The sequence below is a fragment of the Onychomys torridus genome, chromosome 8 (assembly GCF_903995425.1).
Source record: "Onychomys torridus chromosome 8, mOncTor1.1, whole genome shotgun sequence".
NCBI lineage: Eukaryota > Metazoa > Chordata > Mammalia > Rodentia > Cricetidae > Onychomys > Onychomys torridus.
Genome location: NC_050450.1, coordinates 44,353,216 through 44,425,304, shown reverse-complemented (window position 1 = coordinate 44,425,304; position 72,089 = coordinate 44,353,216). Strand labels below are relative to the sequence as shown.

Genomic DNA, 72,089 nt, shown 5'->3' with positions numbered 1-72,089 from the left:
GAGACTGTGTTAGGAAAAGAAATAATGGATATAATACTTAAGTCAGGCACAAAAGTAACAGCAGGTCCTACAAGATCCTTCAATGTGATATTCATCTCCAACATGAGCAAACATCCAGATTTGTGAAAGCTAAGCATGAACATAAAATCTGACAAAAAGTTGCTTATGTGGTGTTGTCTTCATTTCTGTTGTTTTGATTTAAAAACAAAACATTCTGGTAAAAACGCAACTTGAGGGAGAAAGGGTTATTTTCAGCTTATAAGTACAGGTTACATTCCATCAGTGTAGGGAAGTCAAGGCAGAAACTTCAAACAGCTGGTCACATCACATTTGCAGTCAAGAACCTAGAGAAAGTAAGTATGAATGTGTGAATACTTACTTGTTTGCTTGTGATCAGCACTGTTTCTCTACTTATATAGTTTAGGACCCCTGCCTAAGGAGTGGTGCACCCAGAGTGGACTAGGTCTTTCCACTTGAATTAAGACATGACCACAGGCTAAGCCAATGTAGGCAATCATTCATTAAGACTCTCTCCCCAGGTGATTCTGGGTTGTGTCAAACTTACAATGGAAATGAACCATCATATGTGGGCTGAGAATGTAGCTCAGTTAGTGGCATACTTACCTTACATGTACAAAGCTCTAGGTTTGATCCCCATAACTACAGTAAACTGGGTATGGCAATAAACGTCTGTAATCCCAGCTCTTAGGAAGTAGAGGCAGGTTAGTCAGGAATTCCAGGTCATCCTCGAATATGTAGAGCATTCAAAACTAGTATAGGCTGCATGAGACCGTGCCTCTAAACAAAATAAAAGGTTTTTTTTATGATTCTACAATTCTATACCCTGTGACTCTGACTATGCCATCAAGCACCTGGCCAACCTTGGCCACTCACACCTCTACATCCTCACATACACATTAGAATCCTCTCCTGGCTGCTCCTCAGCTTTGCTCATCTTCATCTTTTACTAACTGGAGTTTGCTAGTTTTCCTTCCTTTCTCATTTCCTGTGTCATTTCAATGGCTACAGCAACAGGCATCCTAGTACTCACTATAACTGAGTAAACAACTGAAGTCTACACACAAGATTGATAGTTTTGACATCAGAACCACTAACTTTAAAAGACCAAGACTCAGTTTTGAGACTGTAAATCACTCCTCTGCTGTATAAGCTGGAAGGCTTTGTGACTGTCATCTCCATGAGTGTGAAATGCCTGTGTTTCATTCCCTACACCCAGAAGAGAGCCTTGCACATCCCAGGTACCCTGTGAGCAGTGATGGACTAAATGACTCCTGGGAATGCTTCAGAAGGATGAGCACATGACAAAATAAAGAAAGCCAGAAACTTTATCAGATGAGCACAAGGCCTGAGGCAGTGTTGGAGTCTTAGTCATTGGTCTGTTACTGTGAAGAGACATCATGACCACAGCAACTCTTATGAAGGAAAGCATTTTTAATTGGGGCTGGCTTACAGTTTCCAAGGTTTAGTCCATTATCAGCATGGTGGGAAGCATGTTGGTACATAGGTAGACATGATGGCTGAGAATTCTACTTCTGGATCCACAGACAGCAGGAAGAGAGAGCCACTGAGCCTGGCTTGGGTTTTTGAAACCTCAAAGCCCATCCCCAGTGACACACTTCCTCTAACAAGGCCACACCTCCTAATCCTTTCAAATAGTGCCACTCCCTAAACACTTAAATATATGAACTCATTCTTACTCAAACCACGACAGATGGTGTCCTGGCTTTCATGCCTGACTTTCATGCCAACATCACCTCTAGTTGCCAAAAAGCGATGTCCCATGGGGGAATAAACAATATCTACTTCCTCTTTGTAAACTCCTAAAGAAAGACCAAAGTTTGGCACTCTCTTGACCATTGCTAGTATTCTATAGTGGAAGTAGGTATCTTTGTGGATTTCTGAGGACCTCTCTAGTATTCTGCTTCTTCCTATTCCCATGGGGGTCTTCATTTATCATGGTCTCTATTTCCTTGTTCTCCCACTCTGTTCCTGATCCAGCTGTGACCTCCCACTCCTCTAAGCTCTCTTTCCCCCAACCCTTGCCCTCCATTACCTCCCTCACTCTCAGTTTGCTCATGTAGATCTCATCCATTTCTCTGTTGTTAGGTGATCCCTGTGTCTTTCTTGGGGTCCTCCTCACTAGGTACCCTCAATGGAGTTGGGAGTTGCAGTCTGGTTATCCTTTGCTTTACATCTAGTATCCACTTATGAGTGAGTACATACCATGTTTGTCTTTCTGAGTCTGGGTTACCTCACTCAGGATGATATTTTCTAGTTCCACCCATTTTCCTGCAAACCTCATGATGTCATTGTTTTTACCTGCTGAGTAGTACTCCGTTGTGTACATGTACCACATTTTATTTATTCATTCTTCAGTTGAATGGCATCTAGGTTGTTTCCAGGTTCTGGCAATTATGAATAATGCTGCTATGAACATAGTTGAGCATGTGTCCTTGTGGTATGATTGAGCATTCCTTGGGTATGTGCCCAAGAGTGGTATAGCTGGGTCTTGAGAGAGGTTTATTCCCAATTTTCTAAGAAAGTACCATATTGATTTCCAAAGTGGCTGTACAAGTTTACATTCCTACCAACAGTGTTCCCCTTGCTCCACATCCTCTCCAACATAAGCTGTCTTCAGTGTTTTTTATCTGATGGGTGTAAGGTGGTATCTCAGAGTCATTTTGATGGAGCAAGAGATCAGGAACAGAGTGAGAGAACAAGAGATACCATGATAAATGAAGACCTCATGGGAATAGGAAGAAGCAGAGTGCTAGAGAGGTCCCCAGAAATCCACAAAGATACTTCCACTATAGACTACTGGCAATGGCAGAGAGAGTGCCTGAGCTGACCTACTCTGGTGATCAGATGGCTGAACACCTTAACTGTCATGATAGAACTCTCATCCAGTGACTGATGGGAGCAGATGCAAAGATCCATGGCCAAGCCCCAGGTGGAGCTTCAGGGGTCCAATCAATGAAAGAGAGAGAGAGAGAGAGAGAGAGAGAGAGAGAGAGAGAGAGAGAGAGAAGGGATTGTATGAGCAAGAGATATTGAGATCATGATTGGAAAAAGCACAGGGACAAATGGTCAAACTAGTGGAAACACATGAACTGTGAACCAATGGCTGAGGAGCCCCTGTGGAATTGGACCAGGCCCTCTGGATAGGTGAGACAGTTGATTAGCTTGAAAAGTTTAGGAGGCACCCAGGCAGTGGAACTGGGACCTCTCCTTGGTGCATGAGCTGGCTTTTTGGAACCTAGTGCCTATGCTGAGACACTTTTGTTCTGCCTTGGTGTAGGGAGGAGGGGATTGGACCTGCCTCAGCTGAATCTACCAGGCTGGGCTGACTCCCCAGGGGAGACCTTGCCCTAGAGGAGGTAGGAATGGGGAGTGGATTGGAGGCAAAGGGGGGTGGGTGGGAGGAGGGAGGACAAGGGAATCTGTAGCTGATATGTAAAATTAAATTAATTATAAAATAAAAATAGTTTTAAAAAATCACAAAAGAATAAAGACTTTGTGACCTGATACAAAAATGATGTGGAACCAAACAGCAGTTGAGAAAGAGACCTAAGCCTTGGTGCTGGAGGATCAGAAACTGCCTGGCAGGGCAGAAGGGTGAATGTGGGTACCAGGAAACCTTCCTATTGTGAGGGCTGTTTAAGCACACTGTGGTCAAATGTTCATATTTGTCAAAACCTACTGAGCACCATGAGGATGGCTGTTTACAGAAGCAGAAGATAGCAAGTGTTGGTGGAAATGTAAAACTCAGGTAAGAATGTAAAATGGTGCCATTGCTACGGAAATCAGCACATCTTCATTAAAAAAAACTAAACACAGAATTACCATCTGATTTGGTATTCACTTACCAAATTACTATTTACCAAACTTTAGCTGCATGACAATTTAAATATACTGTACTTAAAAATGGTTAAAATGTTCAATTTAAAATCCATTTAATTATGCTAAAAAAAAAAAACACAAAGTTTGATTCCTCAACAGTTCACAGCTTACTTACAGAGCATGGGTGAGGAGTTATGGGTAGGAGCACAGCTGACCCTAAAGCACCCATACTGGAAGGTTTGCACCCAGCATGGATGATGGCTCCCCCATGGCTGCTTAGAGAGAAACCCCTTTCAGCTTTCCCAACCTATATATTCTAGCACCTACCCAAGACACCAAGCCATGTGCAATTTGGGCAATACTGCGTGCAAATGTCTGGAAGGAGTGACTGGAACAGCAGGTGAAGATTCAAAGACCCTCCTTATTCCCAACTTCTCCAAGGAAATGTCGATAGTACAGAGGCCTGCTCTAATGGTTCTTGCAATCAGATCTGGTGAAGATGGCTGCTGGTTTTGCTCTGAGTGGTGGATTGTACTGTACAACACCTCTGAACCACATACCCAGCACTTGCACATACTCATCACTGAGTTCAGTACAGCACACTGTGATGAAATGTTGTGGCACACTAGAAATAGTGTCTTTGAATTTTTAGGAAGCCACCCCTCCAGGTAAGAACAGTTGACACTTGGAAATGAGTTTAATGGAGAAGGGGTGGAATTCACAAAAACACAGAGCCTGGAGGCCTGTAGGAAATCTCCATGAATTGAGAAGTAGTTTGTAAGACACTGAACCCTTCCAATGAAACAGTGAAACAGAGCCTGCATCACTGCTGTCAATATCAGAAGAGTGATTCATTAAGATATCTAAGACCCCAGGGGCTTGTTTGGCCAAGTCCTGGAGTTGTAAGCATGAGGGTCTGAGTCTGAGTTTATTCCCCTAGGACCTACGTTAAGCAAGATGTGGTAGAACACACTTACAATCCCAGTGCAGAGGAGGTGAAGGTGAATGGGCTCACTGGTCAAACAACCTACCTAGTTTACTTGCTAAGTTCAAAACCAGTGAGGGACCTTGTCTGGGAAAACAAGATGGGGAGCTCTTGAGGGAAAATACACATCAAAGGTTGTCCTGTTATCTCTGTAGAGATGTCACACACACACACACACACACACACACACACACACACACACACACACCAAAAAACCTTTAACAAAGGCAAGTCTTTGAGAAATGCACAGAAGTCTGTAACAGTCAGTGTTCAAGGGGTTACACTAAGGGCTTGTTACTTACTAAGAACTGAATATATGCAAGGACTCCTTAGTCCCTTTGCATCGATTGCTATCATCCTATGAGCAGCTTCACAAAGAAGCAACGGTCCCTTTACTCATCTTAACTATAAGGAAAATAATTCAGAAAGCTCCCTCAAGGCACCTACTCAATGAGACATGGAGCTGGGATTCAGACTCAGGCAGTCTGGCTCCAGGGCCGTGTGGTTAACACCAAATGCACTAGTTCTTCCTATGACAGAAAATAATTAGTTCCTAAGAGCAGTGAAGCTCTTTATTACTTTTTCTTGGAAAGGCTTCTCTGTGAAAGAATGTTCTGGATGAGACCTATAGAGTGGGAACTAGGCAGCTACAGGATGGGGTTGGAGCCTCTTAGGAAAGAGAGAATGCCGTGTCACTCACAGAGTGGGTTTCCTTTAGGGAATGAGTGGGAGACAACCACAGTTGGAGGATTCTGAGGAGAAGGAGAGGATCAGAGAGGAGACTAAGCTCACCACTAGAATTGGATCACAGCACCAGTGTGCTAAAGGGCCTTAGGTTAAAATATAAGTGGGTTTGGAAAGCTTAGGTGAGATAAGATGTTGGGGAGTCATTAGCTTGTCTCAAAGATGGAGAGGGAAGGGAGTGGAGGGAACCATCTCTCGGGATCTTTATAAGTCTTTTGTGAGACTCAAGTCAAGGTTGAGAAGCTGACCATTACTACAGCCAGCCATTGCAGTTGGGATTGGTTTTTCACTGCGACACAACCAAGCAAAAGCTGATTGGCAGTGTATGCAAGGACCAGTCACAGAGAGGATGGATGGGAAAGAGTGGTGCTATCTAAAACTGGGTGTCATGTTATGGGCACAGATACTGAGGAGACAAAGGTCTGATGTGTTGAAGATCTGAAAAGCCTTAAATTGCCTGACCCAAGAAGACACAGGAGACTGAAGATCTGGGCTGTGGCCAGATCATGCAGGGCCTTGTGGGTATTTTAAGAGTTTTATTTTTAATCCTAAATGCATTTAGAAAAGCCAAGAGTCAACAAGATGATCTCCATGGAAGTGATAGTTTTACTTGGCAAGCTGTGAAGCAATCACAGATCTATTTCACATTAAAAATAAACTTTTGTAAGCCTGGAACACTGGGAGTCATAGTCATCATAACTTTTCATGCCTCAGTTTCTAGAACACTTATGTAAAGATATATTCTCCTACATAACCATTACATCATTGTGACAGCTAGCATAATAAACAAAAAGCTAATGCAATGAGGCTTCCTGAATTTTATCACAAAGTTACATGAGAGTAAATTTTAAAGAAATAGCATGACAGAGGAAAGACAGCCCCAAGTACCAAAAGGATTTTTGCAGACCCTATTTTGATGAGAACCATTGCCTAGTCCAAAGCAATTAGAACAATGGACTCCCACATAAACTGTGTCATTTCAAATTCTGCCGCCTTTGGGGAGAGACGTGCATGTAGCTACAGCTATTGATGGGGCTGAAAGGGGTCTTCCAGGACTGTAGTTCAGCTGAACACCAGTCTGTGAGCCTCTGGGAAAGCTCAAGATGTCATCTTTCAAGGGCCACAGGGTCAGCCCAAGACAAATCATTCCAGCATGGATACTTCTATAGCTAATCTTCTTTAAACAATTGTGTGTGTGTGTGTGTGTGTGTGTGTGTGTGTGTGTGTGTGTGTGTGTGTGTGTGTTTGCACATGCTCACACACAGGCGTGCACACATGTATACAAATGGAAAAAGTCAATTCTCCCTCTTTACCATGTGCAACCTGAGGACTGAACTTGGGCTGTCAGCCTTGACAATAAGTTCCATTACCTAGTGAGCCACCTGCAGCCTGCCCCACCTAATCCATCTTTATTATATCAGCCTAAGTGTATCACCTCAACCTCATATTTAATCCCCATGAACATAGTTCCAATTAGTCTCTTAATGCCCAGGCTCTGTCTTACTTTTGGTAAGACATGGCTAACCCCAGCCATATTTAGGATCCTGGACTGAGTCACAAGACACACTTTAAACCCAGTCTTTTATTCCCTAGCATGGTGGGAAGAGTGCTTGTGACATTCTAACACAAGTACTGGGTAAGAGTAATTCACTTTCAGACATATGTACCACTGTTTTCTCCTTTGCTTTCTTAAATGCCACAGTGATGTATGCTTATATAAACCAAAAAAAGTCCCATGGGACAAGAGACAAAAGACGACCACCAGCTGTTACTATATCACCTAAATGAGAGTTCAGTTGAATAATCAATCCAAAAGTACACTCTCTGTACACTGGCCTGGATCCTGTCAGGCTTCCCACAGCCAGGAGAATATGCCCATAGTGACCCATAAACCATGCCAGACTACCTAGTGTCTCTCCTCACACATGGTGTTCATTGATCTCCTTTGGCCTGCCAACTTATGTCTCAACTCCTCACAGTCCAGTGCTTAACACAGACATTGAGAAATCATTAACTCGATAGCCCTTCCCTGTGAACATTTTGCAAGAGTACTGAATTCAGAGGGCTGCTACTCAGTTCTACCTGCCTTAGTTATCCACCCTTTTCTCAATACCAGATTTAGAAGTGGAGAAGAAAACAAGAAGAATATGGGAGCTCCATCCAAATATTAGCATGTTTCTGGTAAACTTGAGGTAGTGGGAACAAGGGTCTTAAGACAAACCCCACGTTGATATTTCTAACATCTTCATACATCTCAATTTACTTTAAAAAAATGTATGAGGCAGGGCCAGCTTTAAATTCACTACATAGCTCAGGGTGAACCTTGAACTTCTGATCCTATTGCCTCTACCTCTGGAGTGCTGGTATTACAGGTCTATGTCAAGTTACATTTCACTAAGATGCTTCTCTTTGCTGTCTCAATGATGAGTTGGATGGTTTTCTTTTCAAGTCTTGGCATCTAACAGGAAAGTAAGTAAGATCAGAGGATCCTTCCTGAACATCACTAGATTGTGGTTTTACAAGCCAGGAGCAGGTGATGGACACCTGGGCTCTTCCATTTCCTCGATATTGTAAATAGAGCAGCAATGTACACAGATGAGCAGTTATCCCCATATAAACTCCTTTACAGATAGTCCCGAGTGGTATAACTGGGGTATTTATTTCTAGCTTTTCGAGGAACTCTCACACTGATTTCCATAGTAGCTGTACCAGTTTGCACCTTCATCAGCAGTGAATAAGTGTCCATCCCCTCCCACACCCTGCACATGTATGCCAGCATTTTATGCCTTAAAAATATATTTACTATTCTGGCTAGGGTAAGATGGAATATCTCAAAGCAGTTTTAATTTGCATTTCCCTGATGGCTATGGATGTTGAACATTTTTCAAATGGTTCTCAACCACTTGGAATGAATAAGAATAACCACTTTCTAGTTGGATTTAAGGTCTACTCTACAAGTTGAAATCCAAGCCTGGCACCATTATCAGGATCAAGAACCTGTGGCTAGACAGGTCATAGGTCCTAGGGGAGAATCCACTACTACTACTATTCTGCTGAGGAAGCATAGTATTAAACTGACTCCTAATGACTTATCCTTATACCCACAGACCTGCTTCAACCTCTCAAGCTTCATCAGAGGACCTCTGTTTTGCAGTTGATGGTAATTAACACGGGGACCCACAACTAGTCAAAGGGCAGAGAATAAGAAACTTGGGAATGCTCAGTTCTAAATGGGACATCTATATGACACTACCTCCTCCCAAGAGCTCAGGGATCATTGCAGAAGAGGAGACAGACAAACTCTAAGAGCCAGAAGTGGTTGGTTGACTAGTGTTTTCTGGACGCTGTGGGCCAGTTACACGTATGAACTCATAATGGTTGTGACAGCATGTGCAAGACATGCACAAGCTCAAACTGAACCAAAGCAAACCAAACCCCAGCAAACCAAACTCCAGCACAGAGAGATGAGGTGTGCACTGAGTCCCACCCCTAGTTAAGGAGCTACTGACAACTGACACAGCAAGGAAGGAGAGTCAGTTTTCTTTAAGGGTGTGCTCCCCAGGGGTGGGGGGAGTCAATCATACTCCTAAGAGTACAGTGCATGACCCCACACCTAAGAGTATATGGGCTGCATGAATTGCATTTAATGGCTTGAAAAAAAAAGAGAGAGAGCACAAGGCAGGGAAAGGGGCATGGAGCTTAGAGGAGTTGGGGGAGGGGTGAATATGGTCAAAATATATTGTATAAACTTCTCAAAACTTTACCATTTAAGGTGAGAAAAGACATATACACACATGCAAGCACTCACACACATGAAGTAAAAATAAGTCTCTAAAAAGTCAAGCAAACAACAAAAAATACAAGTAGCAGCAGTGAAGAGAAATGGAAATAACAACCTTCTCCTATCGCCTGACACTGAACTGTGGCTCCTGCTCCAAACCACTCCCTAGTCACCTATTCCTCTTTCCAGTCAGTGTCTTTACACTTTACCCAGACATCAGCACAAGAAAGCTGGCAATCCACCTCTGACCCTCTCCTCTTCTTCAACCGACACGTTCAGAGAATGACTGGGCCCTGGAGATTTTTATCTCTTGGTTTTTCCTGATGCCCCCATTCCCTTTCTAATTCTCCTGCTGTGCCATCATCGCTCAGCATGCGCAGCTCCCTGAGACAGCTCTCTGCTCTCATGGAGCACAGTGTGAACAGACTGCATCCCCTCAGTGCTGTGACCGGACCTCAGAGAACTGACCCAACCCAGAGTGCACTTTCTCATTATTTCATGGACTCGGCATCGGTGCCTAGTACCAGGGCTATGCTGTGCCTTCTTTTCTGTTGCTCTCATAAAATACCCTGTCCAAAGGCAACCAGTGGAGGGGAATTATTTTGGCTTGCAGTTCCAGGGTACAGTCCATCATTTTAGGAAAGTCAAGACAGGGACTCAAGCAAGAAGCCACATGACATCCACAATGTCTAACAGTCTTGAGCCTACTAAAGTGCCTTTTCCTCCATGCAGAGCTTTGTCCAGGCTCATCTTCTGCTGAGCTGACCTTTCTTTCAGATATGTCCCCAAATCTGTAAGACACTCAAGAATGAGAAATGTATAATAAAAGTTCTTTATAGGGTGTGTGCAGGATCTCTGAAACTCTACCACTGTCACTCCAAGTATGTGGCAACTGGCCTTAGGATTCAGCAGCTGAGGGGTACTACAAATAATTATCATCTGATATGGCTCCAAATGATCTCTCCACTATCAACGGTTTTATGAAAATGGCAATACTGGGTACATCGGCACAGACAGCCTGCATTGTTTGTTCCCTCATCCCAGAACTCTGCTGTGGAGTCATTAAATCCACCCACCATGGACTTAAATAGGTCTGCCTGTGCTGTGTGATGATGCTGGGGTCAAAGGCTAGTTGCATCTGCTGCTCCTGTTTCTCAAGCTGGCTCCTAGGATCTGACAAGCTTGGGATTGATATCACAGTCACTACCAGCTACACATGGCTCCTGCAAGGACTGTGGGCTGAGCGAACAGTCTGTACCCTCAGCCTATTTTCCTGCAGGAAGGAAGTCTACACAGGATACTCTGGGGAGATAATTACCCACCCAGGACGAGCAAGATCATTGTAACCTGCATTGTTCTGTCACTCACACTCCTTGGATGAAGTGCTGCTCAGACTTAAAATGTTTAAAGTCTTCCAGAATTTACCTTTCTTTCAATGTTTTTCCTTTAATACATTCAATACATTTGTTTCTGAGTGAACAAGATGGGCCTTCATCTGCTTTCCATTTATTTTCATCATCTCTGAATGCTTTGTCACCTTCCAAACCCAATCACTCTGAGCCATCAGCTCCTCTACTGCTTTGCAAAGATCATGTCCCATTACAAGATTCAGCAAAGCCAGCAAACGCCCACACCAATCCTGAGATTCCTGTAGAGCTATAATTTTTCCTTTTAAAAAATTCTTGTATATTTGGTGTGTGTGTGTGTGTGTGTGTGTGTGTGTGTGTGTGTGTGTGTCCAACAGCTTCAGATGTCCCTAGAGATGGAATGGTCCCATTGGGAACTGCTTGACATGGGTTCTGGGAACAGAACTCTGTTCCTCTGACCGGCTGCAAGAGCAGTAAGTGCTCTCAACCATTGAACAATCTCTCCAGCCCCTTATCTACTTTGTTAAGTCTGCAGTAAACAGCCTATCAGCCTTGATCATCAAAGGGCCTGTTTCATTCCCAGACCCCCTCAGTGACACCTGTCCTTGCTCTGTTGTTTTTCTGTCGCTGGTATTCATGGAGACTTCAGCTGATGGCATCCACATGTAGCTAAAGACTCAAATGGGCCAGTCTGTCAAGTCTTGATGTCTTGATTTCCCTCATATTGTCTCATCAGACTTGTCTCCAGGAGTTGTTTGACTCAGTTTCTCCACTTCCATAGCATTCAGACTAATTCCATCATCTCCTTCCCCACAGCTTCATGAACCAGGCTGGGGGAGGACCTTTCATTATTTAAAAAAAAAAAAAAAATTCTTACAAATTCCAATAGTTTGGAAGCAATATCCTGTGAACAGCATAGTTGCCTGTATGGACCACTATGAAGGCCCCAACTGCATGCCAAATTGTGAATTTCTCCCTCCTCTGTACTGAAAGTTTTGCCCAAGGAGTAGATTCCCTGACTTCTGCCTCACTCTCTTCTCACTGTCTCGTTCTTCCGGTAGGTTCCAAGCTTGCTGGTGCCAGGAAGGGTTACTGAGCACAGATCTCATTTGCACTGTTTCTTTTCCATCCTGCCAGCTGTAAGAATCAGAACGCTAACACGGCAGTCTCACTCTCCCTTTGTTCCACCATTCCTGCCAGATCAGCAGGCACGCAGATGATGGCGCCCATGAGTTTTTGTTTTGTTTTTTTCCTATTGTAATGACTCCCTTAAGTGGGCAAGTTCTCTGAACAGGCAGCTGAGCCTCAGCACATTCCCCACAGTCAAGGCCACACAACTGTTGTCACAGCCAGCTTACTTTACTGCCCCTCCCCACTACTGTCGAGGACTACAGTATCTATATTCTCTCATCTATCAGCTGTTCGGGGGCATCATCATACTCACTTGGCAGACTCCATCCATCAGAGGGAGATACCACCTCATTAGAAGGGATGACCACTCTGGGATTCCCACCAAAGATGTTCCTCTCTCATTTGACTCAGCTTTGTTTGTATATCTTATTATCATTTACATCAGAGGACATACAACAGCCACTGACCACAGGGAAACACACCAACCCAGACCACAGAAAAAAAGAGGTATCTTTTTCTTTCTTACATAGGAGTAACCAACCAACATCTTATTTGACTTAAAGCCCACTCCCTAAGGTGGAACCCATAGGTGGCACTGCTTGAGTAACCAAGAACCAGAGAATAGATAGCCCAGACACCTAGTGTAAAAACCAAATACTACCAGCCATATCAGGATTACCACAGATCTTATTGGGGTGACAGAATCATTAATGAATGGTTACCTATATTAAGACAACAGAATAAACTACCAAAAGGCTCACACCTTGCCTGTGGAAGATTCCAGAAGGCCTGTGTCAATGGAGCTCATTTCATAACTTTCATTCAGTCCTACTAAGGAGTCTCCTCTCCCCAGCAATTGCTTAGGGCTCACAAGACTTTGGGGAGCAGTCCCCAGAATCCTGTGGTCTTTGTAGGCTTCCTTAGTTGTATGAGTCTATTCTACCCAAGGAAGCAGTGTTTAAATCCAAAGGAAACAGACAATATCTCATCTGGGTCATCTGTCCATCAAGGGAAACAGGATGGTGAAATTCTCCCTTTCTTTAGGCCTGACATTATTTGCTATGTGCATTTGTTTGGCTCCACATTGGGTGCATATATGTTGATAACAGCCATATCTTCAGCAGGTGATCCTTTTATCAACACCAATCACACATCCACCCACACTTCAGCCTCTCTGCTGACTTCCACAGCAACGTTCTGAATCCCTAGTCATCTATTTTCTTTCAGGTCAACAGATTTATTGATATTTAGGTGCATGGGTAGGTATATACATGTGTATGTACAGGTACCTGTGAAGAGGGCATTAGATCCCTTGAATCTGGAGTTACAAGTGTTTGTGATCCACCCAGTATGAGTGCTGGGAACCAAACTTTGGTCCTCTGTAATAGCAGCAAATGCTCTTAACTTCTGAGCCATCTCTCTGCTCCACTGACTTTTTTAAGCTTCTAAATATAAGAGAGAAAATGCAGGATCATGGGTCTTTCTCAGCTTTAGGTTTCAGTGTGACAGGCATCATCCTGAATGCCAAGTTTTAAAATCAGGATATGAGGGTTTTTTTTTTCTCTCCCAAGTTGGAAGCACACCTATGTCTGCAGTCTGCTGGAGAATGGTACAATGAACAGAACAGGCAGCACCCTGAGGCTGACCCAGAACCTATGACTGCAGGACCTAGCCTGGTGTCAGGCAGACACACCCAGTCTACCTATTACATACACCAGGGTCATTAGGCTCTAGGGCTAGACAAACACCCGGTTCTCTGCCTCCCCTAAGTTCAGGTTATCTCCATATATTTCCTGGACTCCAACAATGACAGTTGAGGGAACACAAAGCCAGAGCTCACCCTCTTCGGTCCTTTCCTCCTCCCATGTCCTTGCTGAATCTCTCTCTTTCATAGTGTTTATTGAGGTATTTTACTGTGTGGACATCTGTTCAAAATATGACTCTCTGGGTTTTTCCCCCAAGAGCCTGTTGAATCTGTTTTAACCTTCTCTAAAATTTCTTTTGAATTTGTATGTGTAAAGTTTCTTACAGATTACATATAAGGAAGTTAACTGAAAATATACCCCTTCCATCTCTTCTCTTCCAGTGTTGGTTACATCTTATATCTGCTATTTATGTCTTCTCTTTTTTCATAAAGTGACCAAAAACCTCAGCAGCTAATGTGGAGAAGACATCTGTGGAGTTCCAGTCTTGAGTGTGGAAGAGGCTGACAGATGAGCCTATTCAGTACCTTGTTTGCTAAAGGTTGGTTTGATTTTTTTGTAGATATTCTAGATCATATTAAGGAAATTCAATTATAATTTGAAAATAAGTCTTATCTCGTGGATGTCTGCCCTTATCATTTTGCAGATGATTTTCTATGTTTTTCCTTTCCACTAATGGAGGAAAATACTTTGACTTTTAAATGTAACTTGCAGGACTGAGAAGATGGATTCCTGGGTAAAGACACCTGTCACCTAGGCTAACAACCTGAGTGTGATAGCTGAGACCCACCTCTTAGGAAAGAACCAACTCCTGCAAGTTGTCCTTTGACCTACACACATGCACACACACACACACACACACACACACACACACACACACACACACAAACTATGCACATGCACAAGTGTACAAACACAGGTCCCAAATGCCAGTTCTGTTAAGGTGTCCTTTAAATTGTACAGTCCCTCCAATCTGCACTACCTACAGAATATGCTAGGGCAACTGTGGCACAAAACTTGCGGGAGTAACCAATTAACATCTGCTTTGAATTAAAGCCCGCTCCATAAGATGGGACCCATAGGTGACACTGCTTGAGTAAACAAGAACCAGAGAATAGATAGCCCAGAGACCTAGTGGAAAAAACCAAACACTACTAGTAGATTGGAAAAAGCACAGGGACAAATAGCCAAACAAACGGAAGCACATGAATTATGAACCAAAGACTGTGGAGCCCCCAGATGGATAAGTGAGACAATTGAATAGCTTGAACTGTTTGGGAGGCACCCAGGCTATGGGACTGGGACCTGTCCTTAGTGCATGAGCTGGGTGTTTGGAACCTTGGGCTTACACAGGGACACTTTGCTCAGCCTGGAAGGAGGGGACTGGACCTGCCTGTACTGAATCCACCAGGTTTAAATGAATCCCCAGGGGAGTCTTGGCCCTGGAGGAGATGGGAATGGAGGGGAGGGGATGGGGGAGAGGTGGGAGTGGGGGCAGGAGGGGGGAGGACAGGGGAACCCGTGGCTGATGTGTAAAATTAAAACACAAATATAATTTTAAAAAGTTTTTTTTTAAAGTAACAATAAAAAGACTCTTAATGGTATTCTGCTATACTTTTACAGATCAGTGCCTTATTCAATTATCATCAAAGAGGCTTTTTCCTACAGCAGAAGGGAATAGATTCAGAGACCCACAGCATGGGGTGAGAGACAACATTCAGAGAGAGAAAGGGACAGAGAGACAGAGACCTTAGAAAATGCAGCTCTAAACAAGATGTCCCCATCAGATTCTTGCCCTCAGAGCACAGAGAACCCCATGGAAGAGGAGACAGAAGATTGGGGGAGATAGAGGGACAGAGGAGAATGGGAGAACAGGTCCTCTGAACAACTGGGCTGAGTGAAGCTCATATGAACTCACAGGGCCTGCACAGCTCTGTACCAGATCCTCTGCATGTATTCTGCAACTTCTGGTTTAATACTTTATGGGACTCCTGAATATGTCAATGAGGGTCTCAGATTCTTACTCTTTTCTTGGGGATCTCTTATTTTCTGTTGGCTTGGTTTGTCCAACATTAATGTGATAGTTTTGTTTTATCATGTTATATTTTATTTTGTTATGTTTTGTTTTTATCTCATGGTTGCCTGTTCTGTTATAATGAGAGACTGAAAGGAAGTGGATCCAGATGGGAAAGGAAATGGGGAGGAGTTGAGAGAGGAAAAACTGTTATATTGTATGAGAAAAGAAGCTATGCTTACTCATTAGATGCAGAAAAGGCAATTGACAAAATCCAACACCCCTTCATGATAAAGGTCTTGGAGCAATCAGGAATACAGGGAACATACCTAAACATAATAAAGGCAATCTACAGCAAGCCAACAGCCAACATCAAATTAAATGGAGAGAAACTCAAAGCAATACCACTAAAATCAGGAATAAGACAAGGCTGTCCCCTCTCCCCATACTTATGCAATATAGTATTTGAAGTTCTAGCCAGATCAATAAGACAACAAAATGGGATTAAGGGGATACAAATTGGAAAGGAAGAAGTCAAGCTTTCCCTATTTGCAGATGACATGATAATATACATGAAAGACCCCAAAAATTCAACCAAGGAACTGATACAGCTTATAAACACCTTCAGTAACATAGCAGGATATAAGATCAACTCAAAAAAATAAGTAGTCCTCCTATATACAATAGACAAACAGGCTGAGAAGGAAATCAGAGATACATCACCCTTTACAATAGCCACAAATGATATAAAATACCTTGGGGTTACTCTAACTAAGCAAGTGAAGGACCTATATGACAAGAACTTTAAGTCGCTGAAAAAAGAAATTGAAGAAGATGTCAGAAAATGGAAAGATCTCCCATGCTCATGGATAGGCAGGATTAACATAGTAAATATGGAGATCTTACCAAAAGCAATCTACAGATTCAGTGCAATCCCCATCAAATTACCAACAAAATTCTTCACAGACTTGGAAAAAATAATACTCAACTTCATATGGAAAAACAAAAATCCCAGGATAGCCAAAAGACTCCTGTACAATAAAACAACTTCTGGAGGCATCACAATCCCCGACCTCAGTTCTACTATAGAGCTACCGTAATAAAAACAGCTTGGTACTGGCATAAAAACCGACATGTGGACCAATGGAATCGAATTGACAACCCTGACGTTAACCCACATACCTATGAACATATAATTTTTGACAAAGAAGCCAAAATTGTACAATGGAAAAAAGAAAGCATCTTCAACAAATGGTGCTGGCATAACTGGATGTCAACATGTAGAAGGCTGCAAATGGATCCATATCTGTCACCATGCACAAAACTTAAGTCCAAGTGGATCAAAGACCTCAACATAAATCCAGTTACTCTGAACCTGATAGAAGAGAAAGTAGAAAGTACTCTTGAACGCATTGGCACTGGAGATCACTTTCTAAATATAACAACAGTAGCACAGACACTGAGAGAAACAATCAATCAATGGGACCTCTTGAAACTGAGAAGCTTTTGTAGAGCAAAGGACACGGTCAACAAGACAAAGCGACAGCCTACAAAATGGGAAAAGGTCTTTACCAACCCCACATCTGACAGAGGGCTGATATCCAAAATATATAAAGAACTCAAGAAGTTAGAAATCAAATTGCCCAACAGTCCAATGAAAAAATGGGCTATAGAACTAAACAGAGAATTCTCAACAGAGGAAGTTCAAATGGCTGAAAGACATTTAAGGAATTGCTCAACATCCCTAATTATCTGGGAAATGCAAATCAAAATGACTCTGAGATACCACCTTATACCTGTCAGAATGGCTAAGATCAAAAACATAGAAGACAACTTATGCTGAAGAGGATGTGGAGCAAGGGGAACTCTCCTCCACTGCTGGTGGAAATGCAAGCTTGTACAGCCACTTTGGAAATCAATATGGTGCTTCCTTAGAAAATTGGGAATCCATCTCCCCCAAGACCCAGCTGTAGCACTCTTGGGCATATACCCAAGGAATGCTCAATCATACCACAAGGGCATTTGCTCAGCTATGTTCATATCAGCATTGTTTGTAATAGCCAGAACCTGGAAACAACCTAGATGCCCTTCAACTGAAGAATGGATAAAGAAAGTGTGGTACATATACACAATGGAGTACTACTCAGCAGAGAAAAACAATGACATCATGAGGTTTGCAGGCAAATGGATGGATCTAGAAAAAATCATCCTGAGTGAGGTAACCCAGACTCAAAAAGACAAACATGGTATGTACTCACTCATAGTAGGATAGTAGATGTAAAACAAAGATGACTAGACTGCTACTCACAACTCCAGGGAGGCTACCTAGAAAACAGGACCATAAGAAAGACACAGGGATTGCCCAATTACAGAGAAATGGATGAGATCTACATGAACAACCTGGATGTGAGTGGGAGTAGTGAAGGGCAAGATTTGAGGGAAAGAGAGCTTAGGGGAGCAGGAGATCCCAGCTGGATCAAGAACAGAAAGGGAGAACAAGGAATAACAGACCATGATAAATGAAGACCACATGAGAACAGGAAGAAGCAAAATGTTAGAGAGACCCCCAGAAATCCACAATGATACCTCCACTGTAGACTACTGGCAATGGTAGAGAGAAAGCCCAAACTGACCTAGTCTGGTGATTGGATGGCCAAACACCCTAACTGTCATGCTAGAACTCTAATCCAATAACTGATGAAAGTGGATGCAGAGATCCTCAGCCAGGCCCCAGATGGAGCTCCAGGAGTCCAATTGGCAAGAAAGAGGAGGGAATGTATGAGTGAGAATTGTTGAGACCAAGATTGGAAAAAGCACAGGGACAAATAGCCAAACTAATGGAAACACATGAATTATGAACCAAAAGCTGTGGAGCCCCCAACTGGATCAGGCCTTCTGGACTAGTGAGACAATTGAATAGCTTGAACTGTTTGGGAGGCACCCAGGTAGTGGGACCCAGACCTGTCCTTAGTGCATGAGCTGGCTGTTTGGAACCTGGGGCTTATGTGGGGATACTTTGCTCAGCCAGGAAGGAGGGGACTGGACTTGCCTGTAGTGAATCTACCAGGTTGAGCTGAATCCCCAGGGGAGTCTTTGCCCTGGAGGAGATGGGAATGGGGGGAGGAGCTGGGGGGAAGGAAAGGGTGGGTGCGGGAGGGAGGAGGACAGGGGAACCCATGGCTGATATGTAAAATTGAAACCCAAATATCCATATAAAAAATGAAATTTGAAAAAAAAGAATCTATGCCTTTTTTTTTTTTTTTTTGGTTTTTTGGTTATCTCTGTGTAGCTTTGCTCCTTTCCTGGAACTCACTTTGGAGACCAGGCTGGCCTCGAACTCACAGAGATCCGCCTGGCTCTGCCTCCCGAGTACTGGGATTAAAGGCGTGTGCCACCACCGCCTGGCAAGAATCTATGCTTTATAAAAGGGGAAAATGTTGTACAGCCTTTTGGCCTGGTTAATTTCACTGCGTGAATTTTTTTTATTTGCAACATTTTTATATTAAAGTTTAACATGTTTAAATAAATAAATAAAGTATAATAATAATTTTAAGATAACTTCCATTCATGGAAAAATGATCATGATTATATTATCAGTTTTACACATTCCACAATTCACTAGTATTTTTCAGAACATTATGCTTGTGTTCATCAGAATGACTACCCAATATAATTTAATTTCTTTGCAATGCCCTTATCAAGTTCTTATATGCTTACTGAATAAAATATGTTGTAAAGTTTTCACTCTGAAAACTTACGTTTAAAATACATAATAAGTATCAATATATTTGAAACAAATTCACATAAAATTCATTCTTTGTTTATTTTTAATTTTATTGAGAAATTAATGATAATAATATAATCACATATTTCAATCTTAAAAATTAATTTAGCAAAAGATGACATTAATTGAGACATATCCCCAGCCCTAGAGCAGAAGATATCTGTAACCCAAGGATCTGCTAAAGAAATTTGTCTCAAAATATATTTTAAAAAGTCCCACAAATGGATTACAAACAGCCTATAGCCTAAAAAGAAAAGAAACAAAAGGGTTTATTGGGTACTTCACTGAAGATGACATTCCCAAGACCCATGGACTGAGACCAAAGCAGTTGGCATGAGGTATCAAAAACAGAAATGAAGCTGAGCTTGGAAGCATGTGCCTGTATCCCTGTACTGACTGAACTGAGGAAAGAAGGAGAGCATTCCACAGCAAGACCCTGCTTCAAAACAAATAAAACCAAAACCAAATTTAACATTATAATATCCCCAAGAACAGAGGGATAGTTTTCCATCTACAGATTCAAGATGATCCTTATCTCAGTGATTCATGGAACTAGAGGAAAAAGTTCTGAAAGTCATACATAACTATATAATATGCTAAATCGTGAACACAAAAACCATAGCAGGATGCATTTGACTGCCGGATTTTAGAATATAAAACTGTAGCAGTCAAGACTGTAGCATGGAATTACCAGGAAAGATCCATGGGCCAGTAGGGAAGAGTAAAGAGGCTAGAAAACCCAGACATGTGCAACCTGCTGTCACCTGACAGACTTGGTAAGCTCAAGCACTGGAGAAAGACCAGGGATAGGAAAAATGAACGTCCATGTGTAGAAGAATGAAAATTATGTTCCCGTCTCTTGCCACTTACAAGATCAGTTAAGACTGGATTAAACATCAAATCTATGAGCAAACAGGAACTGGAGCAGTAACAGGGCTTCCGGAAAAGACCATATCTGAGTTAGCTTCAGCTGTCAACTTCACACAGCCCAGAGTCACCTGCGGAACCTCAAATGAAGAATGTCCTAGATCAGATTGGCCTGTGGGTGTGTCTGCCAGACATTGTCTTGATGGCTGACTGACATAGAAGACCAAGCCCACTGTGGGTGGCACCATCCCTTGACAGGTGGACCAGAGATATATAAAAAAGCTATCTGAGCAAGTGAGAGAGTGGTAAGCAGCCTTTCTCCATGGTTTCTGCTCCTAGTGCCTGGCTTGAGTTTCTGCCCTAACTTCTCTTAGTGACAAACTATATATAACCTGGTGCATAGGCTGAAACAAAGCTTTCCCACCCCAACATTGCTCTTAGTCATAATGTTTATCAAACCAAACAAAAAGTAAACTAGAAGAAACCCAAAGAAATCACAAAAAGAAACAAAAGCAAATTAGACAAATGGTATTGTGTCAAACTAAAAAAGCCTCCACACAGCATAGGAAATAATTAACATAGTGAAGAGACAGTTTACAGAACAAGAGAAAACTTCTGTGAACTATAAACCTGAAAAGAGGCTGCTATTCAAACTATATAAAGAGCTCAGCAAACTCAATAACAAAATCCTACAATGACCCAATATCTGATAAGATGTTTTTCCAAAGACACGTATGAGAGGCCAACAGATACATGAAGAAAGAAAAGAATGTTCCATCACCGCTTGTCACTAAGGAAATGCTAAGCAAAACCACAAGGCAATACTACCTCAACTCAGTAAGGATGGTAAACAGCTAAACATCAATAGACACTAGTGATGCCTAGCTTCTGGATGGAAAGGAAGCCTTGCTCACTTTTGGTAGGTGTGTACATTATTAGATTATCAATTCTGGAAGACAAACCTTTAAAACTAGAACTTTCCAGTGTTGGTTCATGTGCATTGTCCAGTTGGCTGGATTTGGATCTCCTATGAGTCACACCTCTAGACAGATCTGTTAAAGGTTTTCCAGAAAGGTAGAAATGAAGGAGGAAGAGTCTACCCTATATGTGAATGTCACCATCCCATAGGCAGGTCCTGAGCTGAATAATGAGAAAAAGGGTAAAGAGGAAGCAAGCTGAACACTGGTGCCAATCTCCATGCTTCCTGACTGCAGACACAAGGTGGGCATTTGACCTCTCTTCCTGACCTATTCCCTGCTGTTCTAGATTGGTTCCTGTTGCTATAATGAAACACTGGCAAAAACTAAGTGGAGGTGGAAAGGTTTTATTTCATATCACCCTTTACAGTCCATCATTGAGGGAAGCCAAGGCAGGAACTCAAGGTAGAAACCTGCAGGCAGCAGAGGCTGTAGAGAAACACTGGTTCCTTCTCCATGGCTTGCTTTCTTATACAATCCAGACCTACCTGGCCAGGGGTAGCACCACCCACTGTGGGTTGGGTCCCCCTATATCAATTAACTAATATACACTAATATAATATTTAGAAAATTGTACTGTTCTGTTGTGAATGTGAAAAACTTGGAAATTAAATTAATGAAACAATTCTCTTACCAACTGAGTTCCTCAAATAAAACAAACACAACAAAGGTATAAGATTTGCAACTGAAAACTATAAAACACAACCAAGAAAAATTAAATAAACTGAGACAAACCATATCCACGAGTTAGAAGACTAGATGCTATTAATATGGTAATTCTGCCCAAACTCTTCCTGTAATACAATTTCCATCAAAATACCAAAAAGCCTTTTTAACAATAAAACTTCAGAGGTTAACCCACATATAGAAAAAGGCAGAGGAAACAGCAGAGTCAAACCAGTGTGAAAAAAAGAATACATTTAAATTGAATAGTTAACACTCTCTGATTTCAAAACTTAAATATACTGTCACTAAGGTGGTGATATATTGACATAGGACAAACAAACATCAAAAGGACAGGAATGAAGTTTTAAGAAATGTTATGTTTATGGTCTAAGCAATTAAAAATAGCTAATCTGGTCTAGTGGTACATTTGAATACCCACACACAATCAATACTGGCCTTTAATTCATATCATGAATCCAAATCAAAATTTATCACAGGCCTCCACACAAGAACTGCACATGCAGAACTCTAGCATGAAACTCTGTCTGAAAAAGCCAGGTCGATTTGCTTCTCCATTGTTGTGATAAAAAAAAAAAGAACATAACCAAAAGCAATGGACAGAAAAAGGAAGATTTCATCACAGAGATGCGGCCATCATTGCAGGAAGGCAGGGCAGTAGGAATGGGAAGCTATGTACTCATTTCTACAAAACAAGCATGAATCAGACAGGAACAGGAAATGGGGAAGGGCTATAAACACTCAAAGCCTGCCCCCAGTGACACACGTCCTCCACCTCCCAAAGGTTCCATGACCTATCTAACAACACCACAAACTTGAAGACCAAGCATTCAAATACCAGCACTTACAGGACCATTTCTCATTCAAACTATCACACCAGGTACTGTGATGTATATCTGTGCTTCAGGATGTGCTTCAGGATAGCCATGGCTACATTAAAAGTTTGTGGTCAGCCTGTATTCTTGTCTCAAAACAAAATAAAACAGAAACTAGAAGTATTTTAGGATCTTAGATTAGGCAGAGATTTCTCAATTATGAGCACTATAAAGGTATAGCCATGAAAGAAAAAGATAAATTGGCTTTTTAAAAATTAAAATATCACACCCTTCAAAACACATACAATGGTATATATGAAAAGGAAAGCCACTGAGCAGATTAACCATTGTTTTCAAGGTATTATCTAACAAATAAGATGTATCCATAATATATAAAAAATCTCTTACAATTAAATAACAAAGATTTTGTAAACTGACAAAAGTTTAGAGTAATTTATTAAACAAACCATATTGATGGATAATGAGTATAAAAGCACATTAGCTACTAGCAAAGGATAAGTTACAACTAAACATTACAGCTATGCAAACCCGTATGTGTATAATCAGAAACTGATGCCTGGTACCAAAGATTGGCAAGGATGGGATATGACCAAAATCCTCATCCATCCCCTGCTGGGGATATAAAATGGCACTGTGGTTATTGCAAACCAAACTGGGAAACAGGAGTGTCTAACCTGTTAAATCAGTGGTTCTCAATCTGTGGGTCATGAACACTTTGGGGGTCAAACAATCCTTTCACAGGGGTCACATATCAGATATCCTACATATCAGATATTTATACTATAATTCACAATAGTAGCTATACTACAGTTATGAAGTAGCAATGAAATAATTTTGTGGTTGAGGGGTCACCACAACATGAGGAACAGCATTAGGAAGGTTGAAAACCACTGTGTTGATTGCATGCTTCCCACAGACTTGTATGGAGTGTCCATTGTAAGCACTGTGGCAATAACTCCCAAGGGAAAAGAGCCCACGTGTATATATGTTGATAGGTCAACAAAATTAACACCATGGGACATGATACACCCACATATCATGTCCTATGTTCAGCCTGAGACACAGGTTCAGCTGAACATATAAGAGAATCTAGTCCAAAGAGAATATATACTACAGAGTTTTCACAACATAAGAGTTAGAGAGGTGGAGAATCTTGCAGATACAACCCATACTGGCTATGATTGGGGTGGGGACAAAAGGGGGGTTTACTGTTCACAAGTCAAGGAAGCTTCTACCTGATAGAAGTGATCTGAAGCTTGATCATGGTGTTAGTGGCATACTGTGTATTTACCATTGCACAATAGCTAAGATTTATCTTGTTAATTGCATCTCAAAAATCTGCAAGCCGCATCTGGACCAGAGTGCCTGGGGTTATAGTCAGAGAAGCAACTGCCCCTGGATCCCACTGCTGGACACAGGCCATCCTGGGAGGAACTGCCCAACTTGGCCCCAGTTTCCAGCCAATTGGTGGGCCCTGCAGGAAGGCTCCCCTTTTCCAAGACTGCAGGCAGATACTGCAGTCTCCACACCCTGCCCCCACACCCATCTGCTGGAGACCCCAGCCACTTCCTGAGAATCAGAGACCAGCCCCCAGCTTCCATCCTGCCCTGGAACTCCCATCTGGACCAGAGACCAGAGGAACTCCCATCTGGACAAGAGACCAGAAAAACTCCCATCTGGACAAGAGGAGCTCCCATGTAGACAAAATAAGGAGACCCCAGGGACTTCCTGAAACTCAGAGTCCAGCCCTCCAGCTCCTATCTGGCCAGCATTCTCATCTGGACCAGCACTCCCATCTGGCCCAGAGCTTCCATCTGGACCAGAGAGAGGATCCCTAAATCTGTCAGCTCTCTCTGGACCAAGTACACTGATAAGACCAAGAATGAACCCAAGAGGAGATGGGCAGACGTCAAGGCAGAAGTACATACAACAAAATAAAGAGCAATACAGCATCACCGGAACCTAGCCCTTCTACAACAGGTAGACCTGAACATCACGGAATGGAAGAAGAAAAAGAAGAAAACAACCTTATAAGTAACATCATGAAGAGGTTAGAGCCTTATATAGAAGAAATCAAAAATAAAGTAGAGGAACAGACAAACAAAAAATGGGAAGAACGCTATAAAAAACTAGAGGAAAGGACAATTAAAGCAGAAGAAAACAATAAGTTCTTGAAAGAAAATCATGAAAAAGCAAGGGAGATAGTCTAAGACCTGAAGAGGGAAATAGAAAAAAAATGAAGAAGACACTAGCAGAAGGAATGCTGGAAATAGAAAATCTGAGTAAACAAACAGGAACTTCAGAGGCAAGTATAACCAACAGAATGCAAGAGATGGAAGAGAGGATCTCTGGTGTTGAAGATATCGTAGAAGAAATAGATTCATCAGTCAAAGAAAACACTAAAACCAAAAAAGTCATGACCCAAAATGTACAAGAAATTTGGGACACCATGAAAAGACCAAACCTATGTATAATAAGGATAGAGGAAGGAGAAGAATACCAACTCAAAGGCACAGAAAATATATTTAACAAGATCATAGAAGAAAACTTTCCCAACTTAAAGAAGGAAATGCCTATGAAGATACAAGAAGCCTGTAGAACACCAAACAGACTAGACCCCCCAAAAAAGTCCCCTGGCAACATAATAATTAAACAACTAAACATACAGAATAAAGAAAGAATATTAAGGGCAGCAAAGGAAAAAGGCCAAGTGACTTATAAAGACAAACCCATCAGAATAACACCCAATTTCTCAATGGAGACTTTGAAAGCCAGAAGGACCTGGACAGATAGAATGCAGACACTAAGAGACCATGGATGCCAGCCTAGATTAATATACCCAGCAAAACTTTCAATCATCATAGATGGAGTGAACAAGACCTTCCAAGACAAAACCAGATTTAAACAATACTTATCCACAAACCCAGCCCTACAGAAAGCACTAGAAGGAAATTCCAATCTAAGAAGGCAGATACACCCATGAAAACATAGGCAATAGATAACACCACAGCAATAAACCCCACAGAAAAGAAGTACACACACTACCACCAAAAAAAAATAAAAATAACAACAGGAATGAACAATCACTGGTCATTAATATCCCTTAATATCAATGGACTTAATTCACCTATAAAAAGACACAGACTAACAGAATGGGTACAAAAACAGCACCCATCCTTCTGCTGCATACAAGAAACATACCTCAAATTCAAAGATAGACACCTCCTAAGAATAAAAGGCTGGGAAAAGACTTTCCAATCAAATGGTCTTAAGAAGCAAGCTGGTGTAGCCATCCTATTATCCGGCAAATAGACTGAACTCACCTTATTTTCCTCTTCGACTACTACTGCATCTCTCGGCTCCTTTTAATGGTGCAGCTCCTGACAGGACTTTCTAGGATGTTCTCTCTTCTCAGAGGTTGTAGCATTTCTTCCTGTAATTGGCATATTCCCTCCTTGAGTGAATGAGGCTCAGGAAGCTTATAAATCTCACAAGATACATGGCTAGCCTCTGCCTGTGGTTAGCCTCTCATTGGCCATGAGACGATTCTTCAGTGGAGCTGCCTACAAGTTAGCCAGGGAACTCTGGGCTGCAGCTTTCATGAGCTGTCACTCACACTGGAGGGGATTTTCAGCAGCACAGCAGCCCGAGTCAATTCCTGCTCCTGTCAGTGACCATGTCCCCATTTTCCTGGAAGGAACTCCAGTGAATTCATTGATTTGGCAAGCTAGACTTGGGTGGAATCCTTTATTGGTCCACTATTGGTGCCCTATCTGTAGTGAACAGATGTTCATTAATACAACCCTTGGCTTCTCTAACACAACCCTGGTCTTCTCCTAACCCACTTGAGCCCAGCCTTGGTAAAAGAGTGTTCCTTTGGAAGGCCACTGTTCAGACTGGGAAACATCCTGTTTTGTGCGCTCTCGTGTGACCTGACCAGCAGCTTGATGCAGTCTATGAGGTCCTCGTGGCAGGAGTTACTCACTGGACTTCGAGGACCCCACAACTCTGCTGGGTTCTCTCCCAATTTCCTCTGTGGTTGCTGCTGCAACCTCACCTAATAGTAACGTAAGCCAAGCCCCACCCTTCTCTGCTTCCCACTCATCTCTCTACTCATGTCCTTGCCTACTCTCTATTTTGTTATGTGGGTTCCTTCTCTGCACTGACGTCCTTCTCTTGTCTGTAACCAGCACCCAGTTTAAATAACCTCAAGTCTCAAAATGTTAGCATGCTACTTGCTTTCACACACACACACACACACACACACACACACACACACACACACCTGTTTATCCTCTTTCCCAGTGTCCATCACACTAATGGCCTCAGGGCAGATCTCCTGCGCAGCTCACTGTGTTTTCAATATGCTGTGAACAGAGAAGTTCAGAGCAAAAGATTAAAGAAATTCTAGCCTGGGGAGCTCTGATTCACTGATGTTGGGAATTTAAAGTATTTGTGTTATCAACACTGGGTTTAAGCCCTACTCCACTGGAGAAAGCACATAGCTGTATATTTGATCAAGAACCCATAATTGGGAGCACCAGGGCCCATTGGTGAACCTAATATTTTTACTTTGCTAAATTGACATAGCGTCAAAATGCCCTCTCAGTCTTTATCTCTCTACCTGTAGATTGGCACAGTACTCAGACCTCATCCGAGAAGTTTCTTTGCGCAGTGGATGGAGGTTAATGCAGAAACTCACAGCTGGTCGAAGGGCAGAGAATAAGTGTTTACAGAGTGCTCAACCACAAAAGAGACATCCATGTCACACTTCCTCCCCTCAAGGCTGAGAGGCCATCATAGATAGGAGATCAGACAGACTGTGAGAGTCAGAGGTCAGGAAGCTGTGCAGTGAAATATTGTCTTCCGGTCATTAGACTGCTGAACTCCTGGACTCACTGCAGCTGTGACTGCCTGCAAATGATAATTCAGGTAATACTGCAGCATGGAGGGGGGAGGGGCTGCTCTCCTAGCTGAGGAGCCGCTGTCAGTTATTGGCTTCCAGGGGACAGGGAGACTTTTCTTTAAGGATATGGCCTCTGGTAGTTGAACGATGATCCAGTGGACAGTCTCACACCCATGAGTGTGTGTGAAGCAGAAATGGAATCTGAGACTTATTAGACAAAAGAAGACACTAAGTTGGGAGGGGAGATTGGGGGGAACCAGGGAAAGGAGTGAGGTTTTAATACGATCAGAATAAATCACATGCATGCATGAAATTCTCAAAAATTAATAAAAGTCTATTAAAGTAAATGAAAAATGACCAGTGCCATGGAAGAAAAATGAGTGATATGGAGGTGTCTCAATAAACTAGCAACAGAAATGAAGAACCATGAAATCCCAATGGTCCTACCTCCAGGACATCCCAAAGGGGATGAATCAGTACATCAAAGAGACACCTGCATTCCTACATGTAGTGCAGTACTGTTCACAGTTGCCAAGCGACATATCCAATGATGGGTGAAAAGATGAAGAAGATGTAGTGCATGTATACAAGGGAATTCTGTTCAACTACCAAAATTGGCATTTGTGGCAACATAGCTGAATTAGTAGACAATGTGTTCAATTAAGTAAGAAGGCTAAACAAATACTGTATATCTCAATAATGTATAAAAGCTAAAAATGTGTTTGTTCCAGTGTAGACATGGAAAAGGGGTAGCTGGAGGCTGAAGAAGTGGTGGGGAGGAGGATAGAGAGAGGATCCATAGGGAGCACTACACTACAGTAGTCAGCAAGAATGAGTTCGCTGGTCCTGCAGTGTGATGGAAGTGTGAGTGACAGGTGTGCATTGTGTGATTTGTAAACAGTTAGAGAGGTGGAACACTTCCTAACACAAAGTAATAATTCCTCCAGCAGAGGGAAAGGCCAGTAACCCCAAACTCATCATTTTATGTTGAATATACACATTGAAGCACTACACTGTGTACAGTAAGTATAGATGAACCCTGTGAGTCAGTTCAAATGATAGGAGGATGGAGGGAGGAGAGAAAGAGAGGAAGACAGAGACCCAACCCTAGGAAATAGGCGGGAACCTGAGATGTCAGCTAAGAGAAAGAATGAGACCAAAGAACTGTGCCAACCCAGATTCATCTGCTCAGTGTTCCATTATATAGAAGCTGTCCGTCTCTTCTGTTCCATTACCAATGGGCAAGAGAGAAAGTTCAGAGCATCAAGCCTTTACTGCCCACAGCTGTGGTCACTAAAGCAGCACAAGAATATCCCTATCATCTTGGTGGTATAAGATTATATTGACGTAATGACACCAGTGCCCTTTGTAATTATCCTATTATTGTTCCTTTCATGTATAAAAAGAAATGAAAACTTCCACTTAGCAACTGGTTGAAAATTAGAAATGAGTCTGTGTGCTCAGTCAGATAAGGAAAAAAATAAATGTCACTTTTAATGGATAAGGCTGATGCTCTATTAAAATAAGGAATTGGATTGAGATGGTCAAAGGACACAAAATTCTAGTGAGTGGGAAGAATAAATGCAAAATGTCTACTGTATGTTATGACCAGTACAATTAAAACATAAATTATGTTTGCCATATAAAAAGAACTGTTATTTTTTGAGACAGGGTTTTACCATGTAGCCCTGGGTATCTTGGAACCCCTTACCTAGACCAGACTGGCCCTGAACTCACAGAGATCCACCTGTTTCTGCCTCCCAAGTGCTGTGATTAAAGGCCTGGGCACAAAATATTTTTTTTTAAATTGTATTTACAATTAAGTGAGGCATGTAAACATGCAAGCATAGTGTAATCACAATACACACAGAATTTCACTGATCACAAGGAATCATGAAACCATCAAGCAAGTAATATGCAACAAAATACATGCAGCATCTTAAGCACACATGAGCAGTTGGGAAGCTGACTTTGCAGAAAAACTAAAACAGAGGCTCCCTGGTCTCAGTTGGCATCAAGGATACTCATTACAAGAAGACAGCATCTTCATTTAAAATAGTGTATATGAGGAACTAGAATTGTCTAGGGAATTAAAACACATTTTCCTTCTGACAACTTTTCAAACCCTCTCTAAAGTTTTGAAAAGAAAAGAAAAGCAACTGTGTCACTTGTGAAGGCTGAGGATAGACACTGGTGGCCTCCACAGCCCTTCTCTTTAAGCTATGATGTGTCCTCAGTTTCCTTACTATGGGACAACTAATTTCTTTCTGATTAGTTTGAGGCCTGTTCCATAGAAGTTAATTTCATGGCCAGTACTGTAATCCTGATCAAAAGTCTGTGGACAAGCACACCATAAGCCCAGGGTAGACACTGCTGGACAAGAGATGGTTATTATACCCATTAGTTCACAGCAGATGGGGTTTCCTGCATAAGACCTATGCAAGGTCAAGCCAATCAAAATATTGGAAAAGACAGGAAAGATGGTCTCCATGCCCCAGCCTTACTGAGAAGCTATTGGAATGGCAAAAAGAGTTTTTCTTTTTTCTTTTTTTTTTTTTTTTTGGTTTGCTAGAAGATATATAGGATTCCCAAACTCTAGTGGATGCCCCACACCTATGTACATGTGGGCAGCATTAACTGGACTTATTTATATATAAAAAGACATGAAGTTGGGACAAGTATGTGTTGGGAGACACGGGAAATTAGAGGGGAACCCATGAAGTCAAAACAATGAATGTCAAGGGATAGGAACTTGTGGAGAATGATGAAGGCTTGGATTAGTGTCTGGCTACAGTTATGATGCATAGCTGAGTGACCAGTTTTCACTGGAAAACTGGGTGGGGCAATGAGGCCAGATGATGAGACACCAAGCCATTCTGATCTGCATGGCTTTTGGAGAAGGGAAAGGGGTTGACTTAAAGCAGTTTGTATTTCACTTCTCTGGGATTCACTGCTTGATATCACTACTGTGTAACTTACATCTTCTTCACAACCATGTTGGTAGTTATCTGACTTTAACATGAGGCCTATTTTATGGGAAAGGTTTGGGGAGGTTAAGTACTTTTCCTAACAGAACAGACACTAAACTTTTATCATGTTATAAAAATACACTCTATCAAGATGAAAAAGACATTTTTACTGGGAGTATGTAAGCTTGAGCAATTCTCTCTCTCTCTCTCTCTCTCTCTCTCTCTCTCACACACACACACACACACACACACACACACACACACACACATCTAAAAAGAATCACCAGATAAATTTGGAAAAATCATAACTCTGAAGTAGAATATTTAAACAAGTGTGTGCCCTGGGTAAGAGTGGGTACTGGGCGGTCATGTGGCATGAAGGCCAAAACAATGTCATGCAGCTGAGACTGTGGGGAACCCAAACTCAGGACTCAACCCTGGGCAGTCTATCCCAATGCCATTCTTCAGGAAGGACAAAGTACCATAGAGTCATTTTTTTTCCAGATGAAAATGATCTTAAAAGTCCATGCTGTGTAGCTGAACAGCCTCAGGGTATCTGACCAGAGAGAAGATTATAAAGTCTGTGCTACCTGCCTTGAATCTAATGAGGGACCATCTCCCCAGAGCAAGATTTGTTAAGCTCCTTCCACCAGCAAGAGCTGGATTTGTGGGATGCTTAAGGAGCAGAGATGTCTTCTTCTTTGTGTTGAATTTAAATAGAACAGTTCATGCCACCTAAATCCATGGGAAAATAAACAGCCTAGAAAGGTAGCAAGGCCTGTCTGTCCCAGTACATCAGCAGATAGAGGGACAGTGTGGGGGACATGAGCACTAGGTGAGGATTAGATTTCATTACGCTGACTGCTGTTCCGGGTGCATCTTCAGGACCTTGATGCAATCTCTTGTGATTCTGACATTTTGAGGTAAGCCCATAAGATACAGCTCTTTAAAATCTTCCAGCCTTATAGTCTTCTATCTAAAAAAGCTAAGAACCACAACCCAACAGCCCCTGGCTTATGTATGGTAGCCTCATTTGAAGGTCAACAACTTCAATATTCTGTCTGTGTAGAATGCCAAGGACATTGTGCATGGTTCTAAGTTATTTTTCAGAATAAATGTAATAAAGTGTTTTCTTCTCAAATGAAATAACATGCCTTCCAGGGCCACAGCCAGCTCCTGTATTTTCCTAACTATGTTTGGAGTAAATTCACTACAAGTTCAGCATTCAAGATAGGCTAGCCAGCGCCAACTGTTTCAACACTGTGAACTGTTCTAACCTTTGAGATTTATTCCATAGGTCATAAAACCAAAGCTAGAGAAGTTTAATATCTTGGTAGATGTCCCTCAGCTAGGAGAGTGACGGTAATGTTAATCTCATATTTGAGTGGCTAGAGCCTCCTAATCAAAGAAGGAGCAGGAGACTGAGAGACTCTATGCCCCCACCTGGTCTATGAGACAATAGCCATGCCTTTGGCTAGAGCTAAGAACTCTGTTCACAGTAACTTGGAGAAACCTCAAGAACCAGGAAACCAACAGACTAACACAATAGTGCCTGATGCCTTGAGAAGGAGCCTATCAGAAGGGTGCATAGAAAGTCTTGGTAGGGCTGGGGAGATGGCAAGGTCAAGACAGTTCTTACCTTGAAAGTGTCAGAACCTAAGCTCTGATTTCTAGAAGCCATGCAAGGAGATGGTGATGATAACATGTCTCTGTAATTTTAAAGATTGCAAGATAGGAGGTGAGGACTGGAGGATGCCTGTAAGCTTGCCGACTAGCTAGTCTAGCCTACTCAGTAACATTCTAGGCAGGTGAGAGATTTTGGCTAAAACAAAAAGGTAGAAGACACCTAAGTAATGACACATGAAGTTGTCCTCTGACCCCTATCTACATGCATGTGCACATGCATAGATATGTATACCTGCATGAACACATGTGCACACATACACTAGTGTACTCATCCTTACATAAACATGCACAAATACCCCTACACAAGCATGCACAAATATGTAGGTACAGACCAACACAGAAACATTTACACAGATGAGCATACACACACAAGAGAATATGCACAGAGAGACACACATACTCATAAAAGAAGGTCTTATTGGTTTGAATAATATCAGTAATAGTAGTATATGTAACAATAATAGTATTAGTATAACAGGAAGCCCCTGTGGGAAGGATATGCATGTTAATGTGATGGCTATTCTTGTTTGTCAACTTACTACCTATTGAATTAATTAAAACTCAAAAATGGGGCACAACTGTGAGGGATTTTTGCTTAATTTGAAGTGGAATGATCCACTTCTAATCTGGATCTTTAAAGTAGGTAGACACACTGTTAATCCAGATCTTTTGAGGTAAGAAAACCCTCCTCTCATCTGGGTCATGCCTTCTGCTGGAAGCCTATATAATGACATGAAAGAAGGAAGGTTTTGCTCTTTGCCTGCTTGCTTTCACCTTGCAAGTCCTTCCTTTACTGGGATTAGAACCTACTTCTTTAGGATTTCAGCCTGTACTGAAGACCAGACAAGACATCCAGCCTCATGGACTAGATAACTGCTGGATTCTTGGACCTTCTACTCATTGGCAGCCATTGTTGGATTAGCTGGACCTAAGCCTCTAAGTCATTCTAACAAATTATATATATGGAGAGAGACAGAGACAGAGAGACAGAGGGAGATCCATTCTGTAAGTTCTATCACTCTAGAAAACCCTAACTAATACAATATATATGCATGCATACATGCCTGTATGTATGAATGCATTTGAAACAAAATTTCATTATGTTTCCCAGGATGGTTTTAAACTCTCAATCCTCCTTCCTCAGCCTCCAACTATAGGAATTACTGGTGTGCAAATTCTTTAGTGAGAATTGTGAACTTACATCTACCTATAAACCTGCACCACCCTCACCCTGTGCATGTCCACCTAAGGAGGATGTTGCAGGATGGGGATACAGAATTGGAGGAATGTCATTAAAGTAGAAGCAGACTCTGAAATCTACTTTAGGCATAACTGCCTGTCTGCCTCCCACATTTTAGTGCGGAAACTGTGGTTTTATTGGCTTTGTATACATCGGGAATGATGATCTTGTCTTATGTGGCCCAGCAAATCATCACCTATCCCCGGATCCAGGCCTTCTCTTATTTGTTTGTTAACTGAGTGATTAAATATATATACCTTTACTACACACACTAACAGGTCATTACCTGGGTGATTTCTTTCTCTCAGTACAGCATCTTATTTCTGTCCTTATTATTCTGTTCAAAATTGACTTCACTGTGGTCCATCAAGGCACTGGAGTGTACTTCCTCTTAAGTATCTTGGGACTCCACAGTCCAGCCACATCCTGTGTTTTCCTTCAGGTTCCTGGAGATCTGTGCTCACAGGCTGCATGTTCCCTGCAAGCCAGAGGGAACATTATTTTTACAGAACAAACCCAAGCAAGATAGAACGTTCAGAAAAAAAAGACTTTGATTTGCCTTCAAAGAGAAAACTTGTGATAGGGTTTTCCAGCCTCTGAGACTGGAGATTTCATTGATGAACATAGCATGGGCAGTGTGCCCTGTCTCTTTCCTCTACTGGACACAAGTCTACATTCACATGAGGTCATGCTGTTTGTCTACTGCCAGGGTCACAGAATGAACACTGTGCCACACAAGGATCTGTTTGGACATGGAGGTGGGTCAGTTCCTAATGACCTCAGACCTTGCTTTGAAAGAAATGACAGCGCTGACATGCAAACAGTCCAACACGCCTGGGCATGGCACCTCCCAATGTTACCTTCTCCCTGGTCTTAGTATCCAAAGTCTCATTCTCTTTGGGGTCCATAGAGCATTTCAATTCAGTGCATTTTGCCTTAGAATAGTAAGTGAGCTGTTATAACTGCCCACTTTCCAAGGGATGTAATGGAGGCATGAGCCATTCTGGAGGCCCTTGCTTGAGAACTCATGTAGTGAGAGTGGTGGCCCTGTAACCTGATCCAAAAGCTACTGGCCCCCAAACTTCATTCTCTGCACTTACTCAGAAAACCCCAATTTCTCTCAACACAAATGCATGCATACAAACACACATACACATTCATGTGCACATACATATATATGCATACACATGCATATATTGAACTCACACATATACATATATACACCTGCATAAATATACATACAGACATACACATAAACACTCACATGCACACAACCAAGTATAGTGGAATACATCTGTAATTGACACTGAGGCAGGAATGTTGTGAGCTCAAGGCTACCCTAGGCTACCCTAGGCTAAAATAGTGAATTCTTGGCCAGCCTGAGCAACATAGGGAGACACTATCTCCAAATTCCAAAGAGACAACACAAACTCTAAGACCATGGACTCAGGAAGTCCAGCATTATGATACCAGAGATTCCTAATGAGCCTGACTATAGACTCAGGGTAGCTTCCAGTTAGGCAAACACTATGACAAGCATTCTAAAGTGTCACATAGTGTAAAAGATATTGAAGGGTAAAAGACTATTGTTGGGACCCTCAGACAGGCTCTGATCAGACTGGGAATCACAAATATCTCTGGCTGGTGGAGGAAGCTTGGAGCACTGGCCTACCAAGACAGAAATTTAATTAGAGAAGTAGAAATAAATAGCTGAGATCAGAGATAGGCATGTAGTAGAGAAAGCTGAGGAGTTACAGACCAGGAGTAGGTTGAACAGTAACCCTTCCCTGGCTGTTTTTGCATCTCTATATTGAGTTATTCCCTGTATGTAAGAAAAGAGGCTGTCACTATCTGTCTGTGAGTTGTGCTGTGTTTAAATGCTCCTGGAGATGAGGTCACTTTGAAGCATGTAACCTGTACTCCCTGCATTTGTGAGGCTGAGGCAGAGGGTTCATGAGCTCCAGATCAACCTTAAACAATATTGTGGGAGTCTGTCTCACAAATGCACAAAAGACAGACAGGGGGTGGGAGAAGGAAGAAAGGGAGGGAGGAAAGGAGGAAGGGAGGGAGGGACGAAGTGAGTGAGGAAGGAAGGGAGGGAGGGAGGAAGGAAGGAAGGAAGGAAGGGAGGGAGGAAAGGAGGAAGGGAGGGAGGGACGAAGTGAGTGAGGAAGGAAGGGAGGGAGGGAGGAAGGAAGGAAGGGAGGGAGGGAGGGGAGGGAGGGAGGGAGGAAGGAAGCAAGGAAAGAAGGAAAGAAGGAAGGAAAGAAAGAAAGGAGTTAACAAATGGGAGCTCCAGATTTGGTTTGGTACACAGCTGTTTAAATACAGTCCTTAAAATAAAATCCATTTCAGGGTTGGAAAAGTATTTGCAGTGCAAGCCCAGGAACCTGAGTTTGATCCTCAGAACCAAAATAAAGCAACCAGGCATGAAAAGTCCAGTTCTAGGGAGATGGACACAGGTGCGTCCTGGGGCTTCATGACCTACCGGACTAGTCTGCTTGGTGAGCTTCAGGCCAGTGAGAGACCCTATTTCAGAAGCAAGGTACATGGTGCCTGAGAGATGACCCCTGAAGTTGACCTCTGATTTCCACACATACATAGTCACATAGACAAAACAACAGAAGCTTCTTCTGCTGCTGAGAAAGAAGGCTGAGCTGCTCCTCATGCTCTGCACTGGCTCCAGTCCCAGATGATCTGTTCTGCTGTGAGTCACTCCCTAATAACCCTTTATGACAAGATGGTCCAAAATTGGACCTCACCTAGGTCGCCACTGTGGTTCTACTCTCTGTACAAAATGGCCACACTGATGCGCTACAGGAAAGGATGAGAAAGTGGGGGTATGAGGAAAGCAGGCACCCAGCTAACCACACATCTGACCTCCCTAAGAGCAGCAGCATCAAAGCTGAGACGTGGGCTCCCTGAGAGCTAGGGGAGAAGTCCAGAGTTCTGGCAGTTCTGCCAATGTCTGATGTTACAAGTATGAAAAAGGTTGAAGCCGCGTCTAACCACTGACGTGTTCCCTCCCCCAGCTACGCACCATATCCAGCAATGTCACAGTCAAGAGCTGCTTGCCAGCTAGATTTAAAAAAAAAAAAAAAAAAAAAAAAAAAAAAAAAAAAAAAAACACAAAAACACAGCAGAGGAGCAAAGATGGGAGAGACGTAAACCCATGTGAGCAATCCACGTGCACTGAGATCATCAGGTTGCCAACAGAATTTAAAAGCCAGTCTCGGGATGGCCCCAACAAAGGGCTGTGGAGTGTTCTGGCAGGCTGATGAAGGGGACAAACTCAGGAGTTGTGATTCACCTGGCAACCAGCCACTCATCCTGAAAATAAATCCACTCTGGCTGCTATTTATCCAGCAGTTATCTTTGACTGCTAAATGAATCTGTAGCACCTAATGTGAGCTCTCCCATTCTTTGATATCTGGTGTCAACCGGGCATTTAAAAGCTGTCAACAAAGATACTAGATTGGAGGGAATATTATTCAGTGAAAGATTAAATTAGGCACCGTGACCAGACCCCCCACCTTTCAAGAAGGCATGATGCAAGAGAAAATATGCAGACCACCACTGGGAAGATGAAAAGAATTTCAAATGACTAGCTCACGATTTTCCTTCCTGGAATGCAAGGCCTGAGGTTTTCATTTTAAAACTGGGGTCTGCGAGTATTGTCCTCCCTCAAAACACCCTCATCAGGACTCCTAGCCCACCTTCTGCTACCCATAGTGCCTTGCAGAATCATTGCCACTGTGTTTTCTAATTTTCCCCTCCATCACACACATGTGGTATTCCACTCCTTGAGTCAGAAGTGCCCAATGCTCGTGCAGCAGGCAGCATGAGACCAGGGATGGGTGAGGAGAGCCATGAATATGGACCAACCTAAAACCATAAACTGTAAACCTTATGGTGCTGCTTCTATGATTTTTTGTAATTCACTATATGAGTGTGTGTGTGTGTGTGTGTGTGTGTGTGTGAGTGTGAGTGTGTGTGTGTGTGTGTGATATATATAATTGGTTCTCCAGTATGAATGCTGTAGATGGTGACACAGTGTTTTGATGTCAAAAGTTGAACTTGCCTGGTGGAATATAATGAAACAAAACTGATCCATAACTAGAGTCGCAACAAGAGGGTCTGAAAAGTCGCTCCTTTCTTTCTCACTAGGTACCCCAGTCTTCCCTGGATGTAAGCCCTCCGGTCAGCAAATGAAGAGGTATATACCCTATAAATGGTTGTGCCAATAAATGCTGTGACATATTCAGACATCTCCTGCAAGAGTCCTCCACCACATTTACAATGGGTGGTTTGTGAAATCCGGCCTAACAGGGAAGGGCAATTGCAGTGACAGGGTCACCCTAATGGAATGTACCCTAAAGGAATCATTTGATATGTTCAAGTGTGTGTAGGAAAGCTGAGTCTGGGGGCCAGAGACATGACTCAGAGATTTAAGAAATCTTGCTACTCATTGGTGAGTGTGCACGCACGTGTGCGCACACACACACACACACACACACACACAATTTTTAAGGACTATAGATTCTTTATTATATGACATAGAAGAGGAAAATGCATTCCTAAGAAATGTGCTAGTCACAGGTTCAACCAGCACAGACAGTAAACAGTCACCCAGGGCCAATGTCATTTGTACCTGTGCTGTCTCTAAGCTACCAGCCTTGGAGCTGTGTTCTTCAGCCAGAAGCCATTCAGCTCCCCAAAAACTGAGGGCTGATCCCCAGTGAGCTTTCATCATCAGCCCCTGTGAGAACTCAAGAAGAATGTCATGAGATTGAGCTCAGTGATTAAAAAAACATCAAGAGTTTGTCATTGTATTCACAGCTCCATGTGTTCAGGACTGAGCAGCTGTCAGTGCCAAAAGGCTCTCTGTGCCACTGGATTCTCCATGCTGCCTGGACACAGCATTCTGAGAAATACTAGATTGGGAAATTAAAGATTCCCCCGTCCCTGCTCCCCCTCTTGCTCTGTGTGTGAGGCTTTTTTTAAGGCAGTATCTTACTTACATACTCTAGGCAGGCCTGTCCTGGAACTCATTACATAGTCCTGGGTGGCATCACACTCTCCATCCCCCTGCCTCAGCCTCTGCAGTGCTGCAGTTATTCACATGTGCCTGGTGAGTATTTTTTTTTCACTGACACTATCCCTTTACTGTTGGTTTATGTATTCCCTTCATCAACACTGATAGATTGGGAAACATCTAGGAAGTCAGATATGGCAGCACACATGTCCCAGCACTCCCCTTGAGAGATAGAAGGAGGGTGATTAAGAGTTCAAAGCAACCACTGGCTGGCTACACAGTAAATCCAAGTCTAGCTTGGACTACAAGATGATCTATCTCAAACAAACAAACAAACAAACAGAAAAGGACAAAAGATAAATAGCTAACATGAACAAGATGTGCTGGGTATCAGACAATGTGCAAATACTTTGTTTTTAATCTCTGATGCTAAGACAGAGGCAGAAAAGTGAAGCACCATTCCCGATGTCAAAGCCTGCATATCTGTGAATGCCACCTACATTCTCAGCTTTGGGTAAGTCTCTCAGGAAAGTTTTCTAGTCTGTGTCCTGTCTCTGGTGTGGCCCTTCCCACTTAGGGGAACAGTGTTGTTTCCTGAAAGGATTCACAGGGCAGCTGGCTCTGCTCTCTCTGAAAAATCGCGATATCAAATGATCTGCATGGCTCAGCTCTCTGGCATGCTTGATAGTCCTTCCTCCACTAGATGGAAACATCTTTAACCCAGTGGTTACTATAATTCCTGCTTTCTTCTCCAGCCTCCTGGACATTTATTTACCTCACTTCTTTTTTTCTCCTCCCTCCCTTCATTGCTAGGGAGCAAGCACTCTACCACTGATGAACCTCTGTAAAAAGTGTTTTAGTTGTTTTTATTTTTATTTTTTGAGACAGAGACTTGCCATGCAGTCCATGATGGGTAGAACTCACAACCCTTGCTGAGTGCCAGGATTATAGATGTATGCAATCATACATAGCTCTATCCCAGTCTTAGACTTCAAAGCAGATATAGTCTGTCATAAAAGGGAAGAAATGGCCTGGGGAGCATGAAACTGTCTGCTAACTGAATTTTTTCTCATTATGGTTATCTAAAAGGCCACATTGCTTTAATTTGAGTTGGGCAATCTTCCAGGTAAGCTACAGATTGTGTTGTATTACAATGCATTCAAGAAGCAGACAAAAGGAGAATAGAAAGTAGGTTGAAGCTAAAAACCCTTAAAGCCCACCCCTTCCCCAAGAGACATCTCCTTTAGCAAAGCTCCACCTGCTAAAGATTCCACAACATCCCCAACCAGTGCCACCTACTGGGAACCTTGAGCTCAAACACATGAGCTTCTGGGGATGCAGACCTTCCCCATCTCTACATTTGTCATTGAAACTACTAAACATGTATCTTGAAAGACTGACTCTGTTTTGTGGATAATACAGAATTTCAAAAGTTCGTTTTATTAAGATTGGATTAACACCAATGAAGAAACACCAATGAAGTGCTGAATATTTGAGCTCAACTGAAGAATTGGGTCACTGTCAATAGCCACACCTGCTCCTCACTTGACATTTGACCCTTGCCCCCTATTTCCTGCAGTCTCCAAGTCTCTGTAATTGGCATCTGAGATTTCCTACTTAGTGAAGGGTCTGAGATCCTCCAGGATCCAAATATGTAGCACATCTGAAATGCTCAGTTTGGCTGTTCACAGAACCATCTGGACTGATTCAGCCCGAAGCATCTGGGTAGATTGGTCACGGGCCAGGCTTTAAAAAAATTATACACTGGAAAGAGCTGTCTTTAGAGAGTGTGGTTATTTCTGCTGTACTGTCTTTGGCCATGAAATTGTCCCAAAGTGTGGGGACACACCCAAAGCATCACCCATGCTACTCTTGGCTTCTACTCAGAAGTTCTCCTTCATTTCTAAGCAAACTTTTTCTCATGTGGTTAGCAAAAAAGCCACACCACTTTAATTTGAGTCGGGCAGTCTGCCAGGTCATCTATAAGTTGTGTTTTATCACAAGATATAATGGAAATTTGCGGTGGCTAGAGATATTACCTGACTGAGAGCTGGCTAGGAAATATCTTCTATCATAGATGACTCTGATAATGTTTCTCTGAGATAACTGGTTTCTAGACACAGTGACCAATGCTCTTCTTCAGTGACGTAAGTTTTAGTTTGGAAGTTAATAGTGAATTGTTTGGGCCACCTTGAATACATGTACTGATTTGCAAAGATGAAGAGTCTTAAAAAGTCAACTTTTCTTCCACAGACATCCTGTGCAGTATATTAATTGTATTTTTCACATGCCCAGAGGTCTTTCTAAGACACATCTTTGCTCACCTGGCCTCAACTTAGCCAGATTTTTCAAAACTCTGCTTGAGAAAGACTTCATCTATATAGAACTCTGACAACCCATAGGTACCCATCCTAGGGGATTAGGAACTTCAAATGGAACATCTCCTTGGAAGTCACTCATTTGTGGGCATCTACCCATCTCTGAACCTCTCTTTGATAAAAGTATCCTTGCCACATACGTTTTGTTTTTCCCATTCTAGAATATGCCTCTACTGCTATCCATTTATCAAGCCCAAGCCTAAAAGCCAGTCCAATTGTACTTTTTCGCTTCTCAGGTGGTGGTTTACCAGTAGGTCCTAACCCTTCTACTGCCAAAATAACCCCAAGGGATCTACTCATCACTAAATCCAGTCAGTGACCCTCCAAAGTGACTGTTCTCTGCACCTAAAGCAGCTGCCTTCCTGATAAACTGGTTCTCACTCTCAGCTCCTCTTACCTGTTACTTCTAAGCCATCCAAACATTCAGAAACTCACACCCAGAGGGCACAGGAAGTTCAAAGCTTTAATTTGTGACTTTGTCACACTGTAGACACTTTTTAGATTTAAACCAAAGTAGAAGCCTCTTGTCCCTGCTGTTTTGTCAACTTGGTTCCCAAAGATAAGTCGCCTCTCCCTCTTAGTACCGCTCATTTCTGCTCTTTATTCCCAAATGTCTCCACAGCTATTTTCCTCCATCCCAGGATTATACTTTATATCTGGTTGTAGTCATTTAAACCTCTCAGTCCAGCTCTGCCCTGTTTTATGTTTCTGACTTACCAGCAAGACCAGACTAATTGTCTTAGCATCTTTTTTTTTTCACAAGAAAGTCTGACTTTTGTTTCTGTAAATCATACCAGATCATTCTTTGTCTTGAACATGTTGTCTGTGTCTCAGTGAATGTAGAACAAAGCCCAAACTCCCACTTACACCTACGAAAGCCCACTGTGGCCACCTTGGCTTCTTAACATTTTGTGTCTCCTACCTCTTTCTGTCAGCGGTCCAACCCGAGAGGGCTGGTCCAGATATTTGAAAGACACAAGCTTTTTCTCATCCAAGAAACCTCCATCTGTCCTTTCATCTGTCTAAAGCCTTCTTTTAAAAAATTATTACATTTTAGTTATGTGTTGTAGGGGGAGGGGTGTGTGCAAGCCACAGCATGTGTGTGGAGGTCAGAGGAACACTCACAGAAGTTAGTTCTCTCCTTCCACTGTGTAAATCCTAGGGACCAAACTCAGGCCGTTTAGGCTTGGTGGCAGGCTTTAACAGCTGAGCTATCTTGCTGGCCCTACTTGCTCAGCTCTGATTTCCTTGTGGCTTTCTAGACTTAATTCAAAGAGCACTACTTCCAAAAGGCTTTCCATATCTACAGTATCTACACAACATACAGTAGCCTGTAGGTTGAAGTTTCTCTCCTGCCTGCCTGTCCCCAAATACTCAGCAGCCACTTCCCAAATAATTGACTCAGAGGCTTAATATCACTTATAAATGCCCATCCAGTCGCTCATGCTTATTACTAACTAGCTCTTACACTTAAATTGACCCATAATTCTTATCTCTGTTTAACCACATGGCTTGGTAACTTTTCTCAGGACAGCATTCTCATCTTGCTTCCTCTGTGTCTGGCTGACAATTCCTTGACTCTGCCCTCCTTCTTCTCAGAATTCTCCTAGTCTGGTTGCCCTGCCTATACTTCCTGCCTGGCTACTGGTCAATCAGCACTTTATTAAATCAATTTGAGTGACAAATCTTTATAGTGTACAAGAGCATTATCCCACAGCAGTAGCCACCTTCCCAAACACTGGCAGCTCCGATACTTACAATCATGTCTTCACTCAGTCCCCTCCCAGACTAACTCTGGACTCCGGACTTCACCAAGCCATGAGGGGTTTGAGGGTGGGGATGGGGTCATGGATGGATGGTGACCACACATGTTTGAAATGCAATCACCTATTGAAAGCTGGTAAAAGTTTGTGCAGGAATACTGACTGGATAATGGGGTAAGAAAAGCCCCATAATTTTTTTTTAAAAAAAGTCTTAGAAGCTATTCCCATGCAACCTTTCAGCTGAATTTGGTTACAGGGATGATTCAAGAGCAGCACCTGGTGGAGGACCACTCAGTGGAGTCCAGGTAGCCATAGAATAAGAAAAACTAATCAACCATTATGTTAGCACCACACTTTGGAGGTTATTATACTGCAGGAGAGACCTCTGTATTTCAATGTCTTTTGTGATGCTTACTAATGTTTGCACTTGAACTTGTTCCCCAAGGGTTTGTGTGTTGGAAATGTTTGTTGGTTATTTTTTATTGAATGTTTTGTTGTTTTTATTTCTTGTGGAGTCATGGTCTTACTATGCAACCCAGGTTGGTCTGGAACTCAAGACCACTCCCTGCCTCAGCTTCCTGAGTGCTGGCATTACAGTATGCTCTGTCATGCCCTGGCTTCAGGTACTTGAGCTGCTTGAAACTTAATCTCTAATGCAGCAGCAGTGGGAACTGGAGCCTAAGGAGAGGTTGGGAGGTCACAGGACACTGCCTTTCTAGGTGGACTAATGTCATTGTGAGGGTTTCCCTACCTGAGCTGCACATTGCTAACAAAAGAATGAGTTAGAGAGCCCTTCCTTTATTCATATGGGCCTACCTTCTCATTATTTTACTCTTTAACCTTTGACCTTCTTTCATGGGGGTGACTCCTCAGAAAACCCTCATCAATGGCCAGCCATTAGACCTTGAGCCTGCTACCCACCACCTATAACTGAATGGAGAATAAATTCCCCTTCTTTATCAGCTATCTAGTCTGTGGTGTTCTGTTCCAGCTGCACAAAATTGAGTGTGCTGATTACCACTTGAAGTAACCAGGTAGTTTTGTGTCTATTTTCCATATCTGGCCATTATAAGCCTCAGAAAACACAAATTTGCCACCTGATCAGTCAATGTGAGTTCTGGCAGTGTTTGGTGCCTACTAAGCACCCAGTAAAATCTGCTAATGAGAAAATAGAATGGTTCAAGGCCTCACAATGTGTCAGGAAAGCGTGTGAAAGACAGATGCCAGAGCACATTCTGACCCCTAAGTCAAAGATCCATGTCATTGGTGAGGTGATGGGAATTCAGAGATGAAAGAACACATGTGCTTTAGACCTGTCAGAATGTCCAACCTGCAGCATACAGCCTGCATGCATCCCAGGAGAGCCATTAATGTGAAACAACACATCTATAGATGATAGTATGTTGTAATACCAAAGGGTTGGGCACTCCTGGAGGAACAAGGACTTAAGAAAGAACCTGTAGATGTGGCCTTCTAGAGAAAAGACACTCACAGAACAAGAGACCCACACCCGAGAACACAAAGGGTTCTGAGACAGGCAGTGTCTGCAGTGATAGGCTGTCAGCCTGGACACTTCCAGTAAGAAGCTTTGTTCTCATGCCAACTGGAGTGGGTCTCTGTGCCACCTAGAAGGTGAACTTTAAGAGGACTATTTATGTTCAACCGATGAGCTATGGTCATTGGTTATGACCACACCAGGATGCTTGTGTGTCCATCCTCACAAAGCTGTGAATACCCACAGCCACTACAGTACTTTCCCAAGCCAGTGTTCTTCCCCCAAGCTGTTTCTCTTTGTTCTGTTGTGTGTGCTTTGCTGTCCTTTCACTCTGGCATTAACCTTGTACCCACACGGACTTGCTCACTCACCTTTATTCGTGTTTCTAAGTATATCACCCTCTGAGGCAGTGTGATAGTTTGGAATAGAATGCTCCTCACCATAAGCTTATGTTTGAAAGCATGGTCCCCAGTTAGTGGAACTGTTTGGTAAGGATTAGAAGGTGTGGCCTCGTCAGAGGAAGTGTGTCATTGAAGATGGAAATTGAAGTTTTCAAATCCCATGTAACTGCCAATTAGATCTCTCTCTGCCTCCTGCTTACAGATTGGGATGTAAGCTTTCAGCTACTGCTCCAGTACCATGCCTACCTGTCTGCTCCCATGCTCCTCGCCATGATGGTCACGGAATCACTGTGTAAAACTGTAAACAAGCCACCAACTAAAGATTTTCTTTTATAAGCTACTTTGATCAAGGTATCTCTTCACAGCAAGAGAAAGGTAACTAAGACAGCAAAGTGGCTCCATCATAAAACGTCTGCCACATGAGCATTAGGGCCTGAGTTTGGATCTCCAAAACCCACATAAGATGTCAGTATCATAGCATGCAGCTGTCATGGAGCTCACTGGCTAATTAAAATTTGGTGAGAACCTGTCTCAAAAACTAAAGTGGACAGAGATAGAGTAAAAAGACCCAGTGTTGACCTCTAGCTTTTGCATGTATGCGCACATACAAGCACATGCAGAGTATGTCAGGTTCCAGAGCTGGTAAGATAACTCAGTGGCTAAGAGCACATTTTGGTCCTGTAAGTGAACCAAGTTCAGTTCCCAACATCCATGTCAGGTGGCTCATAACTCCCTGTAACTCCAGCTCCAGGAGATCTAGTGCCCCCTTCTTGACTCTGTAGGCACCTGCAATCACCCGGCATTCACTCACACAGAAACATACACATACACATAAATAAAATAGTAGCGATAATAATAGATCAAATGTGTTGGGTCTGAAGTGTCTCTGGTCCTATAGGCTATTTTGTTTCAAACTCACAGCATCTTCTACAAGTAAATAAAATTACTCCTCTTGTGTACTGAGAGGTGAGCCTTGGTCAAACAATTCAGGCAATGTGGCCAAGGTTAACAGCTAAAATAAGTGCGAAAGTGCTTCCTCAACACATCCCTATCTCCAAAGTGCAAAGCTTCCAGCCGTCTGCCTTCTCCCAGCAACATCTCAGTCCCTGGGGCCGGCATGTGCCAAGTTCAGCTCCTATTCAACCCTGCATATTGGTTCACAATGAAGGCGCCTCAGGTTTTCACAGTTCAAATTCATCGCCAACCTTAAGCTGACCACCAGTGGATACTGAGGATGTCAGCCAGCCCAGTGTAGGAGGAGATTGGTGGTGCATGCCTTAATTTCCAAAGGCATCTATTCTGTCTTTCAGATCTGCTGGCAGGCTAGTTAAGAACACATTTGGGGGCAGGAGAAATGTGAGAAACTTGGCTTTTGTGTGATGCTTTTCCTGGCAACATGTGAACGAATACCTATTTACTTTAGATGGGGAACTAGAGACAGACTAAAGTAACAATATCCCCAAAGTCTATGTTGGTGAACCAATTTATTGGGGTTTACAGAAGGGTGGGTCAGGGGGTACTTGTAGAAGATGGACATCTCAAAGGTCGTGTGCATCACTAATAGCCCATGGCAGCATGGGTGACAATTCATGAAATCTGGAGCCCTGGGGTGCTCTGCATGGAGACTCAGGAAGCTCTTTCCTTCCTGGGTTTTAAGATGCCTTCTTCAAACTTCTTGGGTTTTAGGAGCTTTGGAGCAAGATGTTGGACCAAAATGTTGGCCCACACTGGGCCAACAGAAGATAACCCCCTCCATATCTGCATCATGGCACAGAACTGTATAAATATTTAAAGTGGTTGGAAGTAGTAAATAATCCTTTTATTTAGAAAAATGTGCTTATGCCCAAAGGCCATTTCCCTCAGAGTTTTTAGTAATATAACCTTCCTTCCACCCTTTCCTGCACACCAGGTGTTAGAAACAGCAGATTCAGTGCCTGTCTGATTGTGCGTGTATGTGTGTGTGTGTGCGTGTGTGTGTGTGTGTGTGTGTGTGTGTGTGTGTGTGTGTGTGTGTGAGCATGCTGGTTTCTACAGGAGTAGAAGTGAGGAGAGACCACTGGCACTGATTCCTGGATTTATTTTCTACTGTCAGAAAAGTCTGGGCTGCAGGAGGAAGTCTCCTGAAGGTCACAAAGTTTCCCAGATGACAGGAGAGTCACCTGTGAGCCCTGGCACCTAGCACTTCCATGCTAAAGTCACGGCTTGATTCCACCTCTGTGCCACTTCTTTACCTGGGTGCCAGACAGTGGAGGAGCTGCCTTTTATTCTCTGGTGCCTCTGCTGATTTGCAAGAAGAATGCCTTCTCCCTGTTTTCCAGGCCCACCTCCCTGGGTTCCCTCCCGGTACACACTGGTTGCTGCCTCCACACTGGGTTGCTTAGCAACCAGGCTCTGCGGGCTTCCTAATAGACAAAGGCTTCTCCTTCCTCTCCAACTGCTGCACTAATGCTCATTGTTGACAAGGGAGCAACTCCTGGCTGAGCATATGCTGTAATCTGGAGGCTAGCTTAGGAATTTGGTGCCAAGAGCTATGGGCATCTCTCCTGAAGCGATGAGGGGGACAGAAGTCTGAGGAGCAAATCAACTATTACATGGTGCCGTGCTGACCAAGTGACTATATCGGTCATTTAGGAGCGATTAGAGAATTATATACTGTTCCAGTGGTATCCAAATTCAGGGAGGAGTGTCCATCATCATCCTCTTGCCCACCAGACCTCAGAAAGAAGCCTTGCAACGTCCCCATACACACGGCTACACAGACAGAGGTAATTTCATACATACCCAAGGGGCCCAAACTTAAGCTGATTCAACCCCAAACACTTAAATCCATAGAGGAATTTTACATCTCTATCTCAGGATTATAATACTGGCCACTATCAAACTTAGCCAGACACAGAATAGCATCCTGTCACAAGAAATTAGGTGACTCACCTCAAGATAGTCAGGGGAAAGGAGACAGTACATTCTCACAGCTCTTCAGAGGCCTCTGAGCCCAGATGATTTCTGTCTCTGAGACAGATGCATCTTCATGGAGGAAAAAAAAATGATTTGCTATGCAGGGAGCTTGCCTGCAGAGATGGAACCACAGAGGGTCATTTCTAAATTACTAAATAAGCTGGTGAAATGCAACAACTTGTTTTGGGTCACTGAGTAAAGCTATGGCCCTCTCACCTTGCCGAATGAAGGCAATCAGCCATTAAACACTACATTATGGACATCTCTGTGGCTATAAGACAGGAGATGAATATATTTGGGAATATATTCAAGGAAGTGAATCTTCAGTAAGGGTATTGACCATGCATTGACTGTGCCCACCAATGCAATCCTGTGTGTGTGTGTGTGTGTGTGTGTGTGTGTGTGTGTGTGTGTGTACACTTGTCTGTTTGTGTCAGTGTACATCCATGTGGGGGAGCACAGGCACCCATGAGCTTATACAAAGGCCAGAAAGCTGTCAGGGATTCTCCATCTGTCTTCAACTATTTCTTTGAGTCAGCATCTCTTCCTAACCCTGCAGCATTTCTTACCTAGGCTGGAAGTCAGAAAGCCGCACCAATCTTCCTTACAGGCCCAGACACAGCTTCTGTGACAGGCTTACTGGCAGGTACTACCTGGATTTAAAAAAAAAAAAAAAAAAAAAAAAAAGCCCATATGCTGCTGACCCCTCCCAGGGAGGGCCTGCATCTAAGGGGAAGTACCTGACATTCCAAACATTCCCTATACCCCTAGACAAATGTCAGCCAATCAGGGTCCTGAGCCCTGGAAATCCTCTCACCCCAACCTCTGCTATGATAAAAACCTCATCATGCCTAGGCTTGAGTCTCTCTGCTCACACTGCCCTGCATTGACAGACAGAGACCAAGCTCTAAACTTGAAATAAAGGCTCTTTACATATGGGATTTGTTCTCTATAGTGTTTTTTGGGGGGTCCCCGCAATCTGGGCATACAGTATTGGGGGATACTTGGCTTGTCATGTGGGTGCTGGAATCTGAACTCTGACCTCCAGAATTACGAAGTAAGTTTTCTTAACTAGTGAGCCACTTCTCCAGTCTCTTTCCTCATCTTCCTATTGTACAGAGTCCAGCGTGGAGAAGTCACTCTAAGTATGTGTGAAATGAAAGAAAACAAGTGAAGGGGCTCAGAAGGAGCCAGCATGACCCCCGAAGCAGAAAACCTTAGCTGATCTCTCCTTCCTCTCTCCCTCTTAGACTAGTACAGTATCCCCTTACATTGGAAATCAAGTTGCTGTCCTTTCCAGAAGAAAGGTAAAAGAGAGCCCCTGGGAAAGGAGAAGAGACACACCCAACTGGAAGATCTCTGTTCTTCAGGCTAGGAAAAGTGGCGATCCTCAGCTGGGTCATGGATGCTCCTGAGCCCTCAGTAAGTTAATTCTTTCTGCTAGAGACTATTCCATCCTTGAACACGATGGCCACCGATGTCTTGCTAACTTAGCTCGAGTACTCAGAGGTATAACTATAAGGCCTTTCTTTCAGCAGTTTCCTTACAGGTGAGTTTGGAATTGTCAGAACATCTGTGTCAGAGTTTGTAACACACCAAATACCTAATGCAATAATATTTTAAACCTCTTAGTTCAAGACCTGGGGCTGAAGATATGGCTAGTTAGCAGAGTGCCTGTTCTGAGTTTGAATCCCATCACTGTATAAACCAGGCATGGTAAGATATGCCTGTAATCCCAATACTCGGGATGTAGAGACAGGAGGCTCAGAAGTTCAATGCCATTCTCAGCTACATAATGACTTGGGGGTCAATAGTCTACATGAGATCCCATCTCAAAACTCTCAAATAATTTTTTAAATAATTTTTAAAATATTACCTCAAATCTGATATGCAGGACCCAATAAATATTAGTTATTTTCAATTGCATTGCTAAACAATAATAATTTGAATAAGGAAATATTTGGTTTTATGTCCTTTTTTTCTGGGATTTTATGTTCTTTGGCCATCCACCAAGATGTGTTTTCAATGAAATCGTGGAAAGAAATTGTATTAAAAATATTAAGATGACCCAGCATTTCTCAAAATGTGTCTCTTTTCTAGGTCTGGAGAAGCAGTGGTCTAGACCTGGCCAAGAAGGAGCTAGCAGGTGGTACCCAACCACTTCTTTTCTCCCTCCCATCACTGGAATGAGAAAGTACTCAGAACACACTGTCCCTGCCCTCCACATGCTGATGGGAACATGTCATGCTTTTCCATCACATACTAGATTTTTCTGACTCCATCTGTTCCCTCAAGCCCACAGCACTCTGATGCCTGACTGTTACAACTCCATCTGAAAATGTCGAGAACAGAGATGAATGAGCCTGAGGAAGTCTGTTTACCTCCTCACCATCTACCACCAAGCACTCAGGGGGTTGGGTGTGGTAGTAGCACCAGTTTTTCTCACAGGCAGATTCAGGATCAGCCCTACCTCATGAATCTCAGAGTCTGAAAGACAGACACAAGGGATGATTCCAGAGAGCCGAGCCTCACTATCATTGATGAGCAAATATAGGTTTGTTGGAGCATCTATATCAGAGTGTGTCATGTGTCAGACATACACAAAGCTCTCAGTCACTGAGACCTTAGCTTCCACCAGACACAATGGTAAGCACCTTCTGTTCACTGGGGCACTGAACCCTAACAACATCCAACACAAAGAAAGACACTGTTGCCACCCAGCATCATGCCCATGGGCAGCTGAGAAACCTGTCATGAGGGGATTCAAGTTGCTCCTCCCAGCTGCAAGGCCAGTGCATGGTGATGTCATCAGGGTGGGAACTGTGTCCTCATGGTCTGCACTTGTCTGCTTCCTGCCCCAATAGCAAACAATAAACACTGATGTTTGCTCTCCTGGCTTTCCAATCAAGAAGACAACTTCTTCTGAATCACTAGTTCCGTTGGCTGATGTGAGCCCCAAATGAGGAATTTATAAAGAATAGAGACCATGAAACACTTACACATGTTCCTCAACTTTTATATATATATATATATATATATATATATATATATATATATATATATATATATTAGCAGAGGTTGGAGGTCTTTAGGAGCTGTCCAACTTATTTATTTGAGACAAGGTCTCTCACCAATTGAACTAGGCTGGCTGGTCACTAAGTCGTCTTCACTTGCCTAGCTCTAGGATTATACACATGCATGGTCATGACTCGTGGCTTTTCCCATGGGTTCTGAAGATCAAAGGCAAGCCCTAATATTTGAACAAGAACTGCTTTACTGACTGAGTCATCTCTCTAGTCCAGACTCTCACCTTGGATCTTGTACTGTAGAGGCTCAGTACATATTACTGGTGGATCCTGCATCAAACAAGACTATTGCATGATCTCATTATTTTTCTCTTCCCAGTCAGGACATGTTTGAAAGGGAAAGAGCTGTTAGCAGCTACTAGGTCTGGACCATAGCTATGAAGTAGGATCATCCTGAACCAGATGGACTACATGGTTACCTTCATCACTTCCATTCTGCCCGTCCATTACATGCCATGAGCTCTCCTTGCAATAGGTGGTAGGAGCAGTATTGAACCAGGCAAACTGGGACAGTAGAATATCAAGCTACTGATCCTACACACAAGCCCAGAAACTGGGATTCTCAAAAAGGCAACCTGGATATCACCCTGATTTTGTTTTCCCTTTTATAAACGTGTTTGCAGTTTTTCTTCTCCCCACTTCTCAGCAGATGCTACCTGATTTGTGTTCTGGCTAATGTCACCCCACGTCAACTGTATTGCCAAATGCAATGAGGTGTGACTGACACCAGGAGAGATGATGAGCGAGCAGAGTGGCAGCTGGCGGCTGTTCCTTCTTGTAGAATTTAAATGAATCAAGGAGCATCCTGATAGAGTACATTTGAACATGCCCAGAGCCAAACAGAATGTTCTCATCCCAGACGTGGAGATGGGAGCAGTCTGAGGTGGTGCCACCCTCGTGACAGATGCATGGATTCTGAGCAGAGGATGGAATGAGCTTGGAGAACATGAGGGACAGATGCAGAGTAGCAGAAGGAGAGGCAACAAAGTAGAGAGGACACCTGAGCATTCATTCCACATGGCCTGCTGTCACAGTGACCTAGACAAATGTTTGCCTTAAGTGAGACCCTTGATTCATATTAACATGCTCTACTTCTTCCTTCAGTTCAGCCTGGTCTTGACCTCACTGTGTAGTTTAGGATAAATCTGATCTCCTTATGTTTCTGCCTCTACTTCCCTATTGCTAGGATTAGAGACATTTACCACTATGCTTGGTTTATGTGGTGCTGGGGACTGAATTTAAGGATTCATTAGTGGTAGGCTAGAAATCTACTAACTGAGCAACATCTTCACCCCTTGGAGGGGAAATATTCTTTAGAGAAATCTTATTTCCAGGATCCTTAGGCATGTCATGGGATTCAAGGACAAGAATGTAACATGTCCATGGAGGGCTTGGAAAAGGTCGGAATGCCACTGGAGGAGACTCTCTTCCTGTCATCCTCTCATATCTATCTGTTGGTTTCTCTCTCTCTCTCTCTCTCTCTCTCTCTCTCTCTCTCTCTCTCTCTCTCTCTTCCCCCCCTTCTCCCCCTCTCAATCACATTTTTTTTTCCTTTCCAGTTTTCCTATTGAAAGATAACCAAAGTTTCACCACACAAGAAAAACCACAAGGAAAGATTTATTCTCAGCTTTCATCCTTGTATTGATTCTAATGCCCAGATGACAGTGTGAAGGTGTTTGCTTCTACTCTAAAACTACAAGTAGGTTTAAAGCTTATATGTCATGCCTGAGGCCCACTGCTTAAAAAAAAAAAATACATCAATCCCACTGGAGGGACATGACCTGAGACAAACTTTCAAAGGTGCCTGTTTGCCTTATTCCTTCCACAGTAAAATCTCCCTCTCTCATGGTTCTGAGTCTGTGTAGGAATTTGGTTGGGAAATGGCTCCATAGTCTTGGATATTTTTAACACTTGGTCCCCAGTTGGTGGCACTGTTTGAGGAAGATTAGAAGGTGCAGTCTTGCTGGAGGAAGTGCATGCCTGGGGGTGAGGGTGGGTCTTGAGAGTTAGTCCTCAGGTTCCTAGTTTGGCCCCTCTCTTTCCTGCTTGTAATTCAAGATGCAGTTCAAGACCTGGTCTTCTTATTCGTGCTGCCATGCCCGCTGCTCACAATCATGCTTCCCCACCATGATGGACTCTTAACCCTCTGCAACCACTGCCTCAGTTGCTTTTGCTCACGGTATTCTGTCACAGTAACAGAAAAGCAGTTACTACAAGGTCTTAAAGGAGACCGCATGTAGGAAACTAAGAAATACAAAAAAGGCTTGCCCATATCTTCTGTATTCTTCCTTTTCCCACCGAAACAGTGTAGATAAAAGACCTAGCCAGAAGCAAGGAAGTGTTTTCTATGCTGGGAGCTGACAGTTGATTAATGGTCCAGCTTCTTCTCTCTTTCCAGCTTTGTGACTAATTTCTTTATTTGCATTATGAAAATGATGCCTTATAACATTTTATGTCCATAATCGTTATCATTAAAAAATCCAGCTGTTATTTCTAACTGAGTCCCCTGGTGTCCTTGTTGACTGGAGCTATAAACCGACTATAAAGGACACCAAGAGCATTAGTACTAGTGATGCTGACAGTTAGTTCTCTTCTGCCATGAGCATTGATATTACAATTAGTTTTGCCAGGTCCGATGTCAACATGAGAGCTGAAGGTGAAGTGGAGGGTCCTTTTCCCTCAGATCTTAATTCACCAGGGAGTTATAGCTAAGAGGAATTGCCATCCCTCTCACTCAAGCCCTGTAAGAATAACAGATCCACAGATTGAGGGCCTGTGATAGGCAAGATGTCAATAGCAACGTAGCATAAGAAAGACTCAGAAGGTAAAAGAATGTTCCAAAAGGCTTTTACTGGTAGACTTCTCCTTACATTTCTAACTGTATAACCCCTCCTCTCCCACCCTTGAGAGAAGTGGCTTGCTGGAAGCAGTTATGTCTGACCCTGACCTGCAATGGATCCTGTAAAGTAGAGTCTTCCAGTCCCTTTTCATTTGCAGGTCTAATCAATACCCTCCCTGCCTCATGAGGACTGATGGAGAAGCAATGCATGGCAAAGGAGCCTCAGAAAAGAGTCAGGCATCAAGGTTTCAGTTGTGTTCAGCCCACAAGCCAATGTAAATGATTCACATGCCTTGGAGTCCACACAGAGGCTCAAAGAGGAGGGTGGCAAGGGGTGGATGGCTGAGACTTGCTACCATGTGAAATCTAAGGAGACAGGAAGGACAGGCCTGTTGAAGTTGGGAAGAAAGAAAGAACATGCAGCGTCACCTCTAGCAGGCTAAGTTTAAAGAAAATCCCGGCTTGAGTGGCTTCCCCTTAGATTCTCAAGGTGCACCATGGGCAAACAAACAGCAAATGACATGTTCTTCTGTTAGACACGGCAGAGACACACAACTTTGTCCTCCTCAGTGCATAATGGGTACACAGAAGTTCACACAGAAGTAAGCACATTCCCACAAATTGTACAAGACATGCTCACAGGGATACATGCTCGCATACTAGCACACACAAGCTCCCACATATACACACATGTTTACTCACACACATACAGGCTGACACTCACACATTCCTCTGAAGAGTGCCAGTCATCCACAACAGCAGTTTTGGCTGTCTAAAACAATAGTACACAACACTTTCAAGACAGACAAAGGGAGAGAGGCTATGTGCCTGGAGAGGATGAGTCAGAAAGGTCGGCATGACCGACTGTGGCTTCAAAAAGCAGCTGCCAATTTCTCTGCACTTCTATAAATAAAACTAAGGATGGGGGAAGGGTGGGTTAATGGCTGAGTGCTCTCATTACCCAGATTGGTGCCTGTTATGGAGAGATCATTCTAGTGACGCGTTTACCAAATGGTCCTATTCAGACGCTAACTGAAGGAGCAAGATACAAAAATATAAATAGCCTTTCCACTAAATCCATGCCCCTAAAATGCACATGCAGATCAACTGTGATACAGACATACAAAGACACAGCTGAACATCTGTAGCACTCAAGTCCATTTTCCCAAGGCCTCACAGCCGAAGAGCTCTGAGTTATTATTAACCCAGCTTTCCTTGCACATGTAAAGTGCCACCACACAGATAGGAAAAGCCAGCACCATGTGAGAAGCAGCCACATGCAGAAACCATTCCACCATCTTGCAACAACCTGACAGCAATACATGAGGGGCCCGTGACTGTTATTTTTAGTTACAGATGCAAGTGATCTATTTGCAATTGAACATGCATGGCCTCTATCCAGGGGACCATGCTCAAAGAAGATGCCACTTTCAAGCTGTGATTATTTGAATGAGAAATATCCCCCCACAGGCTCCAGTATTTGAATACTTGGACCAGGTTGGTGGTGCTATTTGGGAAGGCCATGGAACTTTAGGAGGCAGAGCCTTGCTAGAGGAAGTATGTCACTGGTGGGTGGGACTTGGGGGCTTATTGCATTGCCCCAATACCAGCTGGCCTGCTCTGTTTTTTGCATGTGATTTATCCTCTCCAGGCACATAGCCTCTCTCCCTTTGTCTGTCTTGAAAGCATTGTGTACTCTTGTTTTAGACAGTGAAAGCTGCTGTTGTGGATGACTGACATTCTTCAGAGGAATGTGCGAGTGTAAGCCTGTATGTGTGTGAGTATACATGTGTGTATATGTGGGAGCATGCGTGTGGGAGCTTGTGTGTGCTAGTATGTGAGCATGTGTCTGTGTGAGCATGTCTTTTATGATTTGTTGGAATGTGCTTATTTATGTGTGAATTCCTATGTGAACCAGCTTCATGCTCCAGCCCCTTGATGGTAGGCCTTAGCCATCATAGATGCCACTTCCGGAACTATAAGCCAAAATAAACTCTTTCTTCCACAAACTGTCTTAATTATGGTGTTTTGTCACAGCAAGAGAAACTGAGTAATATACAAGCTAAGTACAAACAGATAGTTACTCTTCATGACACCTTATGAAATATTTTTATATTACCAGGGCTTGACAAGGAGAAGTACAGCGGATGGAAGTCACAGGTGAGGAGGGTGAGGACACACATGTACATGGACTGGACATGGACTGGACTCTGGACATGGAGTGGACTCCAGATCATGAATAATCAACCATATGTGCCCCTTGCTTAGACATGGCAGGTGACAAGTAAAGTTCAAAACTAATTTTACTACCTTGGGCCATAAGGGTGGGTGGCTTTGGGACCTCTGAGGACCACTTAGATAACCCTGAATCCCATGTCCCTGTGTCTAGATAGCAGAGCTATGGCTTAGGAGGTGGTATCTCAATAGCTATCTTTATTATTTAATTCTGACTGGCCCCACCCTCACCACTAAGGATAATAGAATGAGTTTCCCAACCCTGTACAGAAACAAAGAAAGTAGATTTCCATGCTCAGAACAATTCAACAGAGAAGAAAAGGCATAGTATAAGTTCCAAGCTAGATGGAGCACTAAAGATTTGCCTGAGCTGTTGGATTCATTCCACATAATATGCTCACCTTAAATGACTTTGCTTGATACTGGTTGTGGGTGTGTGGATGCAGGGTGCTCTGTGTCCCTTAAATCCTCAAGAAAATGTCCACCAATGAGAGAATGTGCCCAAGGACACTGGCTATCCTGCAACAGTCCAGAACTGCCACCCCAAGCTGATAATATCCTACTTAACTTCTCTATGGCTTCAAATTTGTCATGTTGGGGGTGGAATGAAAAACAGCTTTTCAGTCTGTATCCTGTGAGCTGTTGACTGGCAGGGAGAAGGGTTGTGGATTGTGATCATGGAACACCTTAGCATTCAGGCAGGGTTCTTAAGAATCACACATTCAAGTGACAGAATTAACCAGCCATGGAGATAGAGTTCACTGAGTGGGAAAAATCAGGCTGCAAAAAACAAATAAATGAATTAAAAAGCTAATATAATCTAAGACTGTGCTAAACAGAACAGGCATTGCTTGCTTAATGCTTCAAAAAGAATCAAAAGAGATGATAAAGAAAGTGTCTCTCAAAATTGATGGTTATAAAATCAAAATATTAATCATACTTGGGAGTGCACATCTATAATCCCAGCACTTGGGAGATAGAAGCAGGAGATCAGGGCCAACCATAACTGCTTAGCAAGTTTGAAGATACCCAGGTCTATATGAGGCTCTATCTAAAATCCTAGAATGAATGAGTGAATGGATGAATGAATGAATGAATGAATGAATGAATAGGAAAAATCTCTGAAGATGCTCTAGGTCCTACAGTATCAAATATTTAGTGATTTTATTCTTCGAATACATGTAAGTAAGCACACCTACCTTATTAATATGCAAATTTATTTTAAACTTTAACAAATGATAAAATTATGTATAAACTAAATAACATTTTAAAAATACATCTTGTTATGTTTTGTTATCAAAAAATGAAAGTGTCCATTGAGGGAGGGAGATCCATTTTTTGTGGTGATGTAGCCACTGATACATTGCCGACACTCAGGTAAATAATTCCCAACCCATGGTCATCAGAGCAATCTGATTAAAATCAGTGGGTCACAGAACAACAACAATAACAACACAACACAAACAGATATGAAATCAGAAGAGGGCTTTTGAGGAGAAAAGGGGAAGAGGAAGAAAAGAAAGAGGAGGACGAGGAGGAGGAGTCGTCACCAATGATGAAAATATTCCTAGCAGGATTGGAAGGAAGAAGAGGATCATGGGGTAAAAATGACCGAAATACATACACATTTGTGCAACTGTCTAAAAACAGTAAGTTTTAAGTAACAAGAGCCCTGGAGCAAGTAGGTAAAAAGCCTCTCTGTCTTTGGGTCAGCAGGCCATATACAAAGTTCTAGGCTCCTTGAACAGACTTCAGGAGACCTTTGCAGAAAGTCCAGGTCATCCAGTGACAGCTGCCTGGATGGTGGCAGGAAATAGAATCATGGCCATGGCTGAAGAAGCTGAAAGGATTTACTTCAGCAAAGGACTATGGAGGCAGTGGTGATACCTTTCCTGCTACACAAAGGGACATTAGCCCATTGGAGCGTGTGGCTCTGACAGGCCTTGCCCTTCACCACAATTCCCTCTGCCTTGCATAAAACCATTAGATTACGTTCATGTAGCTAACTCCTAATGTCCATTCCCTTATTTATCCACTCCCTCCTCCTGAGGCTGACTACCAAGGTCCAGCTATCAAAGTATTGAAGTCCAGCAATCAAAAGCCCCTTTTGGCTCACCAAGTTAACATGCCTGATTAAAATCAAACACCTCATCCTAACACAAGGATTTCCCTTGTACCTTTATAAACTGCCATTTTCCTGTCACATCTGTCTCCCTCTATCCAGAGGTAGTCCCTTTGTCCCTCTAGGAAAAATACTCCTGCCCCCTTTCCCTGGTACCCTTCCCCTTCTCCCTCTTCCTCTATCTCCTGTCTTTGTCTCTTATTCCCTCCCCTCCGTCCCTCTGGGGTAAATAAATTTCCTTTGTGCTGAGAACTTGGTCTTGGGGTCCTGGGCCAGTACTTTTCCTTTCAATAGGTCTGCCATATTGAAGGGAAATTAGTTTTTTTTTTCACCCATCCTATGACCCTCTCTTCCTAGATCTCCCTTTCACATCCCCTCCCAATTCCATATACTCTTTGTCAAAATAACCTGCTAAGTCCAATTTGTACTGCTCATTAACTCATGAGTGTAGGGCCATCCACTGTAGCATGGTCTATCTACCAGGATCCACATCCCTGAAGAAAACCAACTGCCTATCCCCTAACAGCCATCAACTGTCATTTGCTCCTCAGCTGGCGGTGGGGTTTCCTGAGCCCTGCTGTCATCCATACTGGAATATTGACTGCCTTGACACTGTGCTGGTAAGTACAGCTGCTATGAGTTCATGAGTGCAACTGTCCTACATTATAAGAAGACACTGTTTCATTCCAGTCTTCCCTACCCACTGGTTTCTAACAATCTCTTCACCCCTCTATTCAGCAGTGGTACTTCAGCCTTGCAAAGAGGGTGACATTGATGTCTTATTTGTGGCTGGGAAGCCCACAGACACTTATTCTCTGCACTTTGATCAGTTGTGAAGTCCTGTGTTGACCATCATCTACTGCTCAAAGAAGCTTGCCTGAGCCCTGAGAGAGCCACACTAACTGATGAATGCAGAGATGTGGATTTATGAAGTGGTTTGATGCCACTCAAATTCAGCAGTTTGACTTTCTATATGGTTTAGAAGGTCAGGGAAGGACACTTGGAAGTTCTAAAACATGTCCAAATTCAAGGGAAGGCAAGGGAAGACAAGAAAGGGACACTTTTGGAGTGGCAAGTGGCACCAATATTAAATCTAGGCAAGCAGTAACACATTCATAACTCTCACAAGAGACCTAAGGTTGGGTGGCCAAAAGGGACTTTAAAACTTTCTGTATCTGGTCAACCCAGAGTCCTTGATCTCATAGATGATCTTTTCATCTCAATTCAGTACCAATGTGAAAGATACCATTTGTTTGCTGAGCACAAGGAGAAATTTGGCTGATAAGGTGTGGCATGGTTTCTTTATAACAAGCTGCTGAATTTTTTATCTTCTGGTATGCGTGTGAATGTGTGTGTGTGTGTGTGTGTGTGAGAGAGAGAGAGAGAGAGAGAGAGAGAGAGAGAGAGAGAGAGAGAGAGAGAGAGAGAGAGAGAGAGAAGGAGGAGGAGGAGGAGGAGGAGGAGGAGGAGGAGGAGGAGGAGGAAGGGGAATGGAGGTCGGAACATGACTTTGGGTGCAGTCCCTGCCTTCTACCTTGTTTACTGTTGCTTGATTCTGAGCATCCCATGCCAGCTGACCAATGAACTTGCAAGGATTCCCCTATTTCTGCCCCTCATCTCATGGCAGGAAGAATACATCACAAACTCATGTTTCCACAGCAGGGGCTTTACACAGGTTTGTGGGGTTTTGAACTCATGTTCTGACTCTTTCTTGGCAAATGCTTCACCACTGAGGCATCCCTCCATCTCCATAGAATTCTTTAAGTGAAAATGAAGGAGGCCAAAGGTATACCTTGTGCCTGAGTGAAGCAAGGTGGCCAGGATGAGATGCCATCAGCCTCCACCATGTGGGATTTACTCACTTTGTGTCTTCCTGTGTGAGAACGAAGAATCCCCCATTCTTACAGACTTCTGAGCTATAGATTATCCTGTCAGCCATTCAGACACTGCATCATAGGAAATCAGCTATGACAGGCAGCAGGGCAGGAGACTGTTTCTTTGAACTGGAAAGAGTATTAGAAGCAAGCCCCAGCATCTCACTTTTTCTCTCTATGTGAATTCTGCTAAGTCATTATCTCCTGAGAATCAGTAGACCTGCTTGGGCTGCTTGTAAAGCACCGCACCCACACCCGCTGAATGCTTTATTCACAGGGAGAAAAGAAGGAAGCCATTCTCATCTGTTCTGTGGCTTCCAGATTAAGATGAAAATAAATAAATCTCTGCATCTTTCTGAAGGTTTTTCCATCAGATTCCTGCCGCTGCCTATTGCAGCTACACAGCTACGTGGAACAATTTCCTAGCTAACTTGTCACAAGATGGGACGAGAGATTGCATTCAAAATTCAGTTTTCTGGCTCTGTTTGTCTTTCTAGACAAATAAGGCCATCCACTTCCATCCGCAGGAGAAGCCAATAAAATCACAGCTGCTAAAACAGGGAGGGAGAATAGTTTGACTCTAGAGGCAAAGCAAAGAGGAGTACACCAAGAAAGTTCAATTCCTAAAAGGCCCAAGTGGATAAGCTGAGTACAGGAGTGAGTGAGCAAATAGCTCACACTCGGGCTTCACTAAGTGTGAGGTTTACTCAACCACATAGACAAATGGTCGAGTCACTCTCCAGGGATTACCCAGAGAGTAACCACATACCCAGAGAGTAACCACATGGCCTAGCAGCCCCATACTTTACAATGAGATTAAACATCATACCCTCACACTTTACATATTTGGGGTACCTTCCTATATAACCTTGCTGTCCTTAACACAGGCCTCTTGGTAGGTCACTTTATGTTCCGTATACATAAACCCGCACACAGGTATACATCTTTTAGGGTTTATACCATGACATTTCTCGTGACATTATTCATAATAGCTCAAAAGTGAGGAATGGCCAAGCTAAGAATGGTATAGCCGTATAAGGGGATGATACTAAAAAACATGCAAAGGAGGGATGCTTGGTACTTACGACAGCATGGATGAACCCTAAAAACTATACTACATAAAAGATAGTCACACACAAAAAACAATCCACTGTGCAATTCTGTTCACGATGAATAGGGCCCTGATGCGTCCCAGTACTGTGCAAAAATAGGCAGTGAGAAATATTTTCAGAACAAAAAATGAATTGCGTTCCCTTGTGTACTACGATGTTCTAAGTTACCTAGAGTACTGGTTAGTGGCACTGCATTTAACTACACCATATATCTTAGTTCCTTTTCCCATTACAGTGATAAAATATTGGGTAAAGCAATTTAAAGGACAAGGGGCTTCTTTGCATTGAGATCTCCAGAACACAATTCATATATGGTGGGAAAGTCACAGCAGCAGGACCGCAAGGCAAGTGGTCAACATTCCATCCACAGACAAGAAGCACGGAACAGTGAGGTCTAGCTCTCAGTTTGACCTCTCCTTTTCATACAGTCCAATATCACAGCTCAAGGAATAGTGCCACCCACAGTGGATGGGTCTTCCTACCTCAATTAATAGACTCAAGATAGTCCCCTGCAGGAATGCCCAGAGACCTGTTTTCTGGGTGATTATAGATCTTAACAAGTTGACAATTGAGATTAAACATCATACCTTCACACATTACGTATTTGGGGGTACCTTCCTATAACCTTATTGTCCTTAACACAGGCCTCTTGGTAGGTCACTTTATGTTCTGTAGCTCTTGTCTGGCGAAATTCCTGAATGACATTTGAAAGGCTGATTGATGGGAAGAACCAGGAAAGCAGGACAAAATAAGACTGAGAACTATGACAGGGATAGACCTCTAGACAGACGAAAGTGGTGGTTCGTCGGGTTGTCAACCTGTCTGGATCTGGAATCGGTTAAAAGGCAAGACGCTGGGCACTCTGTGAAGGACTTTTTTTTTTTTTTCAAGACAGGTTTTCTCCATGTAGTTTTGGTGCCTATCCTGGAATCGCTCTGTAACCCAGGCTGGCCTCGAACTCACAGAGATCCGCCTGGCTCTGCCTCCCAAGTGCTGGGATTAAAGGCATGCACCACCCTGGCTTGGCAGGACTTTCTTGATCAAACTGTTTGAGATGGGAGGACCCATCCTAAATGTGGGCGGCACTGTCTGGTGGTAACACAGACCAAAGGGAGAGAGAAGCAGTCCTTGCTTTCTGCCCTCACTCTTGCCTGCAAGCTCGCTCATTCTGTTGCTGCCGCATCCTTCCGCTGATAGTAGAACCAGCTTTTTCAGGAGTCCAACACAGACTGCAGACCAGCAGTTCTCTAGAAATCCTCCAGGGTATCGGTGCTAGATCAGGACCACGGAGACATCCAGTCTCATGGACATCACAAATACCTGATTCTCGGCCTCCCAAGTGTGAGACAGCCAATGTTGGATTACCTAGATCCTACCATGTGTATAAATCCCATAAACCCCACTTTCACACACACACATACACACACACACACACACACACACACACACACACACACACATATATATATATATATATATATATATATAGAGAGAGAGAGAGAGAGAGAGAGAGAGAGAGAGAGAGAGGGGTATAGAGGTATAGATAGGTAGACAGACAGACAGACAGACAGATAGATATTCATCCATTGGTTGTGTTGCCCCAAACAACCCTGGCTAACACAGCAACCATCTACTCCTTGGTGTTTGTTCTCCCTTGTTTTCAACAAAACTGCCTATAAAGAACATTACAACCAGGGTATAAATAATGGCAGTACACCTTTCTCTCAAGGATAACAAAATATCACTTGTTCTGTTTTATATATTTTTTTAATTTTACTCCTTTACTTAAAAGAGCTTCTTAGTTAAAAAAAAAAAAAAAAAAAAAAAAAGGACAGGAAAGGGGCCTCTGGGATCCTTATCTCAGTGTTTCTCCAACTTCATTGTGACTCAGCTGTTGAACCCAATGGAACAGAAGAGGACAGAGACTCAAAGACACTCCCTCATGGTGTGGACTCTGCTGCCTCATGGACCACAGTGGAAACAATGAAGTTCAGTATCCTCACATCATACACAGAGAAACCAGGGTGTGGTATATACTGAGAAAATAGAACCAGATTAGCATCCTCCTAACTCAAGGTCTTCTCCATATACCCTGTATGTCAGAGACTCACAACACTGCCATTTCATCATCTACTCATTAGTTCTTGGGGTGTCCTATGTTTATTCTGTGTGGTGTGTATGTATCCATGTCTGCTCCTGTATGTGTTATGTTTGTGTGCATGTGCACGTATACACTTGTATACAAAGGCATAGGAAGGTATTAGGTATCTTTATTAGTATCCACCTTATTTTGTGATTCAGGATCTCTCTCTGCACCTGGAGCTCGCCAGTTCAACTCGATGGACTGTCCGGTGAACCCTAGGGATCCTCCTGTTTCTACATCCCCACCTGTGAGATTATTTTGTTGAGACTGTAAGTGTTCACAGGATCACTAGCTTCTATGTGACCAGTGAGGACCCAAACTCAGATCTAAGCATTTTACTAACTGAATTATCTTCCCAGATCTCAGGTTATTTTTTTTACCAGCAAAATTATTTATACAGGTTTTATCCCTTCCCTATCAAACTCTCAAAGATATGAAACAAAAGAGGATGAACAGTTCTGTGTCTGTATGTTACAGCTTAAGCATGTTTCTAAATGTCCATCCACTCAGCATCCAGGACACAAGTAGCCCCTGTGTGACCTCCCATCCTCATCAGTATGTAAGCTAGAATGCATAGGTTCAAGTAGAGCAAGCATAGAACAAATGGGCTGCAGTAAAAGATTTAAACATTTCAGAGGGGAAAAAAAACTCAATAAAGTTTGAATACACAGTCGCTTTTAACCTATCAGTATGGATACATGAGAAAGGGCTTTGTAGCTGAATAACATATAGACTCAATATAATGTAAATTAGTATATACCTATGTTAATAAATGCAAAGAACATTTCTGAAAGACAAAACTCTAAAGTTAATAATGTTGAAATGTCATGGTTTAATGTTACTCAGGAGTGCATTACTTGTGATAAGGACAACTGGGAGAATTTCATTTCCATACTCCTTCAGTTGCATTTTCATTTTTGCTGAATACCATACCAATTTAATCCAGGGGCTTAGAACATTTAGCTTCTCTGGGATAAATTATTCCATCTTAGGGGGAAGTTCCTTAAGACACAGACTGTTCTGAGGAGAAGAGAAACATTGCATCTAGCATCAAGCTCCTTAAGCTTAGGAAGTAAACTCATCAGCTTCAGGAAGTCACTGAAACTGACCAATTCCACTAGGCTCCTCCCACCCCAAGCTTGTAGAAGCAGTAAGGACATCTTAGGGACACTTAGACGAGCAGAGCTGCCTAGAAAAGGCTCAGACCAACTGAGCTACCTGGAAAGTACATTCTCTGATCTATGATACTGCTTGCAGGCTGTACAGTGAACTCAAAGTTTGCAGCTTTTGTAAGCTGTCATTCATGCTAGGGTGGGCTTAGGTGATACAACTGTTTGAGACATTTCTGCTCCTGTTAGTAACCCCTCATTCAAATCTCTATAAGTAACCCCAATAAAAATCACTTGTTCACTATGTCAGACTTGGTGGTATCTGTGTTTTGTTGTTGATTCCCACTCTGGAATAAATAGACATTTGTTCACCCTCTCTAGGATAGTGTCAAGCAATAGGGCCACATTGCACAAAGAAGACTGTGAAGATCATAATTAAAATTTACTGCTTAAAAATTAGGAATGTTCCAAGAATGTTATCAAATACTATAAATGGTAAATCATAATTTCTAAAAACAGCCACATCAGTTTTGAATGGATATATCTGCCCTATCCTGTAACTTCCTGTGAGTAATTGTGGTCTATGCCCTATCCCTTGAATCTGAGATTATGTTATTCCCAATCAAGAAAGTAGAGTCTAGTGATCCTCTGTGACTTCTGAGACTGATTCTTAAAAGAACAAAGCTTCCTCTATTGTAGTTGCTTGCTATGGAATGCCCATCACCATGGTATAAAGAAGCCATCACTCACTGCACATAGCACCTCATGGAGAGGCTCATACAGAGGTCCAGTCAACAGCTTCCAGTCACCAGAACTCATGTGCATCAACAAGCCTTCAGAGGATTCTGGGCCTAACAATAGATCTCCTTTAGTGCACAGATACTGGGGAGGGGAGAGCTGTACCCCCGCATCCTTCCTAAATTCACTACCTAGGTAAACTATGCAGTTGTAAGTGATGGATTAAAGGAAGGAAAGAAAAGTGATACTGGAAACTGGACCCTTGTTATACGATGACAGAAAATTTAGAAGCATTCAGCTTGGTGAAATGGAAACTGGAACATATAGGGAATGGCCTAGAAAACTAGGCAATGGAATTTCCAGAGTATGAAGATATCTCTGTGTTCTAGATGCTTCTGGAATGGTCTATTGCGCATGAAACAAAGTAGAGGACTGCCAAGGACTACTGAATAGAAACACTAAAGAAAGGCTTGCTGGATATAAACCAGACAGGGCTTTCTGAGCAAGAAAATAACACCATTCTTCATTCCCAATCTGTCCAGATGGCAAATGTTGCTAAAATTAATAAATATCTTTGGTACAGAGATCAGACCTGGAGTACTGTCAAGAAAACATGAGCTACTGTTAAAAAGAAGGGCATGGTATTAAAATCCATTGTTAAGGTTTTAAAAAATTAAACTAGTTTCTCAAATAGTAATAATCTGTTAACAATCAATTTCTAAGAACATCCGCCCCGCTCTGTGATTCTCAGGACTGAACCTAAGGCTTTGCACATGTAAGTGAGACATCTCCCAAATCTCCAGCCCTTGAATTGCTGAGAAAGGATCTCACTGAGCAGTTTAGGCTGGCCTGGGATTCTCAATCCTCCTGCCTCTGCCTGCTGAACCCTTGATCACAGGAGTGCAGCACCAAGCCCACTGCCAAGGAAATTTGCAAATCTTTCTCTCTGCCAGACTTACAAATGTCTAAAATAACTGAGAGCTTGTGTTAAGAACATTTGTGATTCTAGTTTTTGAGTGATGAGTTCACCCTTGAACAACTTAGTAAGAAATCTCAATATTCATAAGGGCATTGCTATATTCTCTTTAAACATTATATTTGTATTTATGTGTGTGTGCATCCCTGTTTGTTTGTATTGCACAGTGTGTGTGTGTGTGTGTGTGTGTGTGTGTGTGTGTGTGTGTGTGTGTGTGTAGCAGCCCATGGAGGCCAGCAGAGAGCATTAGATCCCCTTGGTACTGGAGTTACAGGTGGTTGGGAGTCACCATGTGGGTGCTTGGAATTGAACTCTGCTCTTCTGCAAGAGCAGATGCTATCTTTCCGTGAGCATCTCATAGAACCAGTATCTGTACATCTCATGATGACCCTAAGGGTATCCTAGGACTGACCCATCATGGTTCAATGGGTTAAGTATGGGAAAGAACTATCTCTGGAGCTTGGAGAATCAAGAGAAACCACATCAAGAAACTATTGTGAGGAGCTTTGCCTGGGGGAGCCCACTCACTCCTACCCCAGTATCTGTTCCAGGTAATGTGATGCAGCACTTCAACCCTAAGCCTGAGTCTTTAAGGGGTAGTAGCTTGATAGGAAATGAAACTGGAGAACTTAACATAATTCAAACACAGACACGAATATGTACAGAGAATAGAATCAAACCCGGGACCTCACGACAATCAAATGCTCCACCATGGACCCAGATTTCCCAGCCCCCAACAAAGTGCACATGTGTGTGGAGGGGGGAGAATTTTCCTTTTTATTTATTTTCTTATTAGCTATTTAGATTAGAATACAAAGTAAGGAATTTCATCAAACATCTCCACATGTGTGTTGTCTTAGCTTTTTTTTATTATTATTATTATGTGTTTTAATTTTATACATCAGCCATGGGTTCCCCTGTCCTCCCCCCTCCCGCCCCCACCCTCACCTTCCCCCCAGCCCCTCCCCTCCATTCCCATGTCCTCCAGGACCAAGACACCCCTGGGGATTCATTTAAACCTGGTGGATTCAGTACAGGCAGGTCCAGTCCCCTCCTTCCAGACTGAGCATGTGTCCCTGTGTAAGCCCAAGGTTCCAAACAGCCAGCTCATACACTAAGGACAGGTCCTGGTCCCACAGACTGGGGGCCTCCCAAACAGATCAAGCTATTCAATTGTCTCACTTATCCAGAGGGCCTGATCTAGCATCTGTTGTCTTAGCTTTAACTGTCAATTTGACTCAGCCTAGGGGCAAGTCACTAAACAGCATTCCCCTTTTGTTTCAGTTCCTGCCCCTGACTTCCCACCTTGAATTCCTGCCCTGGCTTCTCTTGATGATGGACTTTAATTGTAAACCAAATAAACCCTTTCCTTCCCAGATGCTTTTGGTCACGGATTTTATTACAGCAACAGAAACCCAACTAACACATGGATCTTTTAGTCTCCCTGGACCACATTGAATGAAGATGATTTGTAGTTTATTTGGTGCAGGGTGCTTGTGTTAGCAGGCACAGAGCCCAGAGTTTGTTACATAGCCCCAAATAAAGTACACACTTGTAACCCCAACACTCAGAAATTGGAGGCAGGGGAATGAGAAATACAAGCCCATTCTTAGTTATATAGTGAGTTCAAAGCCAGCCTGGTCTACATGAGACCCCCATAAAAAAAAAGTAAAAAATAAAAGTGAACCTACAGATGTCCAGCCAACTGACCACAAACAAGTTTTAAGATCATAATATGTTTATTTTATGATACCATGAGCTATCCTGAGCTACATGTGGCTATGGGGCTCTGACACAAAAGTGCCAACACAGTAAATAATGGACAATGCTCATTTTATTTGCTATTGCATCCCTAGGGCACTTGGTAAATGCTCAATAGTGTTCATCAAAGGAATACTTCAGAAATAATCCTGTATGTTCATTGTAAAGATCTAGAAAGGTAAATCCAGAACAAGTAAAATTTCACTTTGAAATCTCATATTCAGATACCCCAGGATTTTATAGTGGGAAAAAGATAGCTAGAGTTTTCTAGCACCTGTTTGGGGTCACATGTCTCTTTAGCATCACAGAGTACACAGACCTGTGTCATGTTAATGTGATTTTTCCCAAGTCTAGTCAGTTCCTTATTCCCAAAGGACCACATGTATTGAAAGACAGAGTAATAAAATGTAAGATGTCAGATACCTGTCAGAATAACTAAGATCAAAAACACAACTGACAGCTCAGATTGGACAGGATGTGGGGCAAGGGGAACACTCCTTCATTGTTGGTGGGAATACAAACTTGTACAGCAACTTTGGAAACCAATTTGGTGGTTTCTCAGAAAATTAAGAGCCAATCTACCTCAAGCCCCAACTATACCACTCCTGAGAGTATACCCAAAAGACATTCCACCATACTACAAGAACACTTGGTCAACTATGTTCAGAGTAGCTTTATGTGTGATAGCCAGAACCTGGAAACAACCTAGATGTCCCTCAACTGAAGAATGGACATTTAAAGAAAGGGATATGACTCAGCTGTTAAAAACAATGATGTCATGAAATTTGTTGGCAAATGGATAGAACTAGGAAAAATCATTCTGAGTGAGATAACCCATACCCAGAAAGACAAACATGGTATGTACTCACTCAAAAGTGGATATTAGCCATAAAGTAAAGGATATCCAGGCTACAATCCAGAGAAGCTAAGTAACAAGGAGGACTCAAGCAGGGAGGGAATACATGAGTCCCACTGTGAAGGAGAAATAAAATGGACATTGCCAAAGGATGGGAGGAGGGGGATAGACATAGGAATGGGGATGAGAACAGAAGGGATCAGGTTGGAGGAGGATGGAGGAAGAGAGTACTGGGAGAGACAACTGGAATCTGGAGGCTTCTCTACGATAAGCTAGAAACCTAGGCAATGGAAACTCGCAGAGATCTAGAGGGTGACCCTAGCTAAGACTCATACCAATGAGAGAGATACAGAGCCTGAACTGGTCATCTCCTGTAAATAAGCAAGACTTCCAGTGGAGGGACAAATACATCAACTCAGCCACAAATCCTTTGACCTACAATTTGCCCTGCCTACAAGATGTGCTGAGGTAAAGATGGCACAGAAATTGTGGGAGTGACCAACTAATGACTGGCCCAGCTGGAGACCCATACTCTGAGAGGCAACTCATCCCTGAGGGTCAGGACCCATAGGTGGGATACCCAGAGACCTAGGATAGAGTCAAATATGACTGATGGGGGAAAAGTCAATGAAATGATTCTTAATGATATTCTGCTGTACTCATACATTGGCTAGCCCAACTGTCATCAGAAAGGCTTCACCCAGCATCTGATGGAAACAGATACAAAGACCCACAGGCAAACATTAGGCAGAGCTCAGTAAATCCTGAGGAAGAGGGAGAGAAGGGATTGTTGGAGTCAGTGGGGTCAAGGACTGTTCATAGGGGTTCATAGACACTGAGCTGAAAACCAGGAAGTCTGAATGGGACCAACCTAGACTCTCTGCAAATATGTTAACGATTGTTTAACATGGTCTTCTTGTCAGACTTCTAACTGTGAGAACAGTTGTCTCTGACACTGTTGCCTTCTTTTGGGACCTGCTTCACCTACTGATTGCCTCATCCAGCCTTAATAGAAGAGTAGATGTCTCACTGCAACTTGATATGCCATGGTTGACTGATATCCATGGGAGGCCTGCCTTCATCTGAAGAGGAACAGAGGCGGAGGAGTGGATTGGAAAGAGGGGGACTTGGAGGACAGGAGGAAGGGGAAACTTTGGTTAAGATGTAAAAACTTAACTAAATAAATAAGTAAGAAAGAAAGAAGGAAGGAAGGAAGGAAGGAAGGAAGGAAGGAAGAAGGAAGGAAGGAAGGAAGGAAGGAAAGAAAGAAAGAAAGAAAGAAAGAAAGAAAGAAAGAAAGAAAGAAAGAAAGTCTTCAAAGGAGGATAGGGCATCCTTAGCATGTCCCTAACACTTGAAAATAGGATCACAGAAAACATTGTGCCCTGGCTTCCATTCCTGCCTTCTGGGTTGTGGCTAAAATTCTTTGATGATGCTGAGAATTTGTGCCTGGGTTTCTCACAGTGTGTGGTGATTCAGGGAAGCTAAGCAGGACTTCTTAGGCATGTAAATACAAAGACCTGGGATTTCCCTGTAATCTCACCTTTACCACTGCCTAATGTTTACTGAACAATTACAAGCATTACACCTGAAAGGAAGCCTCACCACTTAGACCTCATGTCTCATCCACCACAAGGAAGAAGCAAGTGATGGTAGCTCCTTCAGGAATGAAGAAAGGAATGCAGGGAAGGTGAGTATCATTTGCTCAGAAGTATCAGGTGGGTATGTGTGGTATTGTGTTCCCCAAAATATTGTGCACCCTAACAAACTTATCTGGGGTCAAAGAACAGAACAGCCACTAGATACAGAGGCTAGAAAATGGTGGCACTCATACCTTTAATCCTAGCATTCCAGAGGCAGAAATCCATCTGGATCTCTGAGTTCAAGGCCACACTGGAAACAGCCAGGCATGGTGATACACGCCTTTAATCCCAGGAAGTAAAGGCAGAAAGCAGAAAGGTATATAAGGTGTGAAAACCAGAACTAAGCTTGTTAAGCATGCAAGCTTTCAAGAAGCGGTTCAGCTGAGATTCATTTGGATAAGGACTCAGAGGCTTCCAGTCTAAGGAAATAGGATCAGCTGAGGAACTGGCGAGGTGAGGTAGCTGTAGCTTGTTCTGCTTCTCTGATCTTCCGGCATTCACCCCAATACCTGGCTTCAGGTTTGATTTTATTAGTAAGACCTATTAAGATTCCTGCTACAGGTATGCCTGACTTCACAGTCTGCTGCATAGCAGCTAATGAGAGGGTCTCAGTGCTACCGTGGAGTGGTGCCATCCTCTGACCCATGAGAGGGCCTCAGAATTTCCTTCACCAGAGACAGAGCTTGGGGCTTCTGCAACTGGCTATTTCTTTGTTTCCTCTCTCATCAACTCCATATGGTCTTCCCTATAGTGCATCTCCCTGGTGACTGCAGGTCACAGGCTCTCTCACAACGCCTCCAGGATGCCCGCCCCTGTCTGTCCCCCATGTGCTATTGTGAGAAACAGGGTGGGAAGTAAGTCAGGCAGACTTCCTTTAGCCAGCTGGTGTGTGGAAATCTGACCATCAGAGCCAAGATGAAGGTCCTGAGGATAGAGGCCAAACCTGCCACATTCCATTTACTTCCATTCAAAGGTCATTGCCTCAGCTCTAGGCAAATGTCTGGGGGCCACATGGGAGGATATTTACTCCACACCTACCCACAGCCATTCTGCCAAATCCCACAGCACAACTTCAGTTTCTTCCACAGCATTGACCGTAGGAATCACAGCCAAGTCTTTACCGGCATGGTTCTTATTAAATATCCGTCTCAGCTAATGTGTGGTATTGGCAGGCAAGGTACTGCCTCAGACCTCACAGGAACCTCTAAAGGAGGCACTGCTCAACACCCATTCTGCAGATGCTAAATCTAAGATTCAGAAAGCAAAATAGATTGTACAAAGCCATGCAGATGTAAATAAATGGGATTGGTTTTAGAATCCAATTAGCCTGGCTCCTTAATCTATATATTTCCACCATTGTGCTATAAAGACTAATGGAGATGACAGTGGGTGGGGATGAGAAGGTATGGATTAATAATAATGCTATTACTAAGAAAAACAATGGCTGAATAACACAATCATGGCCCTACCATCATACCCAGCACTTTACAGTACACCCTCATAATTCTTCATGGTCACATCAGTACCTTCACATCACCTTCATAACCTGTGTTCCTTGAAGTTAGCTTTCTCGGGGCTACAATGTGAGAAAAGGCACCTAAACTCTCTCCAGAAGCTACAATGAACATCTTACCTTAAATCTGGGGAAACTGAGGCTCAGGGAGGGACATTTCCAAGCCTGTGATTTCTAGAATAAACTCAGTCTAGCAGTCTAACTGCCAACTAACAGTAGATGGCAGCCATGAAGCTGGGATTCCCAATGACCAGGAAGGGCTGTCTCCTTGGTGTCAGTGAGAAAACCAAACCAGAACCTGTTTCATGGAGAAGAGGAGGATACTGGGAGGCAGAAGTGGCCTCGGGGCCAGATACTAAAAACCAATCCATTTGTTAGCTGCTCCTTGGCCAAAGGAATAAGACATCTAATTTGTCTTAGGCCTGAATTGTTCACTAGGCAGCTTATTACATGGCTGGGAAGTGTCACAGTCCATATGAAAGAGGTGATAAATCACACAGCAAAATATTATGCAGAATTC

At 42.9% G+C, this 72,089-nt stretch overlaps 1 long non-coding RNA gene across 1 annotated transcript; it reads right to left on the bottom strand.

Moving 5' to 3' along the window:
- Positions 1 to 26,063: 26,063 nt before the first annotated feature.
- On the bottom strand, positions 26,064 to 47,592 carry LOC118588570. Its single transcript, XR_004945610.1, has 3 exons — positions 47,539 to 47,592; positions 33,822 to 34,013; positions 26,064 to 26,167 (listed from the first exon to the last, which is right to left on the bottom strand). It is a non-coding gene; the product is annotated as an uncharacterized LOC118588570 (long non-coding RNA).
- Between the last annotated feature and the right edge of the window lie 24,497 nt (positions 47,593 to 72,089).